The sequence below is a fragment of the Lolium rigidum genome, unplaced genomic scaffold (assembly GCF_022539505.1).
Source record: "Lolium rigidum isolate FL_2022 unplaced genomic scaffold, APGP_CSIRO_Lrig_0.1 contig_35329_1, whole genome shotgun sequence".
In the NCBI taxonomy this organism is placed as follows: domain Eukaryota; kingdom Viridiplantae; phylum Streptophyta; class Magnoliopsida; order Poales; family Poaceae; genus Lolium; species Lolium rigidum.
Window position 1 is genome coordinate 134,486 of NW_025900314.1, and position 72,089 is coordinate 206,574.

Sequence of the window (72,089 nt, forward strand, 5' to 3'; positions counted from 1 at the left end):
AACAGAGGAAGTAGCATTTATTCCAGATCATGCCTTTCTAGCAGTGTTATTTGTTTAAATTCTACCAAGCCTGCATTCTCGAAGAGCTGTGGCTAGTATGGTTTCTTGACTTCACAAAAGAAATCTAACTCCATGCTCCATAGATCAGAGCTTCTTTGCAGCTTCCTGAATATGCAAAATAGGCATATGTTTTCCAAATGGCCATTTTAAGGGCCCAACTTTCCAAACATGTATTTCCTCTAGTAATTCATGATGATAGGTGTTTTGCTTTCATCCTTTCGGTAGCTCTTCGTGGGTTCATCTCTACGCTCTAGCTTACCTAATTTGCTTGGGAATAAAAGGTTATGTTGTTATTATACGTCTACTTCGTTATGGAGACACATGAAACAGAAAAAAGGTCTAATTGTCCAAAATGGCCGCTAAGAGTGGTGATCATCGGTAGGGTGGCGCCAGAGATCGTACCACTTCGTCAGCCCAACGAAGAGAAAATGCATTTTTTTTATCGAAAACATCAAGTAACTTTAGCGACCATCGGTACGGGGGTAGCTTCCTGTACCGCCCGTACCACTTCATCGACAAAACATCAATTTTCTGGTAAGGATCTAGCAAGTTTAGCGTACGGGGAGATATGACCGTACCACGCGTCCGTAACGAGTGGACCGACTCAACCTTGAGACAACGACACCTAGTACGGGGGGTTGTGCCCGTACCATCCGCCCGTACCGAGCGTGGGGATGCAACTCAAGCACAGAAGAGGTAAACCTAAACCCAAATTTTCATATTTTTCTCTTTTTGTCCTCCAAACTCAAAACCAACTCCATTCGATCTTCAAATATGTTTGTTTTTTATTCGATTCTTGTCACTCCATCGAATCATGGTACGTTTCTCTTCCGATCACTAACTTATTTTCAGCAAATCCATGTTCTAGCTTTTATTATTATTATCAATTTAAGCTTAGGTCTTATTATGAATTTTATCACCCTTATGAGCATGTTAGCTTTCGAAATTTGAGAAGATTCTTTAATAAGATGTGTAGAGGATGATCGTATGTCTATTTAAAGCTTGGCATTTATTAATTTAAAGCTGGACATTTATGCCTTATGTTTAAAACTTGGTGGGTGACTTCTTTCTTAGAATGTCTCAAACCATCCTCTAGAAGCCCATGAATAACTGTGATTGATAATATAACTTAGTGCATAAGTATAAATTTTCAATTTCTATGTAAAAATAATATGTACATGCATGTTTAAAATTCAGTAATCACACAGCATTCCTCTAAAAGTGACGAAACCTACCAAATCATACTCGCAAAGTAGATACTTTCTATGCCCGGTTTACAACTTAAATGTAGCGTTTGGTCAGTCCAACACCGACGGAAGGCATCGAGCAATACCAAAGAAAATAGGGTGATTAGTAGACCAATAGATGTGGTCACTGCTAGTGTGATATAGCCTTCACAAGACCACTATTTTTCACTTCCATATTTCTTTTGGGGGAAGGAGACATTGGTGTCTGATTAGCTTTGTCCGATAAGAAACCAAGCAAAAAACGAGGTCCAGTAAGACTCAGGTCTAATTGCAAATTTTGCCACTGGAACATGTACTTCGGCTCATGTATTTCCTGCTACTTTTCTACACCAAAGTAACAAAAAATACATACAAACAAAAGATCACAGCAGCTAACAGGGATGACAGCTTCTTCATTCCTAGAGTACGTTACTTCTTTCATCATTATGGTTAACAACGACAATTTGGTGAACCCCAGTTCAAGAAATATCATTCAGTATGAACTAGTAGAAGGACTTCGTCATGTAATGAGATATCTTCAAGGAACTCAAAGCCTCCCTGCAAGTTTCACACCAACTATATGTCAGAATCATAGTTTTGGCACCAATCATACCCTTAATTAGGCTTACTTAGGCCTTCAATGCATAATATGACTGCACTGTTTATCAAATGTAAGGAGTGCATAATCTCCAAGTATGTAGATCAAGATCGGCAGCTACGCAAATTAACTCTAGATTCAGATATGACAGGTTATGGGTGAGCTCCGTGATAAGGGTATAACATGCATGATTAAAAGAGATGTAGCATACCGCAATGCGGCCTCGATATCGGGATTCAGTGGGTCTAATTTAACCGCATCCAGAAAAGCGTCGCATGCGCTTCCGTAGTCCTGATGATACAACATTATGACGCAGAATAATTAATAAAATGTGGCTAACAATCAAAATAGAAAGTTAGCCAACCAGATATCTTCATTCCAACCTTCAATAACATGAGCGCTGCGCCGTGACGGTAACAGCCCTTTGGCCAGTTAGGCCGCATTTCTCTGCACGCAAGAGCATCCTGCAAAGCCGCGTGTCCATCGCCCATGCGGAGGCAGCAAAGACTCCTATTTGAGAGCAAGGTAGCATCATGAGGGTCACACCCCATTGCCTGCGTGCAACAGATTGAGAGGAAAGTTAGCACATCTCTGATTATATAAAATAAACAATAATCACATCATGATAAGACATACTTGTAACTCTTTGCAGTTTATGAGGAAACAAAGAACAGCTTGAATTTCTGATGAATTACAACGTCACAAAAATTTGCAAGGCTGGGCAATGTAGTCAACTCAAGCAAATTTCTTATGGCGATAACTAAAGCATAAAAATAGGAAAATGTTCAAGGGCAGACAATCGTCAAACAGGTGCAAGTTATATGTACAAATAGTTTTCCACTCTTCCTTGAGAAGTTGAGAGTAGAGAGCCATCACAGAATCACAGTAGTCCTAACCCACAGCCCAGAAATCGACAACAGTAGATTGTTGTTTAAGGACACACAGAAGTCCTTGTCACGTCCTCATTATCGAACTTACTAGCATTATGGCAATAAAAACTCTCATCAATAAATCGAAGAGAGATGTGTCTCACAGCAAAGCATGAAGCCAGCTGTAGTTATCAGTCCTAAGGATGATCACTCTCTTAAAAGGAGCATGTATGACAAAAAAAAATGATGTGAAACCAAATGACAGATCACCTAACCTACTCAAGCAATTTTGGCTGATGAGACAAAATTCAAGATTGTACATTGAGAAATAGGGTATAGTAGCATACCAAACTGTACAGCATTGCCGCTGTATAATAATCGTTTTTCTTCATAGATTTAGCCGCAAGTGACCTCAACTCTCTTATTTTACTTACATTAAGGTCAACCTAAATGATCAGGAAAAAGAAGAATAAAGACTCAGGAATGCAAGTATAAAGCAGTACATATACTATTGAAGCTTTAAAAAGCGATAGCCACTAATTGGTGTCCAGGGTGCCTAGCGTTTTGGTTGGTGTGGCTGCTTTTGAAACAGTATGCAATATTGTACCACAAAAAAGTAGCAGAACAGCCATGTTTGAATTTAGATACATCTTGCTCCTGATAGTACAAGGGAATGTTTATTTCCAGAGCTCATGATAATCACTGGGACAAAAGATATAGGGAAAATTTGCTACAGGACATCGTTGTTTTGTGGCGTTTGCCAAAACACACCACTCGATTGTGTCTTTGCCAGAACACACCACCTATCTAAAAACGGAAAGTTTTGCACTTTTGACTGTGATGACTGGTTTTGAAGACAAATGGCAAAACTTTCCGTTTTAAGCCAGGTGGTGTGTTCTGGCAAATGTGTCACAGAATTATAATGGTACCTGGCAAAGACATAATCGGGCGGTGTGTTTCAGCAAACGCCGGCAAATAACGATGTCCTGTAGCAAATTTTCCCAAAGATATAAGAGCAGCTTCAGCACATACAGCACATACAGAAGTGTTCTCTATCTTTCTTGTATAGCAAACTATGTAGTCTGGGTTAGCTTGATCTGCATTGTACTGGTCATCGAGCTTTTTTTCCTTAAAGGCAGTGCTGGGCGTCCCCCGAACAATCAAAACTTCCCATCCTCCTGATGCCCTACACGTGTCCATCTAGCCTTCTCAGTCCCTCTTTTGCTCCCATAAAGTACTAATGTAGCGAAAACGTTTCGTTTGGAGCAAAACAGATTCCCACATAAATCCCGCAAAATCCCACTTTTGCTTCCATAAAGCGCGAATGCAGCAAAACCAACCGCGGTTGCAGCAATTAACGTTTCACCCTGCGAAACAAAAGAAAAACGTAGACCTAGCCGGAGAAATCTTAACACAAATTTGTGCTATTGTAGCAAAGCCGACCTAGCCGGAACATGTGTTATTGTAGCAAAACAGAATTCTCCAGAGACATCGTAAAAGACCATGTAGCAAAAATATTATACTATTGTGGCAAACTTACAGAACAGTTGTAGCAAAATAAATTATACTCCCTCCGTACGGATTTATAAGACGTTGGAGCATTTTTTAGGTTCACTCACACTTGCTTGTATCTAGTCTATATTTAGTGTGTAGGTTCACTCATTTTGTTTCGTATCTAGTCTACTTCAGGAGTGTCTAAAACATATTATATTAGTAAATGGATGGAGTACATATGATCCAAATCCACAATGTATGGTGTAAACAGACAGAGCCATTGTAGCAAAAGAAATCTTCAAATGATGTAAATCCAAAAAAATTGATGTAGGAAAAAAAATATAAGTATGTAGTAACCCAGCCACGGTTGGTAGCAGCGCAGCTAGCCCCAGCCCCCAGGCTAGTAGCATCGCCGGCAAGGTTGTCACGTTGGTAGCAGCTCCGCACACCTATGGCAGCAACGGTGCCTGCCGGAGGCAGCTCCTCCACATACTTATGGAAGCAACAGCGCCTGCCGGAGGCAGCCCTTCCTCCCACCCATGGCAGCAATGGCACGCACTACAGGCAGTAATGGCACATTGGCACCTACCTATTGCAGCAACGGCGCGCTCCCAAGATAGCACTACAGGAGAACGACAAGGGAGCAGCACGAATTCACGGTGGAGCAACTACACGAGAACGACGCGTTGCCCTGCGTCCTGGAGTTCCTTTCCACAGCGCCCTGTGAGGCCCCCAATCCCCAGTCTCCGTCGCTGGAGTGGCAGCGCACGCAGCAGAGCACCAGCGTCGACCCAAGCCTGCTCTCCTGCGTCGGCAGCATCGCTGCACTACCAACGTGCAGCCAACTGTGCCGCCGGACTCCATGTGCAAACTCAGCATCCGTCCCGAAGCGCACTAAGCACGGGGATGTCCTTGTTGGAGTCCCGGGATCTGATGCGCCCTGAGGCCACGGAGAGGGGTCACTGAGTGGAGGAAGCGGAGACGATCGGGACTGCGGCAGCACGCCAGGTGAGGAAGGGATTGGGCAGCAGCACTAAGCGAGCCACGACCTGTCGGCGGAGGAGAGGCACGTCACCTCCATGCCGCGAGGAGGTCGCCAAGGCGGAGGTGGGCGAACATCAGGACGAGGACGTCGTCGGGAACTCACGCCATCGACAATGGCAGCCATCAGGATCAAGCTGTTTCGTGTGGTCGGTCGTGTCTCGTGTGGCTTCTCTGGAAGAGATGAAGAAGGGGTCAAGGGGAACGTGGGTGGGGTACAAGACGTGGATTCGTTTCTTTCCTCCACCAAAGGGGCACGTGGCCGTACAAGGCGGGGGAACGGGACGCTGCGATCCCCCTTGTGATCAACAGCGTTTTCCTTTCCTTAATGCAAAGGTACTGCGTATTCAAGATAATATAACTACCAACACAGCACTTTCCACATAAGCTCAGAAGACCTATCAGGCCATTATGCCCAAACAAAGAATCTTTTAAAAGATAATCAATAGCATGTCTAAAATTCTTGTTCATCGAATCAAAGGGGGCAAAAACAGACATGGCTAATTTTCTGTATGGTAATTATAACTGGAAACTATGGATTCAAAGTAGATGCCAAGGTTAAACAGAAATATATGAAACAAACAGGATCTAATCCATACCTCCTCTATGAACTCTGACTTTACATGTTGTATTATTCCGTCGATGCTCCAATCATTCACAGTTGGAATACAAGAAGTTACAGGAAATAAGATCTCAACATCTTCCCTTGTACCATTCAGTGCAGCGATTTCTATTGGCAGCCTAGCGGGCTGCTGTAAATAAACAAAGTCCAACATCAGAAAAGCACTTCTAGAAAGGCCAGGGCAATGAAAATGGAGGCAAAAGTGTACTCCACCGGATCATTAGAAAGATTTGAAAAGTTTTAGATAAAAAAGAGAACTAACTGATTAAAAAAGTAAAAAAAACTGTCAAAGAACCGTGTTTGTCCATTTTCACTTCAAATCCCTTTCCTTCTAGCATCCCGTCGCTCACACTGCAACCTGACAGCCCTGACGCAACCCGAAACATGCGCCCAAGTTGTCTTGCTTACAAATCTTTCTTTGGCGATGATATTGTATTTAAACTTAGCATTGGTAAAGTATAATCTTGTACAAGGACAACTAACTTATACAGTACAATATATGCAGTGTTTCCACAAAGGTAAAACAATGTCATCTTAGCGATATTTACAACATTATCGAAGAGCTACATGATGAAAGAACTCAAAGAATTACATGATTATGAATAGAGTTATACTAATGATGTATTTTATTACTTGATGGCCTCCCATTCCAATCATTTTATCTGGATTATTTGCGACAGGGGATCAGATAGCACTCTTAAAATGCTACCAGCCCTTCATAGATCAAATAGATGAAACTATAAAACTGCAAAGCCAATAGCACACATCCCAAAATAAAATGGTGGTGACATCGAGTTAGTTAAGTGCCACTGCATACTAGGAGGTGGGTACTTCAAGAAAAATATGATCACCTAATTGGTTCAAGTGTTATTCGGAAAGGTGCTTGCGTGTGCATTTGTTAAGAAATATTAAGATCATGGAAATATTTCAAATACAATGGTCAGTTTAACTAATGAAAGCAGCCAAAAGTCTCAATGCCAGTTTTAAGTAAATGGTAATTTTCATGAGAACAATATTATCCTAGCAAGGCCTACTTGGGCGAGCTCCAACTCTTCGATTCATGGAGGATCTTAAGTAGGCAAAACTAAGATAGTTTAAAACTCGCAAACAAAATGCACATCGAAACACGCCAAATCTACCACCCAACTATAACTATGAATTCTTGGAACCATGGATACCCAGCGGCCAGCGCCATGAATTATTGGGCCTCTGTGGTAGAGAACCAGAAAATTCAATGGTAATAGAAGTAGTAGGTTGAGAAAATTCCTATTCTTCGAGTCTGCTGGATCTTATATTCCACTATCAAAACTGTTAAAGTATTTCTGATTTGAAGCATCCCAATTGTGACAAACTCTAAATAGTATTCATGTGTGTGTGAACAGCAGTTGCAAGGTTCAAGCAATTGGCATGACACGGCACAGAGGTAAAGAAATCTTACGGAAACAGGAACATTAGGGTCAGCACCAGCTTCCAATAAGCATTTAATGCATGCAGTTTCGCCATTCAACACAGCAGCACCTAAAGGGGTTACAATACCATCATTGACATCCGCACCAGCCTGTCAAAAAGTATTATTACAAATAAGTTTCTACAGGAAACTCTTAGACACGACGCTTTCTTGTGGAAAGCACTGGTGTAACGCGGCCACAATAATGTCTCAATGGCGGCTCAGATAATAAACACCATTAGAGAAGGCGAAATCTAATTTAGGTGGAAAAATGTAGCATTGAACCAAAATTGTCTCAAGTAACTGTACGGCCTAATGCTATGAAAATGAAGAGTGCGGACAAGATACCTCAACCAGGAGCTGGACACATTTCACTGAGGAAGCATTTATAGCAACAAAAAGGGGGGTGCCAATACCAGGTATCATCTTGTTATACTGGTGAGAAATAAATAACACGCGAGTTATTATACTGAAGTAAAGGTAATCACCAGATGTAGGAAAGAATAGACAAATAGAACGAAGAATGCGTTTGTTATCCTATGGCCTTCTGTAAAAGAAAAAATGTTTCAATGGCATTGCAAAAGCAAACATGTGCCAACAAGAGATTCTGGAATAATAAATTTAACAGTACTAATTCATTGGTGGGCATTTTGAATAATTAGATCCTTTTTTTTTTCAGTCCAATGTGCCTCTTAAAAGGAGTAGACATACAATAATTGCACACCCTTTAATTCTCAAGCAAGTGGGGTAGGTTAAAGTCTAGGGATGAACCTGCCAGGAGCCACCAACAGGAGTAAAACGTAAAAAAAAAACATATATCATCATGAATTACTAGAGGGAATTCAAAATTCTCAAAGTTGCAAGTCCCTACTCTCAAAAAAAAAAAAAAGTTGCAAGTCCCTTAAAATTGGCGTTTGCAAAACATATGACTGTGTACAGTGTAATCAAGTAGGATGGAGCTGCAAAGAAGCTATGGTCCATGGTGTATGGAGCTAGATTGCTTTGTGAAGTCAATAAACCATAGCTCTGGCTAATACTAGCGAGAGCTCTTCGAGAAAGCAGGCCTATTTGAATTTAAACCAAAGATCACTGCTACAAAGGAATGATCTTGAATATTGCTAAAAACAATTGCATAAATTATCTCATGATTTCCATCGGACTATACAACTCTTGAATAAAAGCAGTAAAAAGGACTCAACACCACCAGCCATGCAAATAAAACATGAGGACAATGCAGCTAGCCAAAATGACACTTCAGGAGGAAATAGTATGTTGTTAAACCTACATCCACGTTGTTCTTCAACAAAATTTTCATAACTTCATGATGCCCATCGGAGGCAGCGGCATGTAATGGTGTCCCACCACCAGATACTGGGTCAACACTAACTCCTTTTGCAAGCAAGAGTTCCACCATATTACGGTCTCCTGAGTAGAGAAAGAAATCATGAAAAGAGAATCCAAATGGTAATTACTACAAAGTACAACTGATTGTGCGATAGGGGAGATTCAAAGAGAATCCAAATGGTAATTACTACAAAGTACAACTGATTGTGCGATGGGGGGAATTCAAAGAGAATCCAAAAGGTAATTACTACAAAGTACAACTGATTGTGCGATGGGTACAAAAGGTAATTACTAAAAACTACAACTGATTCTGCGAAGGGGGAAAATTCAATACGAAATCACCTAAGGCAAAAGAAAATGGCACTAATGTTCAGCTAAACATATACAATTAAAACCATGAAACATTTGTCAGACAACTTCTGGCCAGGCAATAAAAGAACTCCCACAAAACGAGGTTTGGATCTTCTCGACCTCACATCAATTTAGCTATCAGAGTAAAGGTAAATCACACTCCTTATATTATCTTAGTGAAGGTAAGGCTGGACGTTCGGGCCGAGCTTTTGGCTCGGCCCGAGCTTTTCTTGGCTCGGCCCGTTTTGAGCTCGGCCCGTGAAAAAGGCAGACCGAGTCGAGCCCATTTTTCTGGACCTTCGCGGGCTTTTGGCTCGCCAGGCTCGGCTCGGGCCAGCCCGAAAGCTCGCCGTTTTTTTTTGGAAATCAGGAAAGGCCAAAAGTGGAGAGTTGGGCTGATTTCTGGCCCGTGGGGAGAGGGAGGAGGGGCAGGTCATCAGATGATGCTCACTATTCCATCGGGTCGTTATCTACTCACCGCACAGAGCTCCAAACGCGCCGCCGCCCCTGATGTCGCCACCGCCGGCTAGCTACCCGTCTGCTCGCGCCCCTCCGTCCCGCCCCTCCGTCCCGCCCTGCTTCTCCGCCGCGGAAGCCCGTTGTGGCCACGCCCCACCGTCCACGACATCATGGACTGGAAGAAGCAGAAATCCCTCTCCTCGCTGATGAAGACCCGGCGCCGACGGTGAAGAAGAAGACAAGCGCCTTGCTGGCTCCCTGCCCACATCGCCGCTGTCGGCTGCGCGGTGGGACGTGGCAAATCGTCCTCGTCAAAGTCATCAGCACCGCCGGGGTGAGTAAATTGATGCAAAAGATTCATCCCTATGTAAAGATTTGATTCATCCCTATGTAAATTTATATGCTCTTCATTTTTTTGGGCAAATATGAATATATGTATGCTTAATTTGATGTTAAAAGCTTCAAAAGTTCCAAAACTGTTCTTTGTACTGGTAGTATGAATCATTTGCATCGTCTTCTGGTACTTCTGGCGAGCCAGCTCGAGCTGGACCGAGCTAGAGGCGAGCTCGAGCCGAGCCCTTTTTCCCGGCTCGTGAGACAAACGAGCCAGCCCGAGCCGAGCCAATTTGGAGCGAGCTAAACTCAGGCTCGCACCGAGCCCAGCTCGAGCTGGCTCGTGTCCAGCCTTAAGTGAAGGTAAGTGGCTGTGAAATACCCGCAAGAAACTAGTACAACTTGCTGTATAAGGTATTTTTGGCAATTAGCAGTTATGTTTGCCATCGTAAGCAAGGAAATCAATCTGAATACTCCAAAGGACAGGCCAACAGAAGCTTTCCATAACTTTGCCGCTCCCAAAATATATATACAACGCTCTGTTGCAAATGATGCCACCTTTCCAACACGCATAAGAATCGTAATCACACGAACGGAAGAAAACTCTCATGTGCTAGCAGAAAAGTACCTATCTTAGCAGCATGATGAAGCGGGGTCAACCCCCCGTTGTCGGCTCTGGCTGGATCGGCCCCATGATCCAGAAGATAACAGACAGTGTCCAAGTTTCCACCAAGCAGCGCACAGATTAGAGGCGTCATAGCTATCAAAATGAATACAGGGATCATCAGTCCGAAGAAATGAACTCATATATACCATAGCATATTAGCATGCTCAAATCTTCAAACTAAAGTACATATGCACGTAAGATAATGTGATTCGCTGGTCTGGGATTTCTCTAGAGCCTACCAAGACATGTATAAGTGTTACATACATAAGTCTCGTGCTGGTTTCAACACAAATTAAGAGGCAGGCACCTTCGGCGTGGACAGTGTCGACATCCACCCCTAGCTCCTCGACCAGGTACCTACAGACGGGCAGCCTCCCGTACCGGGCGGCCATGAAGAGCGCCCTGAAGCCTGCCTCCTTTTCCGCCGCCTCCACCACCTCCCTGGGACGGCCCCTGCCCTTATCCAGCTCCCGCACCAGCCCTGCGGCCGGGGTGGGATTAGTACCTAACCAGATTAATCCAAATGGAGGCCTGCGTGCGTACCCTTGAGGAGGCGGAGGTCGCCGTCGTGCGCCGCGCGGAGGAGCAATTTCGATGCGCCGTCCGCGGCCAGAGGGGCGGGGCTAGGGCTCGGAGGCGCGCTGGAAGAGGAGCCGCGCTTGGCCGAGGTTGCGGGGGAGCGAGGCGGCGCCATGGCGTCCGGTGGTGGCTGGAAGGTAGGGTTTGGAATGGGGGAGAGAGGCGGGAAGACGAGCGGGCGGGCGGCGGTCGGCGGAAGGCGACGTGTCAATCAAAAGTAGTAGAGCCCCTAAATCCTCAAATCTTCAAAACAGTTTAAAGGTTGAAAATGAGCATTTTTTAGCGTTTTTGAGGGGTGAAAAACAGGGTAAATACTAGAAAAAAACCTCAAACCCTTAAAACTGAGGATTAAGGGCAAAGACTAGAACCCTCAAACCCTTAAAAACATTCTTTTGATATATCACACTTATCATCATCTCAATAACGGTTTGAAGCACATAATAATCATTCTAGTTATTATTACAACATCAAATAGTATTTTGAAGCACATAATAATCATTCTAGTTATTACAATAATTGTTCAAATCAAATAGGACATAGAAAAGTAAAACAAAGATACATCATGGGCCTTGGCGCCGCCCATCCAACTGCCAATGGTGCTCTATTAGATCATCCCGGAGCTGACCAAGAGTCTTTGCATACTCAATCGCACGATGTGCTTCAAGAAAAGCTTGTATGTGACACGGGTTTCTTTCTGATTGCACACAGGTACCAACGTTGTCATAGAAACAAGGCATGTTTAACCCTTTCTCATCCTCGAGTATCATGTTGCGTAGAATCACACAACATTTCATGATGTTCATCAGGGTTTTTTTATCTCAAAAACGAGCTGGACCTCGAACTATGGCAAACCTACTTACAAAACACCAAAAGCTCTCTCAATATCCTTGCGGGCTGCCTCTTGTGCCTTGGTGAAATAGGCATCTTTTCTGGTTAAGGGCACCCTATTTTTCTCCTTGATGGACTTCACAAGAGTTGCCTACTCGGGATAAATGCCATCGGTGAGATAGTATCACATTGAGTATTCATTGTCCATGATTTTGTAGTTGCAAGTTGGAGCATCCCCAAAAAATAATCTTGCAAAGAAAGGAGATCTATTGAGCATATTGATATCATTGAGTATTCTCGACAAACCAAAAATGCATGCCAAATCCATGTGTACTCCGATGCCATGGCCTCAAGCACAATGGTAGCATCATGGCTTTTACCGCAATACATTTCTGCCATGCCTTTGGGCAATTTTTCCATGTCCAATTCATGCAATCTAGACTACCAAGCATCCCCGGCCATCACCTTTTTTCATTCATCTCCATCAATCTCTTTGTATATTGCTCGTTGGGAGCCCGAAGATACACATCACCATACAACCGGATGACTAATTTTGCAAAACTACGGACGGACTCCGTGGTTGTATCTTGTCCAATGCGAAGATACTCGTCGGTATAGTCCGAAGGTATGCCATAGGCGAGCACCCGCATTGCAGCCGATATCTTTTGGTACCCACTAAACCCCATGATACCGGCGGCGGATCTACGACGCTTGAAATAATCTGAGGCAGCCTCACAATCTTGGACAATCTTCACAAACAAACTACGGCGCATTCGGTACCTTCTCCGGAAGAGGCGAGGTGGGTATGTCGGTACCTTGGCGAAGTAGTCTTGCATCAAATGCTCGTGTCCGAGAGTGCGGTTCCGGTAGATGGTGACTCGCCCCATCTTCGACCCCCTCCTCTGATCCATCAACTTCACGCGGTCTTCAAACTCTTGCACCTCGACGAGGATTTACATCATCTCGACGTCATTGTCTTGAAGCAACTCCTCGATGTCCGAATCGTCCGACGACGACCAACCAGAATCATCGGACAACGACATGGAGTCGTCGGTGGTCACCTCCATCTACAAAAACAACAAACAAAAAATTGTTAGTGCTAACGAATAAAGATGGAAAATGAAACAAATAAAACAATGAAAATAAAGAGGAGGCATACCTATAGGGCGTGTCGCGATGGCTCGGAGCGGCACAGCAGCCGCTGGTCGGGGGCGGGGCGCGGCTCGGGGAGGTAGGGGGCGGGGGAGGAGGGGAGGGCAGGGGCGCGACGCGGCGGTCGGGTCTGATTGGGGGAGGGCGGCAGGGCGGCGGCTGGGGGAGGTCGGGAGAGGCGGCGCACAGCTCGGGGAGGCTTGGGGAGGTGCGGGAGGCGGCGGGCGGCAGGGGGCGGGCGCGGCGGCGGCCGCGCGGCTCGGGAAAGGGCGACGGGGGGCGGCGAGCGGCGGGGACGCGCGGATCCGGGGGCGGGGGAGCTCGCGGCGGTCGGCAGGGGTCGAGGGGAGGCGGGCGGCGGATGCGGGAGGTTGGGGGCGGGGAAATTTCCCTCCCGCGCGAGTTGGAAGAGGAGTGCGGGTTGGGGCGTATATCTAACTATTTTGTTTGCTTCCGGTCTGAGTTCTCCCAATTTCGATTCGAATTCGCACTCCGATATATTCGCATTTGTATCCGAAATCGATATCTGCTCTGATCCAAATCCGAGAAAAATATATGGTAAACAATATGGTATGAATAACATTTCGATCCGATTCGCTCCGTTTACACCTATACGGTATACCTCCTCCACCCTCATTTTTTCCTATCTGGATTTCAAAATATCAAACACCAACCCTTTCCGCGTCGCCGCCGCCTCCTCTTCCCCAAAACCTCCCCACCTCTCCCGCTCCCCAACTATCGGCCATGGCGGCGGCGCGGCCACGTCGCCGCTTCCCCGTCTCTGATGCCGCTGGTAAGCGCTTCCTCCACCCTCGCCTCCCCCAAACCCTAAATCCGCTCGCTCACATTCTCGCTCTGCAGTCGCGGACTTCGCCGCCTCGATGCGGGACAATCTCCTCAACGCGGCGCACAACGGCGACCTCCGCCTCCTCAAGAGTACGTACGCTGCGCTCCTGATTCTGGCTCCGGTGGCGATTCGCGCGGCTTGCCCTCTTTCGAGTTCTGATTTCGTTTTTCGGCGGGCAGGGCTGGTGGTGATGCTGGACGAGGGCGTCGGCCGCCCCAAGGACGTGGTGGAGGCAGCGAGGGCGGACGGCGGCCTCTGGGCGCTGCACGTCGCCGCGGGCAACGAGCAGATGGAGGTCTGCAGGTACCTCGTCCAGGAGCTGCGCGTGGATGTGAACGCCGCCGATGACAAGGGTCTGCTGACGTGCTCTCTTCTGTTTCTCATAAGAAATTTCCGTCTGCCACATTGATTGTTGTGCAATGGTGAACTGGTGTCTAGTCTGATCGGCTGCTTCATATATACTGTACTAGGTTTTAGATGTGATTTTGATGAGTTTACAGCACATACAGGTAGTCATGTGAATGTGGGAGCGTCCTCTGCTTTCTTAGGGAAAGAAATATGACTTTGCTGTAGCTCCGCCACAACAACCCGTCTGGTCCTCACAAAACAAAGCACAAAAATGATAAGGGCACTACATTGCCTTGTTATTTTTATCCTCATTCATCAAAATATGCCATGTTCAGCAATGAAATAGTGCGTATGAGATGCAGACAGGTAGCTGATCGATGGGGAGTTTTTTTTTTGGAGTTGTTCTTTTAGCTGCACTTATGGAAATGCCATTTATTGGCGTTATTGATACTTCATTTTCTACTTCACGCGACATCAGGATTTCATTTATCTGTGGTTCCATACTTGGTAACCTTGCTAACCATATTTCCAAATGTCATGCTCAAGTGAAGAGTTTCTAGATGTACATTTCTTTGCTGCTCCTGAATTGCTTTTCATCAATAAGTCCTCTGGTCTGACTGGTTGGCAGGTAGAACGCCTCTCGTTTTTGCGGTGCACAGTGAAAATGCTGCTGTTGTCAATTATCTTCTTGATCATGGTGCTGATCCAGACAAAGCTGATGATGTTGGGCTAACCCCTCTACATTCTGCTGCTGGAATAGGTCCCCTCTCTATTCCTATGCATCTATGTTTTGCACATGTGCACCAAATATTTCTTTCTTTTTGTTTGTAAAATATATTTTTTGGCCATATTATGTTGTTACTAGGGTTTATTTGACCTCGTTCCAGGGCAATTTATATTTTCATTCCCGTAGGTTAGTATGGAAGTAGGTAGTCCTTTGATTTGATATAGTTAAATTTTTTACCTATTGTTTACAACATCCTTACATGTCAGTATGTATGGCAGGTAGTGTATTATCTGAAATTTGTTTTTTTGCACAAATGTATTGGATCATCAGCACATAAAGTGTTTTTCTGTTATTCAATGTTGAGTATTTTGGCAATTATGTGTTCAAAATATGTCTACATCCAAAATGTGCGCCTTTTCTTAAATTCAACAGTTATTGATCCATTTAAATCTTTCGCTAGGCGAGTAGGTGTTGTTCTTGTTTCTATGGAACGCCGACCCCTCATGCATGATCTTTTTAGCCTTCAGCATGATCTTCTTAGCCTTTATGCAAGATAACCTAAGGTCTTCCAGGAGCCATATACAAAAAGAGAAGAGATTGTACAAACCTAAACCTACCATCTTTTGTAATAAGTATATTCATGTTTCTTCTTTTATGCAGGAGATTGTGAAATGATAGAAATGTTGCTTGCAAAGGGAGCTCGTATTGACCTCATAGCTGATGACATTGGGACACCACTGCATCTTGCTACTAAGGAACAACACGTCAATGCTATGAAGACATTATTGGACCATAATGCAGATGTAAGCTTAACTTCATGCTACTTCCGCCTTATGTTTTATGATCAACTGTAAACATAAATAAAGTTTCAATTGTTTGCTTTTCTTCATTTCTTTGTTAACTGTATTTTTCTCATGCTTTATTCTGGTTACCGTTTGGTACTTTGGTACCTTGAGGCTGTTTTTTTACTTGCTGCTATGCAAGTTATGATGCGATCATGGCTCGTTGCAGCTCACTAAAATGTTCAAACGTTTGTTACTCCTTTCTTCACTGTTGCTTCTAGTTGTGTAGATCTCCTTGGAGCTACAAGAGTCTGGAATGTTTGAATACTTCTGTCTAAATCGATAACATTGTTCTTATGCTATAGTCTGGGTCATAGTATCCATTCTTACGCAAGAGTAATGACTAATGTTTGATTGGAATCACCGCTATTTTTTCTTTCAAGTCTGCTACACATGCTTTCATGTATGTATAGTTTTCAAAGTGTGAATTGCTTGCATTGGACAATTTCTTCTGGGTGCATTTTTCCATAATTTTCTGTCACGTCTGTCATTCCTATGTAAGTGCTATATGGAATCAATCTGTCAAATAAGAAAAATCTGGTACTCAAGTGTTGATAAATAAGGTGGCTCTCGCAACATTGCACTTATTTGTTTCCGCAAATTGCAACTCCATGGGAGCTGTATCTGTTTTAACTCAAAGCTTAGCATAGATATATATGGTTACGCATATTTACAGTAATGTTTAATATTTTTCTCCATCCAATTGTTATACTAATAAAAACTAATGTACTTAACATCTGCCACTAGCCCAACATGACGTACCTGATGTACGACTATGGAATGTATGCTATGAGTTATGACACCCCTCTTTCAGGCTGTCAATCTTTCATCAGTAGAATGCGTAAAGCTCCTGGTTGAGGTATTTTACCTTTGTCTTAGCTTTGTCAATTCCTAGCATTGCACTTGGGGCTGCTTACTTTATTTCAATATTTCCAACAATTACATTTGGAAACATTTAACTCCAGTTATTCACCATAAATAAAATGTGACATTCCTATTATGTGATAGGCTGGTGCTGTTATCAATTCGGATTGTGTTTCAACTGCTTCAGTTGATTCAAAAATGGGAAATGAGGGCTCAACTGAGTGCTTAAATTTCTTACTGGAGGCTCGTGCCAACCGTAATGCCTCTAATGATGTAAGATTTAACCCTTTGCCACTAGTAAACACCAGCGTATGCTGTGGGGGCATAAGTGTCTGGTAAATAAGGTAGACACTTATGCCCTCAAATTTTGTTATATTTTTTTCCTTTTCTCATGCTGACCAATTTGAATTGAAATATATAGGTCCTGTTTGAAATGGATAAATATGATATTCTCTCCATCCAAAAATAAGTGACTCAACTTTGTCTAGATACAGTTGTATCTAGACATGTTTTTAGTGTGTAGATATATCTATATCTAGAAAAAGTTTGTCACTTATTTTTTGACAGAGAGTGTAGAAAATTTGAATGAATTGCAGTGATTTATGTGAAAGTGAATTCATATGCAATCCCAGCATTCCATACTGGGATGGCAATTCGTTTTCGTATCTTGTTAGAGACTTCATCTACTATCAATGTGCACACGAGGCAGTAATTGATTGTGACATCTTAAATCTTAAGATTACACTCCCTCCATTCCATAATTCTGGTTACAGATTTTGATGTATCTGTTCACAAAATATGTCTAAATACATCCAAATTTGCTACAAGAATTATGAAACGGAGGGAGTATGCAAAATAGGAGATTAATTGGGTTGCACACTTACAATGAAAAAAATGTGTGAGGTGATATTTATGAGGAGAATATATTGTTGGTTGTTAAAGTTTCATTCATATATTACCCTATTGCCAAATAGTAATAATTACAGTATATTGCTTGTTGTTAAAGTTCCGATTGGTATGGGAGCCTATTACCGAATAATATTCATTACAGGATGTTGTATAATAAGGATGACTGCATGACAACATGAGTACTTGGAAGTCTAAACATTATGTTTATACAATCTGAAATGTTGATAGCCATTTTTGCCAAACAAACCAAGTTTTCCAAAATATTTATAGAATATTTAGTTTATTTACTATTATAGAAGTTCTCCATTCATTCATCATGTCTCTATCTTATTTGATATTATTTATTTATGGTTCAGGATAAACATGGTAATACAGAGAAAATAACACACTTGAAGTCATTTGGGAGTCAATCAATCAAGAGAAAAGATTACTTTTCTGCATCAGCCTTCTACACTAAGGTTTGATAGATTCCGTGTTCTTCTTTTCCTGCTAATTATTTGAGGACAAAACTTCAGCTAGCAGATATCTCAAATATCTTGGACCCAAATTTCTATGGGTCGATCATCCAATTTTGTTTTCTTAATAGAAAAAACATGACTTGATCCTTCCCGCCTCTTCTCAAGGATCCACTGCTTTCTTCAAGCGCTCATGCAACTCTGCTCAACTTCAAGCAGCATCTTCTTGCAGGCCTTGTAGCACATGAACGAGATCCCCGTCATAGACATAAGCTTGATACAGCTATGTCCAAGTCCCTTGTAAAGGCCGCTTACCCGGTCCTCTATGCAATAGAGAGCATGGAACACATTCTTGTAGATCTGCCACCTTCCCACTGCACTAGACTGCATTTTCTTGCAAGCTACCTCAAAGGAACTACCTTGAAAAATATGGCTAGAATGACTGGAAAGAGATTAGACTAGTGTAAGGGGAAGATAGGTACTGCTTTGTATGTTGGTATTAAATTTCAGCGGACTTCTCTTGTATAGGTGTATCAAGACTCGACACTAAGAGCAACTCCAGCCGTCTCCCCGGGAAGGCCCCCAGGACGCCTTTTTTTCATCCGGATGGACGAAAACAGCTAGTCGCGCCTCCGGATCCTCGTTTTCGTCCGGATTTGGGCTTTCATCCATCCGGGGAGCCCAGGTCATCCCCGGCCCCCCGGGGAGCGCTCGGGGACTCCGTACGAAACGAAAGCGTGGGAAACGCCGAGAAATCATCTCGCCCGGCTGGTGGCCCCGACTTGTCGGCGAGAAAGTTCGATCGTCGTCCTCATCGCATCGTCTTCCGCGCGCTGTAAAAGCCTGCCGCCGGTCAGTCTTCGCCGGACACGTAGCTTCCACGCGGCGAGTTAATGTTGTCGCTTCGGTTTCACGTGCGCCACCCTCTATTTATCGTCGGCGATCAATGGCGAACGACGGCGCGGCGAACAATGGCTTCGGCCGCCGCTCTCTCCACCAATAGGAGGGCCGGCTCCTGCACGCGGCGGGCTACCCCGCGCCGCTGGACTTCCGCGCGCCCGGAGGATGGCGACTCAGCGCGGGCGGCGTCCCGATCCTGCCGCCACCGATGGGTCGCGCCGCCCTGGAGGCGGAGATCGACGCGGTGCTTGTCACCCTCAGTGACGAGCAACGCGCGGAGGAGAGGTTCTTCCCCGACAATTACGAGGCGTGCACGCACTTCTTCCGGCAGAGGTACGAACGCGAGCTCGCCCAGTACGACGGGCCTCCCGCTAGGAACAACGCCGCCGGCCGCTGCCGCTGGTGGAGCGTGCTGGGCCGCACCCTCGAGAATGTGCTCGCGCACATCGAGGGTGGGAACTCCCCCGTTCTGGGGATGCCGCCGCCGGTGGCGCCTACCGTGTCGCGCCGGCACGGTAGCTCATGGACGCCGCGAAGGATGGTGCCGTCCTCCTCCTCGTCTGGCTCGAGGTCGGCGTCCAGGTCCGGCGGATCGGCTCCACCGGCCTTCGTCAAGAAGGAGCCGGCGTCTCCACCGCCGACCAGAGGGAGGAGCAGCGGCACCCTCGTCATCGGCGACGACCAACCTTCTTCTCCCTCGCGCGGCCGCAAGAGGAAATCGTCGAAGAAGAAGGCCACCGCCGCCGCGAACCAGCTCGCCGAGGAGGAGGCCAAGCGTGTCGAGGATGCCGCTGTGGCGGAGGCGATCGCGAGGTCGCTCAACGACCTTGTCCCCGCCGACAACGCGCTCCCCATCGACGCCGCGCTCGACTGGTCCAGGCGGGACTGGGAGCGGCAGGAGGCGGAGCAGCAACGTCGCGTGCTGGACCTGGCTGCCGCGCGGCAACGCGCCGCCGCACCGGCCACCGCAATGAACGTCGCGCCCAAGCCCGTGCCGCTGATCAAGCTCGAGGAGAGCAGCGACGATGAGCTCTACCGGCCGACGCCGCCACGCGCCGGCGACCCTGGCCAGGGTTCTAGCCGCTGGTACGAGGTGCCGCCGCCCGAGGACACCGGCAACTCGCCTATATATGTTAAATATCACTAAATTTCGCTTATGTTTGAACGAGTTTCGCCTTGTTTTGTCTGAATTCGCCGTTTTTTGTCAAAACTTTTCATCCATCCTAGGCTCGCCGCTGGGAAAATGAGCCTCCCCAGACCAAAAAATACATCCATCCGGCTAAATATCGCTGGATTTCGTCCTGGGGAGCCCCAACGGCTGGAGATGCTCTAAGAGTCTAAGACTAGAACTCCTACCTTATAGAATATTTATTTTTTGTCCTCTTAACCGATCTGAATGCTCCTCAACTTTCTTATCTCATGCTAGTTCACCGTTACTCGTAGTCAGGTTATGCTCCTTGTGCACCAACCCCATCATGTCCTTCCTGTTAGCACAATTCGGCTCCTGGTAGTACAGTCCACAGTGGTTTTACCGGGAAAAGTAGGATGAATTTTTTTGACACCTTTACCGTAGGGGAAGACCCTACCATATAATTTTATTAATAAACCAACACCAAAAGGGGGGAAGAAATGAACATGTAGCAACATGAATCAACTAAAGATTGCAAGCAATCAGTCAATAAGGGGCTGAACTACGGTTTGCAAGCAATCAGTCAACATGAATCAACTAAAGTGACTTGAGTACGTCAAGTCACTTTGGAATCCCACTGTCCAACGGTTAAAGAAACTAGGAATGCTGTTAAAGATAACATCATTGCGAATCTTCCAAGTGTTCCAAGCCGCACATGCGCTAACTTCCATGAAGCATAGAATCGATTTTTCCTAATTGTGTCTGGATAATTTGTTATTGAAACTTGAATATTTAGAATTGCTGACCTGCTGCCTTTTCATCACATGCTAAATCGCACGTGGGAGGTAATTAACCTTTCTACAGTCAATCTTTTGTTTATTCATGGCCAATAAGTCACCTTTGGACCATAACATTACTGCAGATACATTCAGCATGAACTAAAATTTTCTATAAACCCACCAATGTTTGAAGTACCAGTTGGATGAATGAACCAATCAGTGAACCTACTGCTTGATTGCTTGATTGGTTGGCTTACTGCTCTGCTCTCAGTAACTGTACATCACGGCCAGAATCAACAACTTGTGGCGTCAGACTGTCTTATTGTGCCTTGCAGTTGCAAAGGATGTTGCACAGGATAAAAATCAAATAGTATCTCTATTTTTCGATTTGTTCCCTCTGTCATTTGTTTGCATGTTTGTTGTGCCATCCTGCTTCAATAGAATGATGATGAAAAAAACTATCTTGTGCTCCAAATGTAACTTACCTTTCATGTCAACTCGAAAGGTAGCAAGCAAGGGATCATTGCAAGACAACCGGTCTGGTCTAGACCAAGAAATTATGTCATACGAGGGCTTTTTTTTTTCTTGATTCCTTTCCTTACCGCCCTTTCCTATTTTCATGGGTGGTTAGGAAATCATAAAGTAGAACTTATTTGGTCTGCAATTGATGTTAACTTAAGTATTGGGCTATATTTATGGATTTATAGATGAAGAAGTTTATTAGGTCAACTTTCTTTTCAAAAAATATGTTACTCACATGATTCATTAATATCTTGCAATAGTACTAGTCCATGAGCACTAACAGTAGTCAGATTTCCTGTGTTAAAAAAAACGCTAGTCAGATTTACTATTAAAATTCTCACAAGTTTGTACCTGTTTCTGGTATTCAGCAAATCTTGTTTTAACTTGTTGTATGCAGGCAATTGATCTTGACCCTGCCGACGCGACCTTGTTCTCAAACAGAAGCTTTTGCTGGCTCCGCATGGGTGATGGGAAGAAGGCGTTGCTGGATGCTCTTGAATGCAGAAAACTACGGCCTGACTGGCTGAAGGCATGCTACCGGCATGGCGCTGCGCTGATGTTACTGGAGGTGGGATTGAAGATCCGGTCTGCTGCTTTATTGACTGATGCAGATTGTTTTTAACAATTCATTCACAAGGCTTTTACTCATCAGGACTACGAGGGCGCGTGCCAAGCACTTCTTGATGGGCTCAAGTTGGACCCGCAGAATGCTGAGATGGAGACTGCATTACGGTATCCATACTACCATTTCTGCGTTGTTGCATGCATGTTCCAGCACATGTTATTTTGGCTGGTGTTATGCCCTTCAGGATGGAAATTTGACAGTTGCTTACTAAGAAACTTAATCAGTGCAATTCTATTTGCTAGATCTATACCATGTACTACTGTTTTTGCACCCTTGAATGAGACGGTTCCTCGTGTGACCATATTGTAGTCATGCATCTATGCCTACACCATTGCCCAAAAGTCAGCTGATTGTGGCTGTGATGTGCAGGGAAGCTATGGAATCTTTGAAGACATGTAAAGGCACCAGGGCAAGATGAGATTACACTTGCGTTAAAGATGGCAAGATGAAGTCACCACTTGTGAAAACATTTCTTTGCAAGTGCCGAAGATAGATAATGATCTATGAAAGCTTTTGTTAGTAAATGTTTCCAATGTGTGTACGTATCGATGTTGGTACCTATCGTGAAAGACACACAGTTGTTTAGTGTTAAGCATATGATATTTTTGGTTTGTTTTTTCTGTGAATCATGTGCTCCTATACGCCGGGCATCCGTGCAAATAAATCATTTGTACCAAGCAGATGCAGGTAAGAGAATTTTCCCATATTTTGCCACACCTGAGGGTGCAAATCTGAGAAAATCTTGTGTGCGCAAATCTGCCTAATTCAATGTGTTGCACTACAACAAGAGATAGAAATGATCTGTACCACAGTAAAATGGGTAAAACAAAAGGAGTATATCAACATTGTCGACAATCAATGCTTAACAGTTTGGAGCAAACATATATACTTGTAAGCTCAGCTAGTTTAACTTGCAATAAGGTTTATGTGTCAAGTGTACCAGAACCTCAGCATTGTAGTGTTCCATTATCACTTTATTAAGGTAAGTTCTCAAATAAACCTAATGTCAACAGCGCTCATCATCCAACCCTAACCCCAGCAGCTCTCATCATTGTCCTCCAGGCTTCGTCATAGACGGGTCCATCGTCGTCATCCACTAGTGGAGATAGGACCTTCTGCCCTGGTCCGTAACAAGTTTTAGTCTCGATTGGCTAACCGGGACTATGCAGGCGGGACTAAAGGCGAACCCTTTAGTCCTGGCCCGGTTACCACCCGGGACAAATGGCTCTCCACGTGGCTGCGATACAACTCGTAAGCCCAACCAGGACTAATTATTATTTTCCGAAATTGTTTTCAATTTTCTAATTTTTTCTTTTATCTTTTTTCTAATTATCTGACTCGTTACTCTCTCACTTGGATCATTTTTAACACTAATTACACTAAATATGTAGTCAAAATCTAGACTTGTTGCACGCTTAACTCCTCGGTTCTTTCCTGCTGCGCTCCATGAATGTGATTATACCTTGTTGTAAATACTACCATGCATATCAATCCTATTAACTCTTATACCATTGTGTCATATTTCTGTATTTTTTGAAACCAAAAACAATTATGTAAGTAAACAATAATGAATAAGATAATAATATTGAATTCCAATGAAAAAAATCAGTAATAAAACTATTTTTATTAGAAATATAATAATTGCATTATTCATATAGTATGGCCAAATAATTAATATTTTAAATATGTAAACCGCAATTGGACAAATAATATATGCATTATTATTAGAAAAAATAGAGTAATTTGAATATGAAATAATTTTTTCTTTATTCATTATTATTATTATTATTATCAAATAATATATGCATTATTCATATAATATGACCAAATAATTAATATTTTAAATCTGTAAACCGCGATTGGACAAATAATATACATTATTATTATAAAAATGTGAGGAGTTTGAATATGAAATAATTTTGTTTTTTTTATTCATTATTATTATTATCAAATAATATATGCAATATTCATATAATATGGCCAAATAATTCATATTTTCAATTTGTAAACCGCAATTGGACAAATAATATATGCATTTTTATTATTAAAATGTGAGGAATTTGAATATGAAATAATTTAGTTTTTATTATTTATTATTATTATCAAATATATGCATTATTCATATAATATGACCAAATCATTAATATTTTAAATATGTAAACATCAACTGGACAATAATATATGCATTATTATTAGAAAAATGTGAGGAATTTGAATATGAAATAATTTTGTTTTTATTCATTTATTATTATTATTATCAAATAATATATGCATTATTCATATAATATGGCCAAATAACTAATATTTTAAATCTGTAAACCGCAATTGGACAAATAATATATGCATTATTATTAGAAAAATCTGAGGAATATGAATATGAAATAATTTTGATTTTATTCATTTATTATTATTATTATCATCAATTAATGTATGCATTATTCATATAATATGGACAGATAATAAATATTTTAAATCTGTAAACCGCAATTGGATAAATAATGTATGAATTATTATTAGAAAAATATGAGGAATTTGAATATGAAATAATTTTATTTTTATTCATTTATTATTATTATAAAATAATATATGCATTATTCATATAATATGGCCAAATAATGTTGGGAATTTGGATACGACATAATTAATATGTGAGGAATCTGTAAACAGCAATTAGAAAAATATGAGGAATTCAAATAATAATAGAAAGATTCGATATATTGAGATGATTCATAGTTCATAGAAATATAGAAGACACACACCACACCACCATCTACTCATCATCTTTAAATATTGAGACGATCATCATGGCTATTGTAGTCAACTAGCCTCCAATACCTCCTAGCCATCTCGAAGCCTAGCGAGCGTCTAGAGCGGCATAGTGCACTTGCTCGTAGCTCAATGGAACATTGGGCCATCCGAAAATCAGTTCGTCTTCTTCTTTTTCTTCCGCGTCGTCCTTCTTCTTGTTCTTCTTCTTGTCCCTCTTCCTCTTCTTCTTCTCATGTTTTGTCCCAATAGTAGAATTTGCCAGATCATATAGACTCGGAATGAGATTTTTGGTGGGGTTCGGGAGTATATTTTGGAGGTCGAACGCAGAAGTAATATCAATACCGTAGGAACTCAGCATTTCCACATCTTTGCCGATAGCCGCGCCGCAGAATCTTATGGTCTTGTCCTCAAGAAATCCTTAAGAACTTGTGGAACTTCATCAGCCCAACAAATCTGGAAGACCAAATTCTCGGTCGCCACCAAGAGTTGAAGGACGGCGGCGTGCTGATTACCCTCGCGAGGGTTGATGAACTCAAAGTCCAAACCAACGCACTTGATTGGTGCGGCGTCAAGAAAGTCCCTCTTGACGGAACGGATCCACTTCTCCACCCTTGATGCACGGAGAGTGACCGTGATCTTGAAGTACATCCCTTCGGCCGTGAGGTAGTACATCCGAGATCGAGGAGCCGGGGCGCGCGTGAGGTGCTCCATTGGGACCGGAACGTCGACGGGGAGAGAGCTTTTTTGGGAGAGAGATGATGGAGATGTGTGGAAATGGTGGAGGAGATGTGAAGAATATAAAGGTGAGGAAGATGAAGATGAACAGGCCGGCCACCGGGTGATCAATTCCCCTGGCCGGCCGCCGGCTCCGGCGACCCAAATTCCCGTGGCCGCGGAGCGTGACGATCGATTTTCGCGCCAGTAATGGCGACGGCGATCGGCTTCCGCGCGGGAACAAACCATTTGACTTCATGCCCCGTCTCATGTCATCAACCGGGACTAAAGGGAGTGCCAGCAGACGCAGCGGGCCGTAGAACCATTTAGTCCCGGTTTGGGATACAAACCGGGACAAATGGTTCCTAACAAACTGGGACCAATGGGTGCCGTACTCTTAGGCAGATTCGGGGCGATGTGGTCAGGCCTTTAGTCCTGGCCCGGGACACGGCCGGGACTAAAGGAGCCTGACGAAAGGCATGTTTTCTACTAGTGAATCAGAGGAGGAATCATCCCCGTACATGAAGGGGAATACTGTATCTGGACTGCCCCTGTCATATGCACCTATTATAGGATGCTTCAGATCATCCATCCCTTTGTTCTTGCATGCATAACAATCACCTATAAGAAAAAAGGGCATGATGTTAGCTGCGGCACAAACAAAGCACGAACTAAAATGTTGTTGCTTCCCAATATTCACCACAGTAAGGCAAAAATTCTCATACCATTTTCATACGGCTCGAGAGGGCAGCAGAAGTAAATTTTCCGTCTTAATATTTCCTTTACTTCCGCGAAGTAAAGAATCGAGGTCCACTCACTTGAACAAGGTTTCTTCAACTTGATAGTACGTGAAGTTGAAGTGGTGGAAGATCTTGCAATAATTTTCCACATGAAAACACTGTTGTCGAATTTCATCAAATTCGAGTAATGGTCCTATAACGGTAAGTGTTAGTAAATAATTTTACCCTTGAAACCATTGGAAGAACTTATAGTAAAGTTCAAAGGTAGAAATTACTAACAAACCTTAAGATCGTCTTCTTTTTCGAGGTATTTTAGAAATGCCACCATCACCTCCTCGCCCATCCATTTCTTCCCATTGTCAGCAATGTTTTCTCTCGAGCCTTTGTGTCGCCCTTGCGATGCAACCATTGATGCTTGTTCTTGTGTTGGAGCTCGTTGATCTTGATCTCGTACTACAGCATGTTGAGCTTCATATTTGTCTAGCGAAGACGGTCGGGATAATGATCGGCGCCCTATCTCGAGCAGCTTGAGCTGCTCTCTCACTCTTACAAAAAATAGTCCATAGCATCGTCAACGCTGTCAAATGTAGGTTGATCTAAGAGCAAACCAGCTATGCTTCGCTTCTGTGACCTAAGTAAAACCATGACCACACGATCAACAAAATTTTAGTTCATGCTCTAGATACCAGCAAGGAAACAATTAATTAACAAGTTATACCATGCAACATGTAAACTTGTTAAGGGTGCAATTCAGCAAGTGAATTCGTTTTCTTATAACTAAACAATGAACAGAAAAAATAGTATAGTACAGTACAAATTCATCTACTAAGGCAATATCACTAGTGGAAAAGAGGCCTTTCGTCCCAAGCAAATGTCCCCGTTTTGAACCAAACCGGGACCAATGGGGGGTATTGGTCCCGGTTCATCATGAAAACCCTTTAGTCCCGGTTCGTTTGGACCCTTTAGTCCCGGTTGGTAATACAATCCGGGACTAAAAGGTGGTCTATGGGGCAAAAGTCTTTAGTCCCGGTTCGTATTACCAACCGGGACTAAAGGTCTACCCTTTAGTCCCGGTTCGTAATACGAAGGGGGACTAAAGGGTTTTTTGCCTCCCCATGCACCTCCACACACACACACCCCCCCCCCGTGGATCGCCTTTTTTAACACTGTAAAATATAAAATAAAATGATAGAAAATTCAAAAAAATAAAATCTTTTCAGATTCTTGTATGTTATGCAACCTACTATTAGGGAAAATTAACAAATTTGAGTTTTCATTTTTTTTGCAAAAAATGTTTGAAAAATGGTAAAACCGCATTAACTTTTGCATACGACGTCGAAAAAAAACGTGTAATATATCAAAATCATCGTGGGAAAAAGTTACATCCGAATTCACCGGGGTTTACCTGGTTAGCCAATTTTTAGATTCTCAAAATTCCAAATGAAAATATGAAAGCAGGAAGATTTTAGTTTTTGCCAGAAATTCGGAATTTTATATTTTTAAATTTTTCAAAATAATAATTACATCATGCATAAAGATTACTATTACTTAACCATAAAGTTAGCCAATTTTTAGATTTCAAGTTTGGCAAAAAAATATTAAAAAATAATAAATTAAAAAACTATTATAATACAAATTAAAAACATTAAAATTGTAATACCATTACCACAACATGTTATTACGTCATTAGTTTTGTTTATTAAAATAATTATTTGGAATTCGAATAATAAATAAGTGTGACATCGACCAACATGTTAATAGGATTGATATGATACTAGTATCACAACATGCGCGCGTAGCACTTGGAAGCGAGATAGGAAAGGAACTTGGAAGTTAAGCGTGCCAGTGTTGGAGTAGTGGGAGGATGGGTGACCGAGCGGGAAGTTGGACCACGGGTAAGAAATTTGACTATTGATTAAGCGTAGTTAGAGATTAAGTGTAGTTAGAAACTAAACTAGTTAAATAACTGAAATACTAGAAATTCTGAAAAAATAGAAAAAAAAGGAGCGAAAAATAATTGGACATAACCAAATAGATTAAAAAAAAATAACGAAATAACCTTTAGTCCCGGTTCGTGTTATAAACCTGGACTAAAGGGTATTTTCCTCGACGCGCGCCAGCAGCCCACGTGGCGCAGCCTTTAGGCCCGGTGCAACTTTGAACCGGGACTAAAGGGGGGACCCTTTAGTCCCGCCTTATTGGTCCCGGTTTGGAAACCGGGACTAAAGGCCCAAATGGACCGGGCCTATAGCCCCGTTTTCCACTAGTGTATGTTGATCATTTACACGCTGGAGTTGTTCAATATTGGGAAAACGATAAGAACAAAAGAGCTTTTTATTAGTCCCAAGCAAGTTGAGGTAGACTCAGGATGAAACCCGTAAAACCAACAAAAGGGTGGAGAGACTAGAAAACGAAAGAAAAACTGAGCTCGATAGCATAACTGCATAAGCATGGTTCTTGCACCTGGGTTGGTAATTTCCATGTGGTTATATCCATGGATAGATATTTGGTGGCATTCCAGTAATTCAAGTCTTTTTACAGGCCCCCTCTCATGTTAGTTTTGGTCTACCCTTCCTCTCCTCACATTATCAGCATGCAATCAATTGTCGACGCGCACACCGTGCTTCTGAGGCCCTATGTTGCATATGTCGAAAACTTCTCAACCAGTATTGGACAAGTTTCTCCTCTATTGGTGCTAGTGATAGCCCTACGCTATCACGTACATCCAGGCCTGCGTACATCATCATTCCGGGGCCGACATTTCTTGTATGACTACAAGAAAAACATATGAATGAAAGAAACTAGCGTTAGTGGCCATACCTGTCGGCTGAATCATGTGTGTGGGGCGTATCGTTTAGCAACAGCCTCTCGAATTTCAACATATCGAAAACCCTAGGCCCAAGCTCATCGTTTGTTCTCTCATTGCCGGCGTCCTCCTGGACCATGGTCAGAACATATAGCATATATATTGAATTTATGTTGCGTGTTTGGTCCTTGTTTGTTCAAAAAAGAAAAGAACTTTGTGTGTTTTGTGGAGACGGTTTGGCCGCCCTGTTTGGCTGTTTTACAAGACCGGCCGGCCGGCCTGGCAGGAGATGGATCGATCTAGAGGCACTGATGTATGGACGAACGAAATCCATACGCACGTACCGCTCGGCTACCGCGCCGCCGCTGGTTATTGTTTCGTTGGCGTAGATGCGTTGCCGGTAGACTGATGATCAGGCCTGGCGGCTGGAGCACCTAGCTAGTAGGTCCTAGGACCGAATCGAATCGAATCGAATCAAATCTAAGCGAATAAGTAGAGACACATACGGCAGGGTACGTCGCGTTGAGAACCATCTAAGGCGTACAAGCGTCCATCTTGAACGCCGACCCGGCGGGTTAGGTTTTGGTCCTCTAGGCGAGCATCTGACTCGAGCTGAAAATCAGACATACTCTCTCTACAACGATAAAGAAAAGTTCATTAATACTTTGTTTTTTTTACTAAAACACCCAATCGGACTAATACAATTAATTTAGGTGTATTTGCACTAAGGCCATTAACCCTCATAAATGGCTCTAAGTGATTCAAGATCCAAGAAGCGGTGCAAAGGCATTGATATGACATAAGTGATGGCGAAGACTACGAAAGTTTGGCGACCTTCGCAATTGCAACTGTATGCAAGTCCCTCTTGTTCATCTTTCGATGTGTGTGTGCTCCGAACTCATGACGATCATGCCAAGATGTCAACACAACCGTGTGTGTAATCCGCTACACAATCTATTCATGCTTGTCTTACAAGTGAAGACGAATTTGTGCCCATGCAGCATGGCGCTCTCCGTGACATCAAATGATGTAGACGATGCTACACTTGAATGAACACTACTACTACTTGATATTTTATGTGAGGGTTGACCCTAATAAACACTACTGCACAACCATGGTGCTAAGAAAAAGGATTAACTAAAAGTGTGACATGGTATAGTCATTCTTCTTCTTCTTCTTCAGGGGTTCATCGTACCATGACGAACTTGCTCTCCATCTCATGGCATCAGGAACTCCTTCACGGAGGAGTGGATCATTTTATCCTACATCTGGTAGCACCACCTTGCTACTGGCGTCCCGGCGTATGATCTCCATCTCCGCGACCAACAAGGAAATGTATAATAGTTCTGACACACATGTCATATTTAATTTACAATCTCCCTCCATCGTGCCGTATCATGCTACACAGATCATAAAAAAAAATTACATCATATAGAATCTCATACAATCTCATTGAAATCTTGATAAATATACCAGATCATATGGACTTGCTGCAAAAAGAGTTAGATGGCTCTAGACGCTTGATTGCAAATTTTTACCCAAGTTGTTCAATTTTATTAGACAACTTCTACATACTATCGTCTAGTGTTGATCACTCTATCCTATGCACCCTCTTTGTCCCATAATGATGCGTCCAATAAACTGCATAGCACATCATTGGTCTGACAGCTAGCATACTCAGGAGTAGCATAGAAGGACCGTGAAGATTGTACAAAATGGCGTTCATGCAACAGGAGTTCAGCAAGGTAAATACTAGCGAGAAGCATCAAAAGATGACACTGACAGCGCAACGTGTGCATGCTAGATCAAAAATAGCATCTAAACATAGATCTCCATTGACACCACTATAGGGGTTTGTACATGTAAGTCAAAAAATTACGTCCTACACGAACACCCAAGATCTAGTGTATCTCTAGATGATGTAACGATGTTCGATCGACATCACTCACCAAGTAGTGCGGAAGGCTCAATGACGTTCAAGATCCAGGCGATCTCTGTAACTAGGAAAATTGCATATTCATACATGTTTACTTCATTTTATCTCTGCATCTATCCCATTTTACTATTGCGCAACTGCACATAAAACCTTAGCCCTAGCATATCTTCAATCATCGATGCATGACCAAATAAATAAAACACTTGGTGAGGTAAATAACAACTAAACGACGACTCAAAATCTTGTTCAAGTGATCTTACACTAAAGACATTCTTCTGAGGTATTTGATAAACCTAGGTATCTAGGGAAAATTAACAACTAGTACAATCCAACAATCCGGATCGAAGGTATCACACACAAAACATAAAGAAAGTACCATTTGAGATCAAGTGATCTCGTCATATGGTATGCCTTTTCAACTATGCTCTGTGAACTAACACATAATATATGTGCATTGTGTTCTTACATGGGTTACTTATCTTCCCATGGGAATGCATCAAAATTAAAATTTTACATAGCCCATAAGAGGATGACATCAAGTGACGATTATCATCAAAGTTGAGAATGAAAAGTTCAAGATAAGCATATTGAGAAGATAATATAATTTGAAGTTTTCCGTTCATATGGTAATAATGGACATGAAAGATGTGCCTCAGTGTAGCTATTCCATAGTGGTGTATCGGAGAGCAAATTACGAGTCTTCATGAAGCAACAATGATCAAGTGAAGCATTCTGGCTTGAATGAAGCTTGAAGCATCATCACCATCAAGATTAATAGGGATGAGCAAGGCACATGTGTTCTTTTTATAGGTTTTGTTTATACCGGTCTCAAGGTGGTCATTGAGAGACCGGGTTATAGGATAGACAACCACGCTACCGAGAGGGGCTTTCGGTTGAGTAACTTGATCACGTTATCACAGGGAGCTCAATCTTGGAAAATGTGCATCTCGTTATTATTGTTTGTTCTTGATGTTTCTCTGTGTGAGGTTCTTGAGCTTATTCCTAGCTTTTCAACAAGCACAAGTTCAACGAAAATGGATTTTTTATGCATGTTCTATTGCGTTTTCAAGTTTGGAGGTTTTACCAGTTCTTTGTTTTGGAAGGTTTCAAACCACCCACTTTGGATGTTTAATATCTTGATCCTTCCTGTTTTTTATAGTCTCTATTAGATTGAGCTTGTTCTTAGATTTTCAAAAAGCTAGAGTTTGCTAAAATCGAAGTCCGGAGGCAAAATATATCACATTTTTCGTAAGCTCAGTTTTCATCCTGCGTGAAATCCGGTCAACCGGGCATGTGCTAAGATTTCTGGCCACAGCCGGGTTTGACGCTAATGGCGATTCTGATAAAAAGTCGAGAGACCTCTGTTTTTTCCCGTACTGGTCATATTTTGTTCTCTTATAAAAGGGGTTTCTTCCCAAAGGTTTTCGAGGGTTCTTATCATGAAAATTGGCCTCCATTGTTGTCCTCCAAAACCTTGATTCCTCTCAATCCCTCCTATTATTTTTCATTTTTTTGAGGGCGTTGAAAGAGGAGATCTTGATCTATAATCCGCACAAATCAATTCCATCTCTAAGTGAGGAAAACCCTTCGGATCTAGATCTTGGAGTCATTGGTTGACCTCCACCATTGTTCTTCATCTCTAGCTCCTCCATAACATGTGTTGCTTTGGTGGGATGTTAGAGAAAAAGGTTAGCGAACATTTCTTGGTATTCTTGCTTTGCATTCTTGCATAGTGTTGACCCGTCCATTACAACTCGTTCGAGTGAGAGATCGTGAGGTTGGTACTCTCAGAGCGTGACCTCATAGCTGGCTTGGCGGTTGGTGCTATAGTGACCTTTTCGTGGAAGATTATGAAGAGGCCCGGGCTTTCCCCTTCGTGGGATTTTGTGAAGTGGTTTTGGAGCTTGCTATCTCAGGAGTGGAGGAAACACTAGCCATAAGGAAAGGCCCCTTACCAATAAGAAGATGAGCATTCGTGGAGTTCGGGGAATCCTTAGTGGTAACATGCGTCTCTTCAACGGTGATTAGCTTACTTCATGCAAGAAAACACCGGGATACATCTTCGTACCCGCGTGTCTCCATTATCTCTATACCCGAGTTTATTTCCTTGTGGTAATCTTCGTACTTGAAGTACTTATATTTTGTGCTATCTTTCTTAGCTTCAGTTGTTGTTGGTACACCTAGTTGGACCTAGTTTATTTTGGTTACGTGCTTGTAAAATAAACGTTAGTTTAATTTCATATTCTTACAAGCCAAATTCATAATTATTTATAAAATATCTATTCACCCCTCTATGTGTCATCTCGTCCTTTTATCCCTATTCAGCGAGTTCTATTTCAAGCCTACTTGAATTTCCTCAACCCTGAAGTAACTTGATTATTTTTGTAGTATTGAAATTCTATGTGGTGACCCGGCATACCACTGCATGGTGTAGTATGCAAGTCTGATATAACACCAATGAAACACCGTTCCACTAGTATTATATCGCTCAGAGTGGTACAACAGAAACATATGCGGGTCCAAGGCATGTCTATAGAATTACAACATTGACTCGTTACATAAGATCATCACAGACCTCCTACTTTACAATGAGGTAAAACTGCAAATAACTCCAGAAGAACGACTCGTAGACTAGTCCTAACACGAACTCTGTTTGAAGAGTATTTAACTAGCTACAGAGGCTATGAATAGATTCTAGCTAAATAGGAGCTAGGTTTAGGAAGCTAGTTCCCTTCTATGGCTAAACTAGGTTTTCTCCTTGTTGGATGTGGTATCTGACTCCTCTGACAGTGTCCTGTCTCTTGAAGTAGTTGTTGACTCCTCGGCCTTCGAGTTGCACTGTAGATCCTCCTTCAATGCCTCCATATCTAAGCAGGGGATTTAAGAGTGGGATGAGTACGAGCGTACTCAACAAGTTCATTATAGGAAAGAGGTGTTTAATGCACTAGCTACGGGATTAGACCAGAAAGTCTAATACCAATGCAGGTTTTCATAACCATTTCTTCAAAAGGTTGCTTTTATTCAGAAGAACTATGTCCGTCAGCCTTCACCGGTTTACTAGAACTTCATGGAGCTCCTTTCCGGCAGCGTTCGCAGTTTCCATATCCCGGAACAGGGAGTGACAGGTCACGGTTCTTTACACTCTGCAGAGGTGTGTTGCTTTACCCATAAGAGATCTTAACCTTGGTGCCAACCGGGCAATTTCCCCGTCCACACTTCCTATGGTGTGAGGCCCGGTATAAGGTCTAGCCAATCATGTTCCTCCGCTACCTCGAACACCCACCCTTTTGTAAGATTGTCCTCCCTATATCCATGATGAGACCGTTCCGGGCATTCATATGCCTTCCCCTATCATCATGGATAGACCGTTCCGGACACCTTACAATCCCTCATAGACCGCAATACCGTGGGGACTTAAGGCTTCCCCAGCCTACCGCTTGTTCTTCGAACGACAAGTGTCTACGGACTGTGCCGTGGGGACTTAAGGCTTCCCCAGCCTACCGCTTGCCGCCGACCGATACAAGTGTCTACGGTAAAGCGCATCCGTTGATGAACGAGAGGTGGAAACACTTTTGACTACTCCGTCCCACTCCGGATCTTATGGTTAACACGGGTATTACGGCACAAGAATCACTCGGCGACATTTGTTGTTTAATCCTAGATGGATATAAACCCGTGCAATGGAACCTCCACCATATCAACACAATCCATGGTTCCATTGCCCACCACATAGTCATATTCATAGTTATGAAAGTAGTGGTTTTGATTTTTGTGCAATAGTGATAACCATAATACTTTGCAAGTAATTTGATAAAAATACTTCAAATGACATGAGCAAGTGATGAACTTGCCTTTCTTGACCTGCAAGATTATGCAGGCAAGGTCTTCGATACGCATTAATTCCAAATTCTGAAATAGCATCATCGTCCGGTAAGGACGATGTTTAAAAGATTGGCAAGGATGCAATAATGCATAAGTATGAGATGCAATCGCTCTAAACGTGACTTAACCCCGATGATTTAGGATTAGTGAGTGGTAATGATTAGTTCAGGGTGTGTTGCACTTTTAGAGTGATTCACAAACAAGGTTCTTATTCAGGTTTGTGTTGCTTTAGAATCATAAGCAAGTGGTATAATGTAAAGTAACAGATCATACACACCAAAAATTAGTAGTAGTATAGTAAGTAAAGAGCAGTTGTCAGTTTTAATACTATATGGCATGGTTAATGATTACTTGTTATATTCTTCAAAAGAATAACTTTTGAAGAACATGTTCTTTAATAAAGAACAAGTATGATAATTGGTTTTGTGGTCTGCTATAATTTATTCTGGTTCCCGGTAGTTTCTGGGTAAGTATAAGATGGATCACAACATAGTTGGATTCATCAGCAACTAGGCTTGATTGGTTTTACTTAAGCATGAGCAACTTAAGCAATTAAGTATTCATGGTTGCTATCAAGGTTGATTCATCTTGCTGGTGATTGCTAGCTAGGGTTTATAGGTCTTTATAAGCAGGGTTGGTGATGATTCTTTATTTACTTCAAAAGAATAACTTTTGAAGAACATACTTCTTAAATATTAAGAAGTATATCAATTAGGGTTGAGGTTGTCTAGGGTTTGCTATTGGATTCACTAAGTAAGGAGTAGTGGTTTCCTTAAATAGGATGTTTAATAATTTATCTTACACTAATGGGGTTTAGTGGAGTATGGTTATGTGGTGCCTGATAATGGGTATGGTTTCTATTAGGGTTCATCATAATGGTGTGATGCTAAGCATGGTTAGTTAAAATTGATATCTCTAAGGATAGGAGCTAGGGTTTGCATTTGGTTGCCCTTATTTGATTATTTAGGTCTGATGAGGATGAACACATGGGATACCTATATATTAGTGATAGGTCTTCTACATTTTATGTGTCCAAGACAAGTATTTAGTTGCTACTGTGGTTCGATGATTTGTAATAAGGTACCATGATCACATGCCCTAACCTAGGGTTTAGGTTAGGAGCAATTTAGGGTTGACATGTAATCATTGAAATTAGGGTTCCTGATAGCATTTAGGGTTATAGGGTTTCACATGGAATGATGAGGTTGTGATCCTTATTCATCATAGAATAAGGGTTTTGTATTTGTGATGCCACTCTTAGTGTAATAAATTGGTTATGGAGTTGAAGTTGTTACTATCTTTGAATTTAAAACAATATTGGACTATGGCATTTTATTATTTTTAAGGACTTAATAATTAATGTAATTATTAATTAGGGTTTAAATTCCAATAATAAGGATTTAACAAAATAACAAATAAAGGAAATTAGTTTTCATGTTTTCTTTATTTGCTTACTGGTTTTATTTAATTTACAAGTGGTTTCTTAATTTCTGAATTTTTAATTGTATTTAGAATTAAAGGAAAAGGCTTAATTAAACAGTAATAAATAATTAAATTTTTATTAAAAATAAAAATTGCATATTATATTTTTATTGGATAGATTTTTCTTTTCTAAGAATTTTGATATATTATTCTCATTTTTTCTGAGTTAATATGATTTTTATAAATTAATGTAAAGTTTCTGGAATAATGAGATTTAAATTTTAAACAGAAATTAACTATCTGCACCCAGCTAGTCTACCCGCAGAGCCACTGATCAGTGGGCCTACGCCACGTTGGCTGCCACGTGGTGCCGATGTGGCAACCATGTGCTCTGCCGGCGGCCAGTGGTGGACGTCACCGGCGATACAGGGTTCCCGCGGGGGCGTGTGTAGGTTCATTGGAACGAGGACGCCGAGGCGAACCTCCTGATGGTGGCGCCGCTCAGGTTTGGTCACCGGAGCGTGCCCGGCGGCGAGGAGCGGCGGCAGAGCTCACGGGTTACCGACGCGGCGGTGCTACGGCGAGCAATCGAGCGAGCCAAGTATGCTACGGGGTTCAATAGCTCACCAGGAGCACGTAGCGATTGACGGCATGGTCGATGGAGGTCTGGCTCGCCGGATTTAATGGCGCCGGCCGTCGGAGAAGATGGTGTCGACGACGGCGCTACGGTCGCCCCAGCTCGATTCCTTTTGCAGGAAGAGCAAGTCGAAGACGGCGATGCTGCTGGTGTCCACGGCGAAGCTTGGGGAGGTCCTTACCGGCGGCGATAGCCGGGAACTGTACGGGCTAGGGTTTCGGTTTGGGCGGAAATTGAGCAGAGAGAGAGAAGAACTCGGGCCAGTGCTTGTCACGGAGCTTTTATAGGGCGCAGGAGCAAGCCTCGTCACAACGCCGGTGAAGGAGAGGGCGCCAGCGGCCAGGAGAATCGAAGCACGGCTTCGTGCTGGCCTCCACGCGAGAAGAAGATGAGGACGAGCTCCTCCTTTTTATTTTTCTGCCGAAGGGGTACGTGGGCTGTTGTTGGGCTGAGAAGGTGGGCTTCTGGTGGACTGTGATGCTGGGCTGCGGTGGCCAGGTGAGCTTCTCTCTATTTTTCCTCTTTTTGCTTTTTCGTATTTTCTGTTTTCAATTCTGTTTTATAATTCTTGTTTTAATTCAAATTTAAATCATGTGATATTATGCAGGTATCAAATAATTTGAATTTCAGTAGGACTATTAAAGGATGAATGCTTTCCTGTAGTGTTTTTGGGATAAACATTTAATATGTGTGAGCTACATTGCAGACTTTTATTAATCATGATTTTATGCACTCATTTTAATTTTCTTTTTCTTGTGTAATCAACTCTGTTTGAAATTATTAGAATTGGTAATTTCTACTCTAAGTGTTTTAGAGTTTATCATTAGGGTTTGGTCTCTCAATTGAGAATTTAGCCCCTTGCATATGACTTTATGTGAACCTTATTTATTAGGGTTTTATCATTTCTAGTACAACCCTCTTGTTAAGATTATTACTATCACTACATTAGAAAGTATCTCAGTAGGGATTGTTTCCATCATGGTTTATCTTGGTTACAAAGATAAATGGTTGATCACTACACATATGGTTTACTTATAGGGTTTAGCATTAGGTGGCTCTTATGTTTTATAATTGAAACATTGTATTTAATTAATGAACCATTAGGGTTCTAATGATATTTACCTAATGGCATTTGGTTTGAATCTCAATTATAGCATGGGCTTATATCATGATCACCATAGTGATACATAAACTAGAGTTGAGAAATAATTTTAGGTTATAAAGATGAGGTGTCTCCATATTGCATGTGCTAGGGTTTAATCTCCCCTAACCATGGTAAGGTGTTTACTTGCTCAATATTTCATGTGCTTCCCTAATTACTAAAGATTTGAGAATTGGTTTTATCTTCTACCAATTAACTACAATTATTATCCTTAATTTATCATTAAGTTAACTACATTGGTTATAGTTCTTTTTATAGTTAACTTTGGTCTTATGGATGAATGGTTTCTCACCATATTAATTATAGGCTTTAACTCTAAGTTTTTCTTATGTGCTAAAATCCTCTACTTCAAGTTCTTAGGGTTTATGATCACTACACAATTTATAATGATCAAGGTTTGGCTTCCTGAAGTATTTCTAATGGAATGGTTTTCACTTCCATGATCAAGTGTTGTCTTGATCAACTAAGATATAACACTTCTATTTTACTTTCTAGGATGGGACTACTATGGTTGCCTCAATTAACTTGAGTGTAATACCATAGCTTGAGTTCTCTCATATATAAGAATGGATTATTCTAGGTTATGATGTACTCCTACTATTCTAGTTCAATTTTTGTCCTTTATTCTTAATTAGATAAAGTTATATTTGTATGATTGGTCTCTCTCATTTTGGAAAGGACTTCAATGCTAACCTAATATTAGGCTCCATAGATATTGATGTGATCATCAAGATCTATGTTTAACATCAATGGTTATCTCTCTCTAGGGATTGTCTTGAATAATATCTTAGGGTTCCTCTTAAAGATGATTATTTGATTACATGGATGTATATCCAAGTTTTAGCTTAAGGTTTGTCCTTGCTTCTCTAACAAATAACATAAAACTCTCACCTCTCTAGATTTGATGGATAATAATATGGAATGGAGAAGGATATATATTTATAGAGTTTAACTCCTTGTCTTGTTTCCATGAATGAAGTGAAATGGGTACCATGAGGTTCATGGTAAGATCAAGGATTAGTTTAGGACATGAAAGGGATAAGTCAATAATGGCTTCTCCATTTATTGTTACTTGATTTCCAATCAGATGTATGTTCATATGTTATGGTAAGGATTACCTTATTATGATCTGTTATGAGATCAAGCAATTGATCATTGATTCAAGTGTTGTTGTGTTAATTATTAGTTCCATTTGATCTAACCCCTTAGATCAAATCATCTCTACCCAAAATAAGGTTTTAACAAAGTCACATTGAGGTTTATAGCGCTTGACTTGATGAGCTACTCCAATTCCACCAAGGTCAAGTGAAACTTCGATTCTTGTGATCTGTTTTACTTTAAAGCGCGAAAATTCCCCGCATTTTCTATGCATGAATGCAATGCACACATCTGTTTCCTCTATTTTTGTAACCCCAATACCTGGGATATTACAGTCTCTACCCCTTAAACTAAACTTCGTCCTCGAAGTTTGATCTCTCTCACGTTTCCGAAGTGTGGATCTGTCTTGTGCGGACTACGACTTTTCTCGAACTCCATATTGATCTCACTAGATATAATTGAATATATCCCTTGTCCAGATTCTTCCTGGAATCCATTAGGGTTTGTCTCTGAACATTGGTTCTCACTCCAGTTCTATGATTTTCTTCCTGGAATCTAATAATACTTGTCTCTGAACCATGGCTCTTACTTTGATTCATTGATTTCTTCCAACTATTATAATCTTGTTTCCTTTCTCATTGAATATTCAATGATTAGGACTTCTTCTGGTCCTGACAGTCTTAATTGAGGACTAATTGGATAACAATCTCCTATTTGAAAAAAATAGGTCTTTGTTTTCCCTTACTACCAAAAGTGCAGTAATGGTACTTGGTAAGGCACTTACCATAAAAATGGTCTTGATAGTTTATTTTCCTAATAATGGATTAGACTCATTTAGTCCATCCAATCCTGATTTATAGTTGATACCTTTAACTATTTTGGTTCTTTTAGGTTCCATGGAAGGAATCATTCTATTAGTCTTTGGTATTGGTATGTTCAATTTCCTTCGGTCTTTGGCCTTCTTGAGCTGTATATGGTATATAGTATTTTCTTCGTCCAACTTCTTTATGCTTAACTTACTTGAGCTATCGAACTGCTGAGTGAATATTACTCACTTTCTCAAGTTATAGCCTACTTCTTACTTCCTCGAGGTATGAACCTCGGCTTCTGGTCTGACATCCTTATGCAAATAGTGTTCAATATTCTTATGAAAATAAGATTGAACTTCTTCTCAGTTCAGACCTTCATCATCTATCTTGCTCAAAATATTGAGTTTTTGTACCTCCCACTCAATCTTTACTCTACCCCTTAGAGTGTTCTTATATTCTTCAACTCCTTTTCATCCAACTATTGAGCTTATGATTAGAATATTAGTCTGGGTCTAGCTTATGGTTTGTACTTATTCTAAGGTCTCGCGAAGAATGTTTGTGGTGTATCCACTCAATTGTGGACATCCAATGTGAATCCTTTGACTAAATGATTATAAATCTATCTATTTGGCTGACAAGATACCAACTGTGGTTATTATACCAACTGTGGCTATTTGATATCTAAAAAATGAATTCTATTATAGGTTCTGATCAACTGGACGAGACATCTTCTACTTTATCTCGCAGTATTGATCCTATACCAATTGTGGTCTTCTGATATCCACTATGGTCTTTTTATATCTGCTCTGGTTTCATAGGTCATCTTCCTTTCTTCGAGGGTTTATTGTTGCAAGAAAACCACTAGCTGACACTATGAATATAGTATCCTAAGTGATTTCCCATGCATTCCCTCTTCTATGTTGACTATGGATCTGCTTCAGCTTCACCCTAATCACCATATTTCTTACCTTCATGCTTCTTCTGTACTAAAGTACTCCTCTGTTGAGGTAAAGCATGAGTTTTGATTGGTACTTCCTTCTGAATATTGTGGTTGCTTCCCACAACTTTACTCCTTTCTGCTGATGGACCTTCATCTTATCTTCGGAATCCTCCAGAATTCGTCACTTCCTCACACGTTTACCATTACCCTCTAGATCTATAGCACCAAGTAAGAACTTGATATTGCAACATGCATTTGCATATCAAAGTCAAACTTCATGTATGGATCTAGTCAAACAATGAAACTCCAATTAAAATCCAAGAAGATTCAGCTTTTTTTTTTGACACAAAAACAGTGGGGAAGGTCCCCACTGTGTCATTTTTTATATTTCATAAATGGGGGGATATTTACATGGGGTGAAAAAACAAAGTTCATAAAATATCTAACCAGTCTTGCATACCCTCTCTCAAACTAGGTTTTACCCTATGCCTGATAAGAGATATAGCCTCTCTAAAAAAAGAAAAACAGCTATCCGGATCAACAAGCTTGTCATAAAAGATAATCGAGTTCCTTTGATTCCAAATGCTCCAGCAACCAGCTATCATGGCTTCATTAAAGAATCTGTTAGCTGATCTTTTCTTTGCGTCCATTATCATGTCAAATACCCCAAGTTCTGTATTCCACTCTTCCCCAATTCTCCACCAAAAATTCTGACTGAAGTCACACTGGAAGAAGAGGTGTATCATATTCTCCTGTGAATCTTCATTACATAACACACAATGCTGGCTATCCAAAAAGAAATTCTTCTTGACCATATGCATTTTAGTATTTAGTCTATCCTGTATGAGAAGCCAGAAGAAGAATTTATGCTTTGGGAGACATGCTGATTTCCATATCCACTTAAAGGGAGCTGGTGCTGCCGGGGCATTAACCAATGCCATATACACCTTCTGGGTTGAATATTTATCTCCTCCCCATGCAAAATTCCATTTATCATTAGCAGACAAGTCATCAATCTGTAAACTATTCAGTTCCTGCGAAAGTTCATCACACTGTTGTGCAGCAATCATGGACAAAGGGAGGTTAAACATATCAAAGATGTTCTCCTGGGCAGCATTATATGCCTCCAAAACATTAATGTTCCCTTTCTTGGTGAAAGAAAAAAGATGTGGGAATTTATGCTTTAGAATGGTATCTTGCCATTTATCATTCCAAAGCATAATAGTTTTTCCATTTCCTGGAGAACATGTGGTGAGCTGCTTAAATTCTGGGATTAAAGCGATACAATCACGCCACCAGAAGGATCCTCTGGAAATGTTTTCTATTGGGACAGCTCCATTTTGATAATATGCTTGCCAAACCAGTTTCACCCATGGGATTTCCTGATTGTTGTAGAATTTATATAAATTCTTTATTTGCAATGCTTTATTCTGTTTCTTTAAATCCAACACTCCCAGACCTCCAGCTTTCTTGGGGAGGCATACCTTATTCCAACTGACTAGACATTTTCCTTGTTTCTGGATCTCTTTCCCATGCCAGAGAAATTGTCTGCTAACTTTCTGTACATGTTCCAGGTTTGTGTTATGTACTTTGATAGCACACATAGCATGGCTTGGCATAGCAGATATCACAGCTTTGATAGTCACTAATCTGGCACTATATGACATCATATTTGATAGTCCAGAAAGTCTTTTATCCACCTTACAGATCATGGGTACAAGATCATCGACTCTAGGTCTAGTTGTTCCCATGGGCAGTCCCAGATAAGTGAAAGGAAGTGATTCCCTTTTGCATCCAAAATAATTTGCTAATTCTTGACATCTTTCAGTTGTAATATTTATTGGAACCATGGAGGACTTCTGGTAATTAATTTTCAAGCCAGTAGAAATAGTAAAGCTGGTCAAGATATCCTTGAGATTGTCCAGTTGCTCCATATCAGCAGGTACAATGATAAGTGTGTCATCAGCATATTGCAATATGGGATAATCTTGCCCATAAGAATTGTTGATGGGTAAACGAAGAACTCCCTCATGCCAGGCATAATTAATGATAATTTGCAATAATTCTGCAGTAACCACAAATAACAGGGGGGACAATGGATCACCTTGTCTGACACCTCTTTTGCAGATAATATTTTTTCCTGGCACTCCATTGAGTATAACAGATGTGGATGCAGTAGAGAGAATACATTTAATCCAGCCTATAAACTTTTCACTGAATCCCAGATGTCTTAACATAGATAAAATGGCAGAGTATTCTACTGTATCAAATGCCTTTTCAAAGTCAAGTTTCAATATAACAATTTCCTTTTTTGACTTATGACATATGTGCAGATATTCAAAGGCCCATGATAGACAGTCTTGAATGGTTTTATTCCTAATAAATCCATATTGATTTTGGTGCAGGATAGGAATAATAACTTTTTGAACTCTGTTGGCCATGATCTTGGTTATAACCTTGAGTGCCATGCTCACTAGGGATATTGGTCTATAGTCTGATGCTGTTTCAGGGTTTGGCTTTTTTGGAATTAACACAATAAATGCAGTATTCAAACTTTCTAGATTAATATCTCCCTCATAGAATCTCTGCAGTAGATCATAGAATTGTGACTTTATAGTATTCCAATACTTCTTTATGAATTTGCCATTGAAACCATCTGGGCCAGGTACTTTATCATTTGGCATGTGCTTGATCACCTCATCAATTTCCTCTATTGTGAAAGGAATGTCTAAGCTAGATAAATCATGTCTATTGACCATGTCATTAAGATCAAACATCATGTTAGTATTCATAGATTTACCAAGCCTTTCTTTAAATGAATTCCACAAGTGTGCTGCTTTCTGGCCATGCTCATTGAGAGCTCTCCCATCCTCTGTAATAAGCTGTGATATATAATTGTGCATGTAATTCCTTGTAGCTATAGCATGGAAAAATTTTGTATTTTCATCACCAAGTTTGGCCCATCTGATATTTGCTCTTTTCCTCCAATATATTCTCTTGGCTTCCAAAAGATTTTTTTGGTGTGTCTTGAGAGCAAGTCTGAAATTTTTTTCTATAGTAGATAAAGGCCTTTGCTCTTCCAACCCATCCAGAAGTGCAAGCACATAACTGCAATTATGTATGATAATAGACAACTGTGATAGATTTTTGCTCCATTTTTTAATGCCTTGCCTAAGAGATTTGAATCTGGCTGTAATGTCCTGTGCAGCATTTTTGTATACCCCCATATTTTTCCAGTTATTCTGTACCACATCATCCAATCCTTCAAAGTCCAACCAATATTCTTCAAATCTGAAAATTTGTGCCTTGGGAATATCTGATCCAATTTCAATGAGAATTGGGACATGATCCGACCCTAGTCTTGCCATAGGGTAAGCCATGGTATTTGGGAAAGTGGTAGTCCACATAGATGAAGTAAATATCCAGTCCAGCTTTTCTAACAGAGGTATATTATGCATATTGCTCCATGTATATTGCCTACCTTTCAAGGGAATTTCTTCCAGATCATGTGCTAGTATAATATCATTGAAGGACAACATGGTATTAGTATTTCCTCCTGGTCTGTTTCTGTCAGAATTTGATCTAATCATATTAAAATCCCCCACAAGCATCCACAGATCATAATTTGATGAGTCCAGGTTATTCATCCAATTAATGAACTCATTTCTTCCCTCAGTATGGCAAGAAGCATAAATATTTGTGATATACCATTTCACCCCAGAGATATTGCAGTTAAATTCCACAGTAACTTGATAGCTAGAGGTGCTTATGATATTACCAGAGAAAGCATTCCCATTCCAAATAGTAATAATGCCCCCCGAATTCCCAACAGATGGTTGATATGCAAACATATTAAATTTTTTTGGACAAAATTTCCTGATATAAGCATTGTCAAAACTCTCTCTTTTTGTCTCTTGTAAGCAGATAATATTGCAATTGCTTTCACTGATTTTATTAGCTAGATCATCCCATCTATCATGTGAATTAATACCTCTAATATTCCAATCCAAAATATTCCATGATCTGAATCTATTCATGATAAACAATGGATGGAAAAGGATCTTTGGAGTATATGCAATATACTTCTATCATGTGTAGTTATCACAGGAAAAAGATCAGCTGGCATTGTGCACATCCTCAGATAGGACCAGATAACTGGATCATGATAAATAATGGATAAACACAAGAGCACATCAAACCAAAATACTGACAGATAATGCACTCTGCCAGATCTCCATACATAGTGTCTGATAAACAAATAAATGGTCTTACAGCACACATAACAGGAGTGAAAGCAACAAAGTTCTTTGGGAATTAACTGCTGAAGTAAACTAGGGATAAAGGAGCAAATTATGGGCATGCACCAGGCCCTGTGTATGATATGATTACACACTATCATTAGAACTATCATAGTTCAATGCAGCATCAGACACCATCTCAGATGGCATCTTGCAATGGTTTCTGCCAATGGCTTGGATAGTAGAGGCAGGCAGATGTGGGGGAGGTGCCCTATTATTATTGATGATCTCTGCTTCAAACTGCGGTGCCAGATTAACCACAATGTTGCCCTCTGCTCTGCTGCCTGTCTTTGAGGTGGAAGCCTCATGCTGAATTTGTTTCTCGGTCTGCTCAGCTAGAATAGCACTCTGAACATCCTTGTAGCCAACTGCAAGTCCAGCAATCCTATTGCTTCTCCTCACCTGTGAGACATCAGTAGCAAGCTTTCCTTTCCCTTTCTTCATGCGTTTGGTGCTGGGCTGCTCAACAGCAGCATTCAAATCAGGTACAGTATCATCAGATATTTCAGTTATTTCCACGGAACTAGATGTTCTGTTCTTTATGCCAGCATTGTCCACTGCGTCGATCTGAAGGTAACAAGTCCTGACTTTTCCATTTGGCCCATTTGTTTCCACCACTTTGCAATTTGCAGCTGTAATGTGTGCGTCACCAAGGTGAGGCAGGACCTCTGATGCATTACCAACAATACTAGAAATGAGGCCACGAAGAGCAGAAATAGGCTCCACAGATTGTATGATTTCAATAATCTCTTCTTCAGCAGCAGGCTGATTGACTTGCAGGGGTGGTGTTGCAGGGTTGACAGGTGCAGCAATTCCAGCCTGAGGTGGTGCAAGATCGGCAGCAGGAGCAGCATTTGGTGGTGCAGCATTATCCAAACCAGGTGCAGCAATTTCTACCCCCATGTTGCCCTCATCTTCCTGCATCATATGTTCATCATGCCAGAAACCCTGATCCACCTGAGGTAGAGGATGGGGGTTAGCTCCATTTGGCGGCAGAGGGTCCTCATCACCAGCAGCAGGTCCAAGCATTCTTCTGGAAAGTAGGACCATGGGACAAGTCCAGGAATCAGAATTTCCATCTTCAGCTAGGTTCTTGATCACAACAATACTCATAGGGAGAGTGTCAACATTGTATGCACGAATCTTGACCAAAATCCTGGCCCTATTGGACAGATCCTTATTCCAGACAAGGAAACGACCATATGGAACTACTGTTCTACTGACAGTGTCAACATCCCAGCACTCTAAGGGAAAATTCAGTATCATGATCCAAACATCGTGCGTCAGGAAGGTTGATCTCCGATTAATACCATTATCTTGTGCAACAAATCTAAGGATGCTGTCACCCACATTAATAGGACTAACATTGATAGCTGCATCCCTATCAGTACATGTGGCAAATCTAACCAAAGCAGAACCCATAGCACACTTAGAGATCGTGCGAATCTCAATGCCAATATCTTGCATCTGCTGACTAATGGTCTGACTAACTAGTTCAAAGTGGTTTTGTCCAGGATCGGGGATGAGAGATGCAATCGCCCAGTCATCACAGAAAATAGGAAAGTCACCTCCCAAAACCACATAACCTCTCTGCTGACGCAACGGACCAGGTGGGATAGCAACCATACCGGCAGGGACGTGCGGGAAGGGGTCGCAGTCATAGTTCGCCATGGAGGGAAGCTCCTCGCCCTTCGACGGCGGCGGATAATCACAGGATGGAGATTGTGTGAGGTCAGGTGTTTCAGAAACGTGGGTAATGCTACGCGTCCCCACGGAAGATGAGGAGGCAGAATATATATCAGCCGAGAAACTCTGCTTCTGTTTATCAACCACTTTCCAGATAGATAAAGGTTTGTTCCTTTTGTTCAGGCATTTAAACGAGATATGACCATAGTTATAGCATGATCTACACCTGAATTTATTGGTACAATCCCTTGCCAGATGACCTGGCGCAAGGCACCGTAGGCAGGAGTCGGAACGGCGCAGAGGCGCTTCACAATTTTGCACTGGGCTGTTCTCATGGGCTGAATTACTGGGCCTGTCTACGACAGTAATCTGATGCAAATCTCTGGGCAGATTCAAAAATTGGTTCCCGCTATCCACGGTCACATCCCTATTTTCACGATCATGGGAAGATCTAGGAGTAGATACTGGATTCTGTCTAGTACCAATGGGAATTAGGTTTGCACCAGATAAAGGGGGATTACCTTGAGGGTTACCTTGATGGGATTGTAGACGAGCAGCAGGAGGCCTTGGGATAAATTTAATCGGAGGTAGACGATGATATATTCTTCTACTTCTGCCTTGAGATCCAAAATGTTGATAAGATCTGCAATTATCCCTACCTTGGACCAAAGTCCATTCATTTTCCTGCTCTCTGTACCATGCCAATTCCTCGCGATGCCAATTTGGTCCACCAGAACTCCATAAATCAAAGTAGCAGATAAAATCCTTGCAAGAGAATTTCCTATTCTTCATGATCAGAAAACCCACTGCCTTGGAACAGACGTCAAAAACAAACACTCTCCCACGAATGGCAGATACTCTTAGTTCTTCATATGATGCACCCAGGCAAGATGATAAAGCCAGACTCACATTAAGGCAATTAAGATGAAAATTTGCCCGGCCGAATGAGACCACCAAGGTAAATCCAGAATCGGATGAAATAGGGTTGACGGCTGTGGCGAAAGACTCACGAACCTTTTGACGAAAAAAATGCCCATGTGTGAAATCCAAACGGTGAGCAATCGAAGATGGATCAGAGAAGGGGTCTGCATGATCCATCTAGGAGAATTGTTGGAGGAGCGGATCTAGATCTTGGAGAGATTGGAATCGCCATGGTGGTCGCCTGAGCCGTTGGAGGAGAGTGGAGTCGCCATAGATCAGTAGAAGATTCAGCTTTGTGTTTATAATACACACCATCATAAGCCTGAATATGATAGTTGAGTAAGACATCTCTAAACCTCAGGCTCTGATGTGTAGTATATAACACCACATAGATAGGTTTATATCGTGATACTTAGCACGGTTATATGGGATTCTATTATTTGTCTAAATGTTTACCTTAATTGCACATTTGCAATGAGATAAACTTGAAACAAAGTGGTCTGGGATGGTTAAGGTTAACCTAATTTTCTTTGGAAGTACTACTTAACCTTCATTTTATTTAGGACTATCTCACATGATTTGTCTAGGTTCTAATATTGCTACTCTAAACACATAACTATGGAAATATAGCTCATATACTTCCATATGTTCTTACCATATAACTAGGGTTCTGATGTACTAGACACAGTTCCCATGGTTTTGGAACCCAAATCTTACTCTATTGTTCCGTGTCTAACTTCTTATCAGACTCCTCCTAAGTATTTATAATATTCTAGTCCATCACACAACGATTCTCAGATGAATCATATATGATTTCTATCTCTACCATGCATGTAGACATATTTTATTCCTATTTCTCTTCCTTACCTCCCATGATTGACTCATCATGGTCTATACTACCTCATATACTCTTAGATATTACTTACTATCAATTGTTTTACAAGTTTGGATAACTTACTTACCCATTACTTGCATTTGTCTACATCTTCTAGTAAGATATTTACCTTATATAAGATAAATTATCTTCATCACTTGTTATCTCTTCTATTATAGATCAGAATAACTCTTACTTAATCATAATTTATGTTGGTACCCATCTTCCAATAGGATAGCTTCCTTATGGTTGTATCCTCTCTTTGGACTACCATGTATTGTATACCCACTATGATCTACTCATCTATTGTGTTAAGGATTTATTGATGTTCTACATACTTGGGATTGGCTATCAAACTTTACTTTATCTTGGTAAGCTAGGTAAGAAATGTTGACTTGAGTGTGTCAGAATTATTCTCAAGTGAATATCCATCTCAAGTCATAAGGATATTTGGTTTAACTAGGACAACTTCCTATAGACACTACCAATCCTATAGGTCTCCTTTAAAGGGTTTTAATCCTAAGGTCAAAGCATTTGCTCTGATACCAACTGTGGTGACCCGGCATACCACCGCATGGTGTAGTATGCAAGTCTGATATAACACCAATGAAACACCGTTCCACTAGTATTATATCGCTCAGAGTGGTACAACAGAAATATATGCGGGTCCAAGGCATGTCTATAGAATTACAACATTGACTCTGTTACATAAGATCATCACAGCCTCCTACTTTACAATGAGGTAAAACTGCAAATAACTCCAGAAGAACGACTCGTAGACTAGTCCTAACACGAACTCTGTTTGAAGAGTATTTAACTAGCTACAGAGGCTATGAATAGATTCTAGCTAAATAGGAGCTAGGTTTAGGAAGCTAGTTCCCTTCTATGGCTAAACTAGGTTTTCTCCTTGTTGGATGTGGTATCTGACTCCTCTGACAGTGTCCTGTCTCTTGAAGTAGTTGTTGACTCCTCGGCCTTCGAGTTGCACTGTAGATCCTCCTTCAATGCCTCCATATCTAAGCAGGGGATTTAAGAGTGGGATGAGTACGAGCGTACTCAACAAGTTCATTATAGGAAAGAGGTGTTTAATGCACTAGCTACGGGATTAGACCATAAAGTCTAATACCAATGCAGGTTTTCATAACCATTTCTTCAAAAGGTTGCTTTTATTCAGAAGAACTATGTCCGTCAGCCTTCACCGGTTTACTAGAACTTCATGGAGCTCCTTTCCGGCAGCGTTCGCAGTTCCATATCCCGGAACAGGGAGTGACAGGTCACGGTTCTTTACACTCTGCAGAGGTGTGTTGCTTTACCCATAAGAGATCTTAACCTTGGTGCCAACCGGGCAATTTCCCCGTCCACACTTCCTATGGTGTGAGGCCCGGTATAAGGTCTAGCCAATCATGTTCCTCCGCTACCTCGAACACCCACCCTTTTGTAAGATTGTCCTCCCTATATCCATGATGAGACCGTTCCGGGCATTCATATGCCTTCCCCTATCATCATGGATAGACCGTTCCGGACACCTTACAATCCCTCATAGACCGCAATACCGTGGGGACTTAAGGCTTCCCCAGCCTACCGCTTGTTCTTCGAACGACAAGTGTCTACGGACCGTGCCGTGGGGACTTAAGGCTTCCCCGACCTACCGCTTGCCACCGACAGATACAAGTGTCTACGGTAAAGCGCATCCGTTGATGAACGAGAGGTGGAAACACTTTTGACTACTCCGTCCCACTCCGGATCTTATGGTTAACACGGGTATTACGGCACAAGAATCATCGGCGACATTTGTTGTTTAATCCTAGATGGATATAAACCCGTGCAATGGAACCTCCACCATATCAACACAATCCATGGTTCCATTGCCCACCACATAGTCATATTCATAGTTATGAAAGTATTGGTTTTGATTTTTGTGCAATAGTGATAACCATAATACTTTGCAAGTAATTTGATAAAAATACTTCAAATGACATGAGCAAGTGATGAACTTGCCTTTCTTGACTGCAAGATTATGCAGGCAAGGTCTTCGATACGCATTAATTCCAAATTCTGAAATAGCATCATCGTCCGGTAAGGACGATGTTTAAAAGATTGGCAAGGATGCAATAATGCATAAGTATGAGATGCAATCGCTCTAAACGTGACTTAACCCCGATGATTTAGGATTAGTGAGTGGTAATGATTAGTTCGAGGGTGTGTTGCACTTTTAGAGTGATTCACAAACAAGGTTCTTATTCAGGTTTGTGTTGCTTTAGAATCATAAGCAAGTGGTATAATGTAAAGTAACAGATCATACACACCAAAAATTAGTAGTAGTATAGTAAGTAAAGAGCAGGTTGTCAGTTTTAATACTATATGGCATGGTTAATGATTACTTGTTATATTCTTCAAAAGAATAACTTTTGAAGAACATGTTCTTTAATAAAGAACAAGTATGACAATTGGTTTTGTGGTCTGCTATAATTTATTCTGGTTCCCGGTAGTTTCTGGGTAAGTATAAGATGGATCACAACATAGTTGGATTCATCAGCAACTAGGCTTGATTGGTTTTACTTAAGCATGAGCAACTTAAGCAATTAATTATTCATGGTTGCTATCAAGGTTGATTCATCTTGCTGGTGATTGCTAGCTAGGGTTTATAGGTCTTTATAAGCAGGTTGGTGATGATTCTTTATTTACTTCAAAAGAATAACTTTTGAAGAACATACTTCTTAAATATTAAGAAGTATATCAATTAGGGTTGAGGTTGTCTAGGGTTTGCTATTGGATTCACTAAGTAAGGAGTAGTGGTTTCCTTAAATAGGATGTTTAATAATTTATCTTACACTAATGGGGTTTAGTGGAGTATGGTTATGTGGTGCCTGATAATGGGTATGGTTTCTATTAGGGTTCATCATAATGGTGTGATGCTAAGCATGGTTAGTTAAAATTGATATCTCTAAGGATAGGAGCTAGGGTTTGCATTTGGTTGCCCTTATTTGATTATTTAGGTCCGATGAGGATGAACACATGGGATACCTATATATTAGTGATAGGTCTTCTACATTTTATGTGTCCAAGACAAGTATTTAGTTGCTACTGTGGTTCGATGATTTGTAATAAGGTACCATGATCACATGCCCTAACCTAGGGTTTAGGTTAGGAGCAATTTAGGGTTGACATGTAATCATTGAAATTAGGGTTCCTGATAGCATTTAGGGTTATAGGGTTTCACATGGAATGATGAGGTTGTGATCCTTATTCATCATAGAATAAGGGTTTTGTATTTGTGATGCCACTCTTAGTGTAATAAATTGGTTATGGAGTTGAAGTTGTTACTATCTTTGAATTTAAAACAATATTGGACTATGGCATTTTATTATTTTTAAGGACTTAATAATTAATGTAATTATTAATTAGGGTTTAAATTCCAATAATAAGGATTTAACAAAATAACAAATAAAGGAAATTAGTTTTCATGTTTTCTTTATTTGCTTACTGGTTTTATTTAATTTACAAGTGGTTTCTTAATTTCTGAATTTTTAATTGTATTTAGAATTAAAGGAAAAGGCTTAATTAAACAGTAATAAATAATTAAATTTTTATTAAAAATAAAAATTTCATATTATATTTTTATTGGATAGATTTTTCTTTTCTAAGAATTTTGATATATTATTCTCATTTTTTCTGAGTTAATATGATTTTTATAAATTAATGTAAAGTTTCTGGAATAATGAGATTTAAATTTTAAACAGAAATTAACTATCTGCACCCAGCTAGTCTACCCGCAGAGCCACTGATCAGTGGGCCTACGCCACGTTGGCTACCACGTGGTGCCGATGTGGCAACCATGTGCTCTGCCGGCGGCCAGTGGTGGACGTCACCGGCGATACAGGGTTCCCGCGGGGCGTGTGTAGGTTCATTGGAACGAGGACGCCGAGGCGAACCTCCTGATGGTGGCGCCGCTCAGGTTTGGTCACCGGAGCATGCCCGGCGGCGAGGAGCGGCGGCAGAGCTCACGGGTTACCGACGCGGCGGTGCTACGGCGAGCAATCGAGCGAGCCAAGTATGCTACGGGGTTCAATAGCTCACCAGGAGCACGTAGCGATTGACGGCGTGGTCGATGGAGGTCTGGCTCGCCGGATTTAATGGCGCCGGCCGTCGGAGAAGATGGTGTCGACGACGGCGCTACGGGTCGCCCCAGCTCGATTCCTTTTGCAGGAAGAGCAAGTCGAAGACGGCGATGCTGCTGGTGTCCACGGCGAAGCTTGGGGAGGTCCTTACCGGCGGCGATAGCCGGGAACTGTACGGGCTAGGGTTTCGGTTTGGGCGGAAATTGAGCAGAGAGAGAGAAGAACTCGGGCCAGTGCTTGTCACGGAGCTTTTATAGGGCGCAGGAGCAAGCCTCGTCACAACGCCGGTGAAGGAGAGGGCGCCAGCGGCCAGGAGAATCGAAGCACGGCTTCGTGCTGGCCTCCACGCGAGAAGAAGATGAGGACGAGCTCCTCCTTTTTATTTTTCTGCCGAAGGGGTACGTGGGCTGTTGTTGGGCTGAGAAGGTGGGCTTCTGGTGGACTGTGATGCTGGGCTGCGGTGGCCGAGTGAGCTTCTCTCTATTTTTCCTCTTTTTGCTTTTTCGTATTTTCTTGTTTTCAATTCTGTTTTATAATTCTTGTTTTAATTCAAATTTAAATCATGTGATATTATGCAGGTATCAAATAATTTGAATTTCAGTAGGACTATTAAAGGATGAATGCTTTCCTGTAGTGTTTTTGGGATAAACATTTAATATGTGTGAGCTACATTGCAGACTTTTATTAATCATGATTTTATGCACTCATTTTAATTTTCTTTTTCTTGTGTAATCAACTCTGTTTGAAATTATTAGAATTGGTAATTTCTACTCTAAGTGTTTTAGAGTTTATCATTAGGGTTTGGTCTCTCAATTGAGAATTTAGCCCCTTGCATATGACTTTATGTGAACCTTATTTATTAGGGTTTTATCATTTCTAGTACAACCCTCTTGTTAAGATTATTACTATCACTACATTAGAAAGTATCTCAGTAGGGATTGTTTCCATCATGGTTTATCTTGGTTACAAAGATAAATGGTTGATCACTACACATATGGTTTACTTATAGGGTTTAGCATTAGGTGGCTCTTATGTTTTATAATTGAAACATTGTATTTAATTAATGAACCATTAGGGTTCTAATGATATTTACCTAATGGCATTTGGTTTGAATCTCAATTATAGCATGGGCTTATATCATGATCACCATAGTGATACATAAACTAGAGTTGAGAAATAATTTTAGGTTATAAAGATGAGGTGTCTCCATATTGCATGTGCTAGGGTTTAATCTCCCCTAACCATGGTAAGGTGTTTACTTGCTCAATATTTCATGTGCTTCCCTAATTACTAAAGATTTGAGAATTGGTTTTATCTTCTACCAATTAACTACAATTATTATCCTTAATTTATCATTAAGTTAACTACATTGGTTATAGTTCTTTTTATAGTTAACTTTGGTCTTATGGATGAATGGTTTCTCACCATATTAATTATAGGCTTTAACTCTAAGTTTTTCTTATGTGCTAAAATCCTCTACTTCAAGTTCTTAGGGTTTATGATCACTACACAATTTATAATGATCAAGGTTTGGCTTCCTAAAGTATTTCTAATGGAATGGTTTTCACTTCCATGATCAAGTGTTGTCTTGATCAACTAAGATATAACACTTCTATTTTACTTTCTAGGATGGGACTACTATGGTTGCCTCAATTAACTTGAGTGTAATACCATAGCTTGAGTTCTCTCATATATAAGAATGGATTATTCTAGGTTATGATGTACTCCTACTATTCTAGTTCAATTTTTGTCCTTTATTCTTAATTAGATAAAGTTATATTTGTATGATTGGTCTCTCTCATTTTGGAAAGGACTTCAATGCTAACCTAATATTAGGCTCCATAGATATTGATGTGATCATCAAGATCTATGTTTAACATCAATGGTTATCTCTCTCTAGGGATTGTCTTGAATAATATCTTAGGGTTCCTCTTAAAGATGATTATTTGATTACATGGATGTATATCCAAGTTTTAGCTTAAGGTTTATCCTTGCTTCTCTAACAAATAACATAAAACTCTCACCTCTCTAGATTTGATGGATAATAATATGGAATGGAGAAGGATATATATTTATAGAGTTTAACTCCTTGTCTTGTTTCCATGAATGAAGTGAAATGGGTACCATGAGGTTCATGGTAAGATCAAGGATTAGTTTAGGACATGAAAGGGATAAGTCAATAATGGTTTCTCCATTTATTGTTACTTGATTTCCAATCGGATGTATGTTCATATGTTATGGTAAGGATTACCTTATTATGATCTGTTATGAGATCAAGCAATTGATCATTGATTCAAGTGTTGTTGTGTTAATTATTAGTTCCATTTGATCTAACCCCTTAGATCAAATCATCTCTACCCAAAATAAGGTTTTAACAAAGTCACATTGAGGTTTATAGCGCTTGACTTGATGAGCTACTCCAATTCCACCAAGGTCAAGTGAAACTTCGATATCTGTGACTGTTTTACTTTAAAGCGCGAAAATTCCCCAGATTTTCTATGCATGAATGCAATGCACACATCTGTTTCCTCTATTTTTGTAACCCCAATACCTTGGATATTACATTCTATAGCCATATCAAAATTTGCATTTAGGAAAGTTTTTGATAACAGAGGTAATGAAATCCCAAAATATTCCATCAAATTATTTATAATCATCAACAGAACTAATTATCGATCACAACAAATTGCCGATGATAATGATCGATCCTCCTTCTGCAGATGTGAGCTAGAGTCTTAATAGCTCATACCATAAGCGAAACCGTTGATACATGTATTCGCAATTGCATGTCACTTCGAATAATTCCGCTTCAGGAGTTTTGTATGTATATTACTAGAAAACATGATAGAAGCCTATAACCTGTGTGGCAAGTCATATGTATATATAGCCATTTTTTGAGATTTATGTAGATGTTGCTTGTGAGATATGTAAATTCGAAGAATTCACGATAATCACCTTTAACCTAGTTGCAAGGTAATTGGCTTGCTAGCCAAAAAGAGAGTAGAAATATAGTTATCTTGCAAAGTGCCGTGCTGATTGATGAAAGTGAGAAACAACAGGTGAGTGAACATTGTCTCACTATGGTTGAAAACGACCGTTAGTCATTTTTCCCATAGAACTGTCATGCTGCATCAGCTAGTAGATCTTACTAAAGTCTATTCAGCTTGGCAAATGCAATACTAGTATTCTCATTATTTTCTGCCAAGAACTACTCCATCTGTTCCATATTAGTAGTGGCTGGTTTGAATGTATCTAGACACATTTTGTGCATAGATACATCCGAATATGCGACAACTAATATGAAGCAGAGGGAGTTCAAAACAATAGACATCTCTGCTAGAAATGAGTGCAGATATATTGCACATGAGATTTTTTTTGTAGTGTAGAGACATAGTCTTGAGGAATTATGTGGCTATAATATACTTTATGATGGATTGTACTAAACGATTCATCAAGAAATTATCGTGGGATCAACAGAATAATCATACAAATGCTTACCTTTTACATTATAATCTTCATTGGTTCTTTGCTAGTGTATAAAGTCATGTATTCTTCTAAGGTTTTCGATTCAACTCCAACTTGAGAATATCAATGGACAACGTGTTGAAATGATTTGTTTTCCCCATGAACATGTACACTCTTCTATCATGCGATATATACAATTATGATTTGGTTATTACAAATGATAATTATGGTCCTAAATTTAGAGTAAACTTAGCTTGTAGCATTCCACCAAGGCATCCCTTCTTCATCGACAACTTATCAGGTCACCTCTAGTGAAACTATATTTTTATTCCGTCACATCTTATGTGCTTTACTTGGAGCGTCTGTTTGTTTTTTTTGTTTGAATAAAATTGGATCCTAGCATTATTTGTTTGGGAGAGAGACACGCTCCGCTGTTTCGTATGAACACATATGTTCTTAGCTTTACTTTTAATGTTCATGGCGAAGGGTGAACTACTTCGTTCATTGTTATATGGTTGGAAACAGAAAATGCTGCATGTGGTAATTGGTATAATGTCTTGAATAATTTGATACTTGGCAATTGTTGTGCTCATATAGATCATGTTTAAGCTCTTGCATCATGTACTTTGCGCCCATTAATGAAGAACTACATAGAGCTTGTTAAAATTTGGTTTGCATGATTGGTCTCTAGATTCTAGATATTTTCTGGTTGAGGTGTTTGAACAACAAGGAGACGATGTAAAGTCTTATAATACTTGCAATATGTTCATATGTAAGCTTTGCTGCCCCGTTTCATACTTGAGTTTGCTTCAAACAACCTTGCTAGCCTAGCCTTGTATTGAGAGGAATTCTTCTCATGCATCCAAATCCTTGAGCCAAAAACTATGCTATTTGTGTCCACCATACCTACCTACTACATGGTATTTCCCTGCCATTCCAAAGTACATTACTTGAGTGCTACCTTTAAAATTCTATTCTTTGTCTTTACAATATATAGCTCATGGCAAAATAGCCTTAAAAACTATTGTGGTGAAGAATATGTACTTATGTATCTTATTTCTTAATAAGTTGCTTGTTGAGCGGTAACCATGTTTCTGGGGACGCCATCAACTATTACACCTTTGTTGAATATCATGTGAGTTGCTATGCATGTTCGTCTTGTCCGAAGTAAGGGCGATTTTCATGATCAAATGGTTTGAGTATGCATATTGTTAGAGAAGAACATTGGGCCGCTAACTAAAGCCATGATCCATGGTGGAAGTTTCAGTTTGCACAATTAATCCTCAATCTCTTATGAGAATTTTATCTGTTGTTGAATGCTTATGCATTAAAGAGGAGTCCATTATCTGTTGTCTATGTTGTCCCGGTATGGATGTCTAAGTTGAGAATAATCAAAAGCGAGAAATCCAATGCGAACTTTCTCCTTAGACCTTTGTACAGGCGGCATAGAGGTACCCCTTTGTGACACTTGGTTGAAACATATGCTATGCAATGATAATCCATGTTAATCCAAGCTAATTAGGACAAGGTGCGAGCACTATTGGTATACTATGCATGAGGCTTGCAACTTATAGGATATCTTATACATAACACATATGATTTATTACTACCGTTGACAAAATTGTTTCTATGTTTTCAAAATGAAAAGCTCTAGCACAAATATAGTAATCCATGCTTCCCTCTGCGAAGGGCCTATCTTCTACTTTATTGTTGAGTCAGTTCACCTATTCTTTCTATCTCAGAAGCAAACACGTGTATCAACTGTGTGCATTGATTCCTACATGTTTACCTATTGCACTTGTTATATTACTTTGTGTTGACAATTATCCATGAGATATATATGTTGAAGTTGAAAGCAACCGCTGAAACTTATATCTTCCTTATTGTTGTTTCAAAGCTTTTTACTAAGAATTTATTGCTTTATGAGTAACTCTTATGCAAGTCTTATTGATGCTTGTCTTGAAAGTATTATTCATGAAAAGTCGTTGCTATATGATTCATTTGTTTACTCATTGTCTTCACCATTGCTTCGAATCGCTGCATTCATCTCATATGCTTTACAATAGTATTGATCAAGATTATGATAGCATGTCACTTCAGAAATTATCTTTGTTATCGTTTACCTACTCGAGGGCGAGTAGGAACTAAGCTTGGGGATGCTTGATACGTCTCAAACGTATCTATAATTTCTTATGTTCCATGCTACTTTTATGATGATACTCACATGTTTTATACACATTATATGTCATTATTATGCATTTTCCGGCACAAACCTATTGACGAGATGCCGAAGAGCCAGTTGTTGTTTTCTGCTGTTTTTGGTTTCAGAAATCCTAGTAAGGAAATATTCTCGGAATTGGACGAAGTCAACGCCCAGGGTCTTATTTTTCCACGAAGATTCCAGAAGACCGAAAGGGAAACGAAGTGGGGCCACGAGGTGGCGACACACTAAGGAGGCGCGGCCAGGGCTGGGCCCGCGCCGCCCTAGCGTGTGGCCCCCCTGTCAGCCCTCCGACTCTACCCTTCCGCCTACTTAAAGCCTTCGTCGCGAAAACCCCAGTACCGAGAGCCACGATACGGAAAACCTTCCAGAGACGCCGCCGCCGCCAATCCCATCTCGGGGGATTCAGGAGATCGCCTCCGACACCCTGCCGGAGAGGGGAATCATCTCCCGGAGGTCTCTTCATCACCATGATCGCCTCCGGATCGATGTGCGAGTAGTTCACCCCCGGACTATGGGTCCATAGCAGTAGCTAGATGGTTGTCTTCTCCTCATTGTGCTATCATGTTAGATCTTGTGAGCTGCCTATCATGATCAAGATCATCTATTTGTAATGCTACATGTTGTGTTTGTTGGGATCCGATGAATATTGAATACTATGTCAAGTTGATTATCAATCTATCATATATGTTGTTTATGTTCTTGCATGCTCTCCGTTGCTAGTAGAGGCTCGGCCAAGTTGATACTTGTGACTCCAAGAGGGAGTATTTATGCTCGATAGTGGGTTCATGCCTCCATTGAATGCTGGGACGAGTGACGGAAAGTTCTAAGGTTGTGGATGTCTTGTTGCCACTAGGGATAAAACATCGATGCTTTGTCTAAGGATATTTGTGTTGATAACATTACGCACCATACTTAATGCAATTGTCTGTTGTTTGCAACTTAATACTGGAAGGGGTTCAGATGATAACCTGAAGGTGGACTTTTTAGGCATAGATGCATGCTGGATAGCGGTCTATGTACTTTGTCTTAATGCCCTGATTAAATCTCATAGTACTCATCATGATATATGTATGTGCATTGTTATGCCTTCTTTATTTGTCAATTGCCCAACTGTAATTTGTTCACCCAACATGCCATTTATCTTATGGGAGAGACACCACTAGTGAATTGTGGATCCCGGTCCATTCTTTACATCTGAAATACAATCTACTGCAATTGTTCTTTATTGTTCTTCGCAAACAACCATCATCATCCACACTATACATCTAATCCTTTGTATACAGCAAGCCGGTGAGATTGACAACCTCACTATTACATTGGGGCAAAGTACTTTGATTGTGTTGTGCAGGTTCCACGTGGCGCCGGAATCCCTGGTGTTGCGCCGCACTACACTCCGTCACCAACAACCTTCACGTGCTCCTTGACTCCTACTGGTTCGATAACCTTGGTTTCTTACTGAGGGAAAACTTGCTGCTGTACGCATCACACCTTCCTCTTGGGGTTCCCAACGGACGTGTGTCTCACGCGCCATCAAGGAGCAGGGGTGATACTAATATCACCACAAGGAGACAAGATGAAGTACATACTACGTATGAATTTCTCCCTGCCCACAAACAATGAAGCAGAATACGAGGCACTGTTGCATGGAATGAAGATGGCAAAGGCGTGTGGAGCAACTCGTCTAGAAATTTATGGAGACTCGAACCTGGTGGTACAGCAGTCGATGAATCTATGCGACGCGGTCAGTGACAACATGATCGCCTACCGAAAGTTATACCAAAATATAGAAGCCAAATTCGAAGGGTGCGAACTCAAGCATATCGGCAGAGCCAGCAACGAGGAAGCCGACAATCTGGCAAATATCGGATCCATGTGCTCCCCCATTCCAGACGGAGTATTTTATGAAGTTATCACTCAACGATCGATAAAAGAGAAAGCATCGGCACCTCCGAAGCCGTCGGCTGACGAATTGGAGGCAAACCCGCAACAAGCTGTCGAAGAATCTCCACTTCGATCTGCGGAACAGGTCCTCCTCCTAGAACCACTATGGACCAAGCCGTTCTTAACATACTTGACAAAGCAGGAGTTATCAGAGGATCCCGTAGAAGCAAGGAGAATCGTCAGACGGTCAAAGGCCTTTACTGTAGTAAATGGAGAACTCTACAAGCGCAGCATCTCCGGTATCTTTCAAAGGTGTATTGCCATCAACGATGGAAAAGCGCTGGTGCGCGAAATACACGAGGGAACTTGCGGACACCACGCATGAAGCAGGGCCCTTGTGGCAAAAGCCTTCAGGGTAGGATTTTGCTGGCCAACGGCAGCTTCGGATGCTCGAGATCTGGTCATGAAGTGCGACCCCTGCCAGCGTTTTTCACCAAAACCACACGCTCCCCGCGACAGATCTGATGACAATACCTATGGCATGGCCCTTTGCTCAATGGGGACTCGACCAAGTTGGACCGCTGCCAAGATCGTCGCCTGGAGGACACACATATCTACTGGTCGCAGTCGACAAGTTCACCAAGTGGATAGAGGCAGTACCTGTTCGAAATCAGAAAGCCGAAACTGTCGTTCAGTTCTTCAGAGGAATAACTTGTCGATTTGGTATGCCCCATAGCATCATCACAGACAACGGAACTAACTTTGACTCCAAAAAGTTTCGCAAGTTTTGTGACGACAGTGGAATTAAGCTAAAATTTGCATCAGTAGCCCACCCACAGACCAACGGCCAGGTGGAAAGGATCAATGGTCTAATAGGGGATGGCCTCAAGAAACGCCTTACGGGTGCAGCTGGAGCCTGGGTCGAGGAACTACCATCCGTGCTTTGGAGTTTGCGCACTACACCCAATAGGTCGACTCAGTACACCCCGTTCTTCCTGGTACATGGAGCCGAAGCAGTTTTGCCAGCTTGCGTTCGATTCGAAGCTCCTCGGGTGACAGCGTACTCAGAATCAACCTCCAACATCGCGCTGCAGGATGTCGTGGATCTCCTTGACGAAGCTGGGGATATTGCTTTGGCAAGAACAACGGTGTACCAGCAGGCGTTAAGAAATTATCATAGCCGACGAATACGCAATCGAAGCTTTAGTGTTGGAGATATGGTACTACGGCTGAAGCAAGAGAGACCCTCGAAGCTCGAATCTCCATGGGAAGGGCCATTCATCATCACTAAAGTGATACCAGGAGGAGCTTATCGGCTCAAAAACCCAACCTCGGGAAAAGACGTTGAAAATCCATGGAACATCGCACATTTACGACGGTTCTATGCATAGGATACATTTGTTTTATGTCATTCGGCAGCTTTTAAATTTCTCACATTATGAATAAAATTCTGATCAGGTTTTCTACCTTCTTATTGATTCAGGCCTCATCATCCGAACAAATTGTTCGGGGCCCCTTCCACCGGCTCTTACTCCCATCGGGAGTGTTGGCCAAAAATGCGCTCGCACGGTTGATGCGTGTAGTTGACACGTCCGTTGGGAACCCCAAGAGGAAGGTGTGATGCGCACAGCAGCAAGTTTCCCTCAGTAAGAAACCAAGGTTTAATCGAACCAGTAGGAGTCAAGAAGCACGTTGAAGGTTGATGGCGGCGGGATGTAGTGTGGCGCAACACCAGGGATTCCGGCGCCAACGTGGAACCTGCACAACACAACCAAAGTACTTTGCCCCAACGAAATAGTGAGGTTGTCAATCTCACCGGCTTGCTGTAACAAAGGATTAGATGTATAGTGTGGATGATGATTATTTGCAGAAAACAGTAGAACAAGTATTGCAGTAGATTGTATTCGGTGTAAAAGAATGGACCGGGGTCCACAGTTCACTAGAGGTGTCTCTCCCATAAGATAAATAGCATGTTGGGTGAACAAATTACAGTCGGGCAATTGACAAATAGAGAGGGCATGACAATGCACATACATGATATAATGAGTATTGTGAGATTTAATTGGGCGTTACGACAAAGTACATAGACCGCTATCCAGCATGCATCTATGCCTAAAAAGTCCACCTTCAGGTTATCATCCGAACCCCTTCCAGTATTAAGTTGCAAACAACGAGAAAATTGCATAAAGTATGGTGCGTAATGTAATCAATAACTACATCCTCGGACATAGCATCAATGTTTTATCCCTAGTGGCAACAAGCACATCCACAACCTTAGAACTTTCCGTCACTCGTCCCAGATTTAATGGAGGCATGAACCCACTATCGAGCATAAATACTCCCTCTTGGAGTTAAGAGTAAAAACTTGGCCAGAGACTCTACTAATAACGGAGAGCATGCAAGATCATAAACAACACATAGGTAATAGATTGATAATCAACATAACATAGTATTCTCTATCCATCGTATCCCGACAAACACAACATATAGAATTACAGATATATGATCTTGATCATGTTAGGCAGCTCACAAGATCCGACAATGAAGCACATGAGGAGAAGACGACCATCTAGCTACTGCTATGGACCCATAGTCCAGGGGTGAACTACTCACTCATCACTCCGGAGGCGACCATGGCGGTGAAGAGTCCTCCGGGAGATGAATCCCCTCTCCGGCAGGGTACCGGAGGCGATCTCCTGAATCCCCCGAGATGGGATTGGCGGCGGCAGCGTCTCTGGAAGGTTTTCCGTATCGTGGCTCTCGGTACTGGGGGTTTCGCGACGGAGGCTTTAAGTAGGCGGAAGGGCAGGTCAAGGGGCGTCACGAGGGGCCCACACAGCAGGCCGGCGCGGCCAGGGCTTGGGCCGCGCCGCCCTGGTGTGTTTCCACCTCGTGGCCCCACTTCGACTCTCCCTCGGACTTCTGGAAGCTTCGTGATAAAATAGGACCCTGGGCGTTGATTTCGTCCAATTCCAAGAATATTTCCTTACTAGGATTTCTGAAACCAAAAATAGCAGAAAACAACAACTGGCTCTTCGGCATCTCGTTAATAGGTTAGTGCCGGAAAATGCATAAATATGACATAAAGTATGCATAAAACATGTAGATATCATCAATAATGTGGCATGGAACATAAGAAATTATCGATACGTCGGAGACGTATCAACGGTGTCATTAATTAAATACTTCCATCGGGAGCTAAGGTTAATGACACTACAAATAACCCATCCAAGCCTCGAGAAAATGCGCGAGCGCTGCAGTCGATGGACGTACTATCACAAAATAACGCTCAAACCGGTGCACCCCGTGACGAAGCCAAGCGCCTAAATCCCTCGATTATTCGACTGGTGTCGCTCCTACAAAACTTACATATCGACTCCGCAATAAACTTGCAATTACAACGGAGTCGTCGGGTGAGCAGGCTGAATTGATCACTCGGCTGCCCCCGGCAAGAAATCATTAATCGAATTAACAAATTCGCTAGAACTACATGATGTGTAAAACACACGTCGAATTTACATACGATTAACCTCTGCAGGTACAAGGACATTACAAGGTTCCCTGGGCCTCTCGGGCCTTCAGAGCCCTCTCAATAGCTGTCTCCATCCGTGAGATGATGGTATACGCAGGATTCCTAGCAATATCATAGTATTGATCTAAACTCCTTTTGGTGTTTGCTATGGCCTCTAAATCTAAGGTCGGATGACATGCTAACACTGAAACAAAAGCAAGCTCAGCACCAGCCAGGAGTTCCTTTCGCACCAACAGTCGAATCCTCTCAGGGGACTTGAATCGGGTGAACAGAGCAGACAGAGTTTTGGGCGCTTGATCCAAAGGAAACATTGTCTTCCAGACCATCGTAAGATGAGCATGAAATTTATCAAAATAGTAGTGCACCTTCTCTGCTCGATGCTCGAATTTCACCACGATAACAGCTTTCGGTCCATTTGACCACAACTCATGCTTCGGGTGAGCAACGTCAGTCATCGCCTCGATCTTTTCGTGGATCCTCTTGTTTTCCTCTGATTCATCGGAAGCTACGACTGTGAAAGAAACAAAAGTTAAAGAATATTCAAGTTCCATCAGAGATCAACGGATGGGCAGACACTTACAGCTCAAGCTTTCGGTGGCAACACAGAGACGATCGAGAGCATGTTGTTCTAGAGCAGTTCCAATTTCGCTCTTTCTTTTCACCAACGCCGCCATTGCGTGAAGGCTAGTAATATCTTTGTTCAATCGGGATATTTGGTCGCGCAAGCCACGGATAAGACAGGATTCGTCACTAGCCGAAGGATTCTAAGAAGGAACGACACGAGAAGAAGAAGACGAAGGAATCTGCAGTACGAGTCTCGGTTCAGAACAGTGTTAATAAAAAACTGCCATCGGGAGCACAGCAGTGTATATATTACATTTGAAAGGATGTTGGTACTAGCAACAGAGCCAGAAGAAACAGGCGAAAATAATACATTGAGTCAGGTCTTAATTACAAATTGATAAAGCAAGTAATTATTCAAGGAGCAGCTGATGATGAGCCAGGAGCAGCCTTGGTCTTCGCCTCATCAACCAGCTTGAGGAGTTGATTGGCGCATATCACTGCTGACTGTTGAAGGGCTCGAGATTGATTAAGCAATCATTGTCATCTACAGGCAATGCCTTAGACAACCTTTCCAGTTCAGAGCCCAGCCCATGACCCATCAGCAGCTGGAAAGTAAGTACCGCCCCAAATAAACGGGAACGATGCTTAAGTACCTCCACAGGTTCAGAAGGGTCGACGAGGAAAGCATCTGCCATCTCGCCAAGGGTCTTGTCTTGCTTCATCTTTGGGAATATCATCGTGAATAACCTTCACAGTGCTCCCTTGGTCCGTTGCAAAACCTCGAGGACTTGGATGTTGGATTCAGCAGCAAGTGACAAAGCGTCGATCACGGAATCCTCTCGAAGCCTGCGGGCTCGATTGATGCCCAAATCGGCAGCACCTAAATGAAGAATGATAAGAAGCTTGGAGGAAAATATTGAGAAAAAGATATGCGCGGAAAGACTCACCCATTAAGTTTGCAATGGATTCACGGAGGACGCCCTCTTTTTCATCGGCGACCGCCGCAGCTTTGCGCTTAGCATCTTGATCATCCTTCATTTTCTGCTTCAGCTTCTTCATCTCCTCCTTTAGCAGGATATTTTCTTTCTGAGCATCAGTGGCAAGCTTGTTGGCTTCCAACACCTGGTCAGCCGAAGTTTTGATGGTCCTTCGAAGTTGAGTGTTTTCAGACTCCAGGCGGGTGAATTGCTCAGCGAACTCTGCCACAGCGTCAACCGTGGCAAAAATTGGCTGCAAATCAAAAGGGTCAAGAAACCTTAGTCGAACATGAAAGTGCATCAGAAGGTAAATCAGATGCATCACTCACATGGTCACGAGCTGCCGATGGAGCGGGTGCGTTGCTAGAAGGGATAACCATTGACACCGGAATCTTTTCTACGGTCGTCCGTGAGGGCGGCGTTGATTTGGCGGGAGAAGGATTCGGTTCTTTGGCTGATGCAGTTCTCTCAAAGGATAACTTAGCCCTCTTTGCAAGCGGAACATCGTCATCATCATAGAGCTGCTTGAGAAGAGTAGATGGTTAGCATACAGAACAACAAAGGATAAGTCACAAAGGGAAAATAGATGCTCACTGGTCCAGGTCGTCTTCGGCAGCAAAGAATCCTGTCGAACCTTTCACAACAGCGGAAGGCGGTGCGGTGTCATTGGCATCATTATCTTGTCCGCTAGGACTTGATTCAGCCGTTGTAATAAGGTCCTCGTTTATCTGTTTACGTCGCCTGCTCCTGGTGAGGGCATCATCTTCGGCAGCTTCATCCTCTTGGACGTCACTGTCCTCAAGGACATGCTGGACGTCCTCGGTCTCCTCGGAGTCATCATCATCATAATCCTCTGGTTCCACACCGCTTTCGGGTGTAGGAGGATAGCATTGAGCCACGATGGAGGCCTATCGACAGGAGAGAAATCAGAGAAGAACAGCATAACGACAGCAGTAAAAGCGAGAAACAGCAAAAATTACCTCAGCCGGGAGATTGCGGTGACCCTGCATACCACTGCATGTTGTAGTATGCCAGTCGTTGATATAACATTCACGAAGTACCATTCCGCAAATATTACATCCCTCAGAGTAGTACAACAGAACATAGCAGGGTCCATAACTCATTCATTTATTATTACAACTATCATACACATGTCGTCTTGGAGCTCCTCTTGGGTCCTAAGAGGAATACTCCTGGGTTCGAGGTGAACCCAACTTAACTTACAATACAAGAGTCTCATTAAACTAAACATTTATTTCATCGAGCAGCTAAATACTAAGAGTTCGGGCTGCTCGGTTACTACTACTATCGGATATCTCTAGGCTTGATCTCCTCCGGAAGCCTCCCCGGATCCGTAGACGATGATGTAGTCTACTCCTTCAACTCCTCCCGAGAGGTCTGGTTCCTCGTAGCCGATGATCTCGGCTCCATCATTGATGTCGTAGTTCTCCTCCAGATGATTCAGACAATCTAAGCATGGGATTTAAGAGTGGTATGAGTACGAGCGTACTCAACAAGTTCATTATAGATAAGAGGTGTTTAATGCACTAGCTACGATATTAGACCAGAAAGTCTAATACCAATGCAAGTTTTGATAAACATTTCTTTAAGAGATTGCTTTTATTTCAAAGAGCTATGTCCGTCGGCCTTCACCGGTTTACTAGAACTTCATGGAGCTCCTTTCCGGCCGCGTTCGCAGTTCCTTATCCCGGAACGAGGAGTGACAGGTCACGGTTCTTTACACTCTGCAGAGGTGTGTTGCTTTACCCATAAGAGATCTTAACCTTGGTGCCAACCGGGCAGCTTTCCCGTCCACACTTCCTTCGGTGTGAGGCCCGGTATAAGGTCTAGCCAATCATGTTCCTCCGCTACCTCGCACACCCACCCGTTGTTGCATACCCCGACCCTGGGTCCTCGTCGGTCCTCTTATACCAATTAAGGATGGACCCCGACCACGACAACAGTTTGGGACTCGTTAACCAAACTCCTTCGCCGGTAGATGCAACCCATCATAGACCACTTACCGTGGGGAATTAGAATGGGATCCCCACCCCACCGCTTGCCCAACCTCGGGTCAAGTGTCTATGGTAAGCGCATCCGTTGATGTACGAGAGGTGGAAACACTTTTGACTACTCCGTCCCACTCCGGATCTTATGGTTAACACGGGTATTACGGCACAAGAATCACTGGCGACATTTGTTGTTTAATCCTAGATGGATATTAACCCTTGCAATGGAACCTCCACCATATCAACACAATCCATGGTTCCATTGCCCACCACATAGTCATATTCATAGTTATGAAAATAGTGGTTTTGGTTTTTATGCAATAGTGATAATCATAGTACTTTGCAAGTAATTTGATAAAGATATTCAAATGACATGAGCAAGTGATGAACTTGCCTGAACACTGCAACGTTTTGCAGTTGGAAGGTGTGGACTGACCCTTGTCCTCTGTCTCTGTAGAATAGCATCATTGTCCGATAAGGGCAATGGTTAAAGAAGCAATTATGCATGATTCCAGTTTTTAGGATTTGTTCCCCCCTTCCGATGTCGTTATTATTTTATGTAAGAGGTTAATACTAAGAGTAATTTAGGGATACTTGATTTAAAGTAAAATACAACCTTGAAATGTTGTCAAGGTGTTTTTAAAGTCCAAATGCATTAATGGATTTATTGTTATTAGTGAAAAATTATATGTGTGATTTAAATATTATTTAAATCATCAAATGAAGACTTATTCTTAATTGTCTTCAAAAATTCTCCTTTGTATTTTATTATGATAGAGAATTTTATGCTGATCTATTTTCATATTTTTAATTATTTTTTTAGAGCTATTAAACATTTTTATATAATTTCAAAGTTTCTGTATTTATGGGAATTATAAAATGACTGATTTGCCCCTGGGCCCACCTGTCAGTGCGGCCCAGCGGGTTAACCCTAACCCGAGCCACACTTAGGCTCGGTCGACCCACTCGCCCCTTCCTTCCTCGCGCAGAAACCCTAACCCCTCTCTCTGTGGCTCTCGCGACGCCGTGGTCGCCTCGCCGTCGCCGAATTAATCCGGCCAACTCCGGCGGTCGCCGCCGGCGAGATCAGGTGGATCTGATCCTCCTTTCGACGGCAGACACTGTGGTCCGCGTCGATCTGACGCAGGCGTCCTTGTTCGCTCGCCCTCGTCGCCTCTGCTCGCCTGCAGTGGGGATCCATGGTGGTCTCCACGCCGCCGATGCTCCTGGTGCTGTGGTGGTGCTGGGGCGCTCGCGCTCGGCGACGTCAGGCCAGGCGCGGCTTGGCGCTGCCGTGGTGGCCCGTGCCGCCGTGCCGCCGTGGCACGCTATGGTGCTCTGCTCCAGGTTCGTGCGCCGCCATCCTCTTCTTTCTTCTTTCTCTACTGCTGGTTCATCCTCCTCTCCTATTCTTCTGGGATAGCTCTGGCCATTGCCTGCTGTCCCTTGCGCCGATACTGTTCTGTGGCTGTGCTTATTGCTGCTGCCTGCATGCGCCATGATTCCTAGCTAATGTGCTTGCTCTCATTGCTATGCGTATGATGCTTGCTGTGTCTTTATTCTTGCCATGCTTCGTGCTTCCTAGCTACTTTTGTTCATGGTCATCTCCTGCCGTGGCCCTCTCGTGATTGCTCATGAGCATCCGAGTGATGTTCATGGCCTATTAGCTTGCTCCTATTATTTTTACTTGTCACTTGGACATGTTGTGTGTGCGTATTCCTGTCCCTGGCTTGATTATATTGTGCAATTTCTTGCAATTTTGCAAGAACCAGGGTAATGGTATCTTGTCTCTTGGCTCAATTTCATGTGTATGCTTGATTGAGCATTACTGCTGGTTTATCTGTATGATTCAGTGATGAGCACCAAGTGCTTTACTTATTTATCTGGATCCAGTGGTTCATCCAGCCTTGGATGTGCTTCTGGAGACAGTCATTTGGTTAGCCATTTGGTTATCTGTGAGACATTTGTGGAGTATTTGTAGTCAATTAAATACCTGGTTCATGCTCTGTTGCTTAGTGATGCCCTAGCATGCCCTAGCATGCTATGACAAGCTCTGATGAGCATGTGCTCCTCGGCCAGCTGATCGGTGGAGTGCTTAATCGCGTTGCTGTGCCATCGTTGTTACTTAGTCCGTGTATGTGTGTGGCACGGATCGGTGCTTGTGCTTGCTCAAGCATCAGCCGATGCTTGCAGTGATCCTCCGGATCATTAGCATGTGTCTGTTTCATGATTTACTTGTTAATATCAATTATCCGTGTTGCTTCAATTGATTGAGTGGATAATTGATGTGAACCGTGATACGAGTAATGATCATCACATTTGATTGGCTTAGGCTAGATGGATGCCCACGAGTGGTTGGGAACCCTAGCCCTGCTTTGAACCCAATCGGGGTGATGATAATTGTATTTGGCTTGTTGGTTTGGGCTGTTCTAGGGTTTGAGGTGACCCTGGCAGTGGTCATATGCTGCCCTAGGGTAGCTCCCCTATTTGATGGCTTTCTGTGATGGATAGATGCTTTCTGGCTGATCATGTTTGACTGCCAGAAGCCTTTTGATGTTGACAATACTAGTAGAAACTTGTATTTCTACCATTCTGATGGTGTAGCTAGACTGTTAGGTGCTTGGTGACTTTGAATGGCTAATTAGGATTAAATCCATGATGGATTTCTCTGGTTGTGTCACTGTGTTGACACAACCAGTGTTCCCTTGGTTGTTTTCCTTCTAGCCTTTGCTTTATTCACTGGCACCAAATGGTTTTGCAACCAAATGATGATAGATCCAGGTTTTCCCACCCTTATTTGATTCTGTGATGCAAGTGTATGCTTATTTATGAGCAAAACAGGGTTTTGCTCAGGTTGATCTTGTTTATACCTCACTCCAGCTCCTAGATGGTTTGTTGGTGTAGAGGATTGCTCATGTGTTGTTCTTGTGGTTGATTACTTGCCCTGCTCCTCCTGGTGAGCTTGATTCAGTACTGTGGTGAGTTAGCTGGTTGAACAGCAGTGGCTGTTCATGTGTTCTTGTGTTCTTGGTGACTTACCCTGTTGCTGTCGATGAATGATCTAGGGTTCACTGTTGGAGAGGCTTTTATATGATCTCCCTCTCCATCTCTGGTCGACAACAAGGCCTGGCAAGCTTGTGGTGACTCACTGGCCTGTGTGTGCTGTTGAGCATGCATACTGCCTTGTGAGCGATCTTCTTGTGTGTGTGTGTGCAAGTGCCCGGTATCCGGCTTGGTTCTAGGCTGGGAGTGGATCAGCTCGGCGAACTCGATCATATCTGCTCAATTCCATTTTATTTTTAACCTGCCAAGTGGCTATGCCACTTGGCATAACTTGTGTTTGTTGTGTGTATGTGCAGGTTCAAAATGATGATCAAATGAACAAGATGATCTTCAAGCTCAAGATTGGATGATAATCACATTGTAGTATTTAGAATAGTTTCATACTTGTACTTTTCTTTTATCTTCTTTTTCTATTTATCCCAATTTGTGTAATGTGTTGTAAGTAATTCCTTTATTTCAATTCTGAATATTGTAATTGACATTGTATAATGTGTGATTATCAATAAAGCTCAAAGTTTTCTCTAATGAGCTTTATTTTACTTTAATTGTTCATAGTGTTTATTATTTAATATTTACTTAATGAATTTCCTCACAATTGATTTTATGAGATATTTATTTGATGTTTGAATTTTGAAATTCATATTCAACTTAGGTTTGAATTCAATCATGCAACTTAAGTTGTGATGCAAACTCTCTCCTCTCTTCTCAAAACCCTAGTTTAGTTAGATAAGAGCAAGTTTGTCGCACTCTCGAAACCCTAACCCTGTAAGGTGTCGAGAGAGAAACTTGTCCCCCTTCGATGCAGTTTTTGTTTAAAAGCGCGAAATTTCCCCAGAATTTACTATGCAATGCACATCCCTTTCTAAAATCTACCCCTCGATTGTCTCTAAACCTGGGGCATTACAGCCTTTCCCCTTAAAGAAAACTTCGTCCCGAAGTTGTGGTTGTAATACCTGAACAGTTCGGGGTATGTTTTCCTCAGGTCTTCTTCCTTTTCCCAGGTGGCTTCCCTCTCGGGGTGATGCTTCCATTGTATCTTGCAATACTTGATCGCTTTATTTCTGAGTTGTTTCCAGCTTTCCTCGAGAATCTTGGCTGGCTTCTCGATGTATGTCAAGTCTGGTTGTAACTCGAGCTCATCATGTGATATTGGTTCATCTGGGGTCTTCAAACATCTCCGAAGTTGTGACACATGGAATACATTGTGAACTTGTGCTAGCCTTCCCGGTAGATCCAATTCAAAGGCTAAACCTCGGTTCTGGCTCAGTATCTTGAAAGGTCCGATGTATCTAGGGCTCAACTTTCCTTTTACTCCGAATCTCTGAAGTCCTTTCATCGGGCTTACCTTAAGATATACCATGTCTCCAACTCGGGGCTCCCAAGTTCTCCTCTTCTGATCGGCGTAACTCTTTTGCCGACTTTGGGCTATTTTCAACCTATCTCTGATAATGTCAATTATTTGTTGCTTTTCCTTGACATAATCAGGGTTGAACTCTTTGCTTGCTCCGGCTTCATACCAACATATCGGTGATCTACACTTCCTTC

The 72,089-nt window shown here is 41.9% G+C and overlaps 2 protein-coding genes across 2 annotated transcripts; one reads left to right on the forward strand and one right to left on the reverse strand.

The window, feature by feature from the left end:
• Positions 1-1,789: 1,789 nt before the first annotated feature.
• Positions 1,790-11,205, reverse strand: LOC124681187 (protein fem-1 homolog C-like). The gene is made up of 10 exons (XM_047216129.1): positions 11,055-11,205; positions 10,819-10,992; positions 8,643-8,827; positions 7,706-7,792; positions 7,355-7,468; positions 5,888-6,040; positions 3,101-3,199; positions 2,268-2,438; positions 2,096-2,175; positions 1,790-1,844 (listed from the first exon to the last, which is right to left on the reverse strand). Exons 1-10 carry the CDS (start codon positions 11,203-11,205, stop codon positions 1,790-1,792), a joined length of 1,269 nt encoding a protein of 422 aa, XP_047072085.1.
• A 2,609-nt stretch (positions 11,206-13,814) lies between these two features.
• LOC124681188 (serine/threonine-protein phosphatase 6 regulatory ankyrin repeat subunit B-like) lies at positions 13,815-22,713 on the forward strand. The gene is made up of 12 exons (XM_047216130.1): positions 13,815-13,863; positions 13,932-14,006; positions 14,097-14,270; positions 14,894-15,025; positions 15,653-15,795; positions 16,056-16,092; positions 16,629-16,693; positions 16,843-16,971; positions 17,964-18,065; positions 21,790-21,960; positions 22,045-22,124; positions 22,387-22,713. Exons 1-12 carry the CDS (start codon positions 13,815-13,817, stop codon positions 22,433-22,435), a joined length of 1,206 nt encoding a protein of 401 aa, XP_047072086.1. The 3' UTR covers positions 22,436-22,713.
• Positions 22,714-72,089: the final 49,376 nt, after the last annotated feature.

Excerpts from the sequence above, each read along its gene's own strand:
- LOC124681187 (XM_047216129.1), bottom strand. The coding sequence starts at position 11,205 with ATGGCGCCGCCTCGCTCCCCCGCAACCTCGGCCAAGCGCGGCTCCTCT. Across the intron at positions 7,793-8,642 it reads TGTTGAAGAACAACGTGGAT|TATAACAAGATGATACCTGG; the intron begins GTAGGTTTAACA and ends ATTTCTCACCAG. Across the intron at positions 2,439-3,100 it reads CGGCAATGCTGTACAGTTTG|GCAATGGGGTGTGACCCTCA; the intron begins GTATGCTACTAT and ends TGTTGCACGCAG.
- LOC124681188 (XM_047216130.1), top strand. The coding sequence starts at position 13,815 with ATGGCGGCGGCGCGGCCACGTCGCCGCTTCCCCGTCTCTGATGCCGCT. Across the intron at positions 13,864-13,931 it reads CCCCGTCTCTGATGCCGCTG|TCGCGGACTTCGCCGCCTCG; the intron begins GTAAGCGCTTCC and ends CTCGCTCTGCAG. Across the intron at positions 21,961-22,044 it reads CTGCGCTGATGTTACTGGAG|GACTACGAGGGCGCGTGCCA; the intron begins GTGGGATTGAAG and ends TTTACTCATCAG.